Here is a 71,931-nt window from a genome sequence, read left to right as displayed (position 1 = left end):
GAGAAAAGATTGGATTTCCAAGGTCGCGATTACGCTCTGAATTGAACAGACGGCCAGTAGGTCAACTACATTCATGTAATTTATTCGCGAAGTTGTTATACATTTTGGCAATACCTGTCTCCCCAAGATGAAGTCCTCCTCTATTTAAGTCCGTTGAGTGAATGTCATCGTGGAGTATGAAGTGCCACTGTCGCTGATTGCAGAATTTTCGAAGCCTTTTGTTGACTGCATCAACATCGCCGCTATCTGAGAGGTCCGATCTTGTGACCAGCTCTGATATTATTACTTGTGCGTCCGTGGAGCTTTCAATTTCCCTCGCTAGGTCAACGATGTTATCGGCGATTTCGCTTGGGGATAGTTTTCCAAGGTCGTTAGTACCAGCATGTAAAATGATCTGGTCCGGCTTCTTGTCCAGTGTTGGTTTCACATAATGTGACATATCACTTGTTGTAGCTCCCGCGAAGGACTTTACAACAACCCGGTGGCCGACTTCTTTCCCTAATTGCCACCCTTGTATGTTTCTGATAATTGAATCGCCAATAATGACGGTGGTCGGCGAGGATCTTTCTTGGTTGTGGTTAAGAGTATTAGAGCTGTTGTGAGAACTCTTGTTTGGCGGCTTTTTCTTGCTCGATTTGCTTTGGTGATTCTTCGTTGTTTTGGAAGATTGAGATTTAGATGATCCATTGTTTTGCTTTGTGTCCGCCTTCGTATCCCACCATTTTGTATCCGACACCTTAGGATCAACCGAAGGCGACTCTTTAAAAGCTTCCTTGCTGTCAAGGCGAAAGTTATATAGCTCCTTGCTTAGCAATGATACTACCATCTGCACGGAATCTCGCTCCTCTTTTGTTTTATCTAGATTTCCCTTCATTAGCTGAAGTTGCTCTCGCAGAGCGCGATTTTCTTCCTGTATCCGTTGTTGATTTTGACATGATTTACAGGTTGACTGTATTTCTCTACTGTCCGTTAATCGAGATCTATACGAGTCTTTGAGTTTGTTTACCTCATTTTCCAAGCGGTCGTATAGATCTTTAAGGGATTTGTAGCCATTGCATATGTGACTCTGTTGTTCTGGGCTGCTGCTAGTGTCGTCCAGGTTTATAACAGCCGAAGGCCGAGGTGACGGTTGGTTGACATTCTGGCGGGGAATTTGAATTTCACCAGATACTGACAAAATCGACTCCTTGAGTCTTTTCACCAGCTCAGTTTTCCTGCCAGATTTAGAAAGCTTTCTTTTTTCAAGTTCGTCCCTTAGATCTTTCACCTTCAGGGAGTTGATGGACCGTCCATTTAATGCATTCTTGATAGCAGCCATTTCGCTCATTTCAAAGGACGAGGAAAGCGAACCGTATTCGGGTACAGAAGTAGACATATTCTCGTTATTAATCTGATCAGCGACTACCAGAGTTGAGTCAGTGTGTACTTTACTCAAATCAGGCAAGGAACTGGTCCTAACAAGCCGCGGCCTGGAGATAAAGCGATCAGCCTTCGGAGCTAGGAAAACGTGTCCATCCGCCATATTATGCAAATCACGTTTTTTTCCCCCTTATGTCCGGCAGCCGGACATAAGGGGCCTCTGCATACCTGCTCCATCTACAAGTCTAAAGCAGCAGGAAAGAAGATCGGGTAAATTGAGACAACAAAAGATGTGTTTCTTTTATTAATGTGCTTTTTCCTTCAGTTATTGGTGTACTGTACTGAGAAGTTTCAAGTCATTTATTTCTTATGAATACGTTTCTTATTTTCTAGTTTTTTTTCCTGGATGTGCGAGAGCTATGAACGCGGACTGAATCTTAATCAAATAGAAATTTTGTGTTTGGCGCGCATTATTAGAAAACATACAAGATGCCAAATTTTATTTTTTTTAAATTAATTTTCTTTTATCCAACTGTCCTTTTAATCAGAGATCCGGCAAATGTGAACTGCCGGGCATACGACGACACCAAAAAACCAAGTAGATATATTTTGAAAGCTGTCGAAGAAATTCTTTAACTCCCATGAGTGAAAAAACAGAATTTCTCCTTTCAGTGGCAAGTGGAGAAGTCGTGAGGATAAGGAAAAGTGTCAATTAGGGGATTATTGGGTGATCACACATAAAATTCTCTGAACTTAAATCATAAGAATCGTATGGCAGACAGTAAGGAGAATTACTAATGAGATCTGGGGGTGGAGGAGTTAACACTGAAAAAGAAGGAGGGAAACGTTAAACCCCAAAGCGAGTCACGTCATGGCGGTGCACGTGCCACGTGCACTTAAAAGCACGTCACGAACGGACAGGATTAAATCTTTTTCCGAGAATTCATAAAAACATCGTTCATTGGTAACAAATGAATTGCTACAATGTATATATGAAGTTCATATATATTTTTTTTGAACTGCGGTATTAGATACGTATGATGCACGATCCTCGCAGTAGAGAGCGCTATTTATGCAATGAATTGCTTTTCACAAATCTGAATTTCAGAGCTCTCGCGTGAACGAAGATATCAACGTTTAGTATTAAATGGCGTCTCTTTCCTTCAACCTTTAGGGATATGCTAAAGATGGGCAAAAGCAAACCTTGGACGGAAACTCTCAAAAAGCTGACCGGAAGTGAAACGCTAGAAGGTAGCGCTCTGTCGGAATACTTTGAGCCTCTTTACAAATGGATGATGGAGCAGAGGAAAGAGCTGGGGTACGCAGGACCCGGATGGGACATAAATGTCCCTCCCAGTTCCCACTCGGTTCAACTCTGCGATGGGTTCTTTGTTTGTCTTAGTTGTGTTCTTCTGTCAGAGATCTTCAAAAAAGTCTTAACCTGATCTTTTCTTTTTTAACATGTAAGTGGCTCTCGTGATAGATCAGCGCTAAGATTGTGATTTCTTTTTTTTTCCGTCTCTCAGTGTCCGTTTCACCTTTGTTTTAAAAAATAAAGATGTGGCATTTTTGTTGTTTATCTTTTTCATCTCACTGGGGCAATTTTCATCTTCTACATAATTTTCCGTTGTATTGGCCACGAACAATTTTTTACGAGTATTTGACAATTTTCTGTATCTTTTGTCACTCGCGAACGAGTGGTGAGAATCTGCGCTTCTGTGACAGAGGGCCAAAGTACTTGAGGGTGCTTTTCTTTTTTCTGAAAACTCCCAAACTATTGGCTACTTCATTGTTTCGCGAACGTTCCATATTTTTACGACAAGAGAAAACTCGAAACCGTAGAGATCCCTGATTGTCTTAGTTGGTTGGCAATAAATCTGGAACGTTTTAATTTTCTCGACGCATCTCGTAATTCTGCGATGATCGGCGATCATTCGCGATATGTAGAAACAGTTTTCACCTTCGGCAACGTCCGAGACAGCTTTAGCTCAGTACCAGTCCACTAACTTCTTAGCTACAGCAACACGATTCGTAAATACGAATGGCGCGTGAAAGATTTTGGGAGAGATGTCAATCAATCTCTCCATGCATCGGTAACATCTTCGTACGGTCAGGAAAAGTAAAATCGCCGATCCACTAGGATTTTCCTGATGTATTGAATTTGCTAAGGACTACTTTGAGTACGATCATGATTCTCAACGAGTTTGCTAGTACGATTCTGAAAGGTAGATGATAAGCCTCTTGCAGGGCTGAGATGGAACGCCGCCTCATACCGGCACGAACCTACTTATTTCCGGGAGCGGTGGACGTAAATCTCTAGCGAGATTGTGCTCCATGGGTTAGCGCTGGACTGTGAAACTACTAGAAGTGGAGTGTCCATCCTTGGTACTGCCATTGCGTTGTTCTGTTGAGGAGGACCCTTCACTCACCTCTATCCAACCGGGAGGAGGAATGGATACCGGCAAACTACAAGGAGGAAGCTTGGCAAATTGCTGAGGGCTAAGTGCACCCCATAATTTGGAACAGTATCCTTTCCCTTTTCCACTTAGTTGTTGTTAGGGTGAAATATTGAATCATAAATCACCTCCTTTATTCGGTGGAGACGATCGAAAAAAGAACGAGCCGGAAATGGCAGGATTTTAGCATTTTTTAAAAATATCTTATTCAGGTGTAGCAGCCTTTTGGTGTACCTTAGCAGTGGCAGATCCAGAGGAGGGGTACCGAATGATTTAGAACAACGCACAAATGCTCACCATGACCATGTCAGTTCGAAGGAGCTGAATAACTTCAAAGGTATGCGGTCAATAACGCGGGCTCAAACGTGCGAGGTTTAAAACTCTGCGAAATTTGCGAAAATTAGGAGCCGGCGTTTAAAACCGAGGCATTTTTTTCTCGTCAGAGACATTTTCCTATTTCCACAGTTTTTAAGGAGAAAAATAATTTTCGAAAATATTTAGGGAATGTTCAAAGTTTTTGGAAGTTGATATGCAAAAGCAAAGCGGCAAAGGAAACAACGCCTCGAAGCATGAAGCAACAGGATAGAAATTCAACCATGACTCCAACCTCATTCCCAGTGTCTCTCATCTTTGGTGGGGCGGGAAGATGAGAGACGCTGGGAACGAGGCTGCCATGGCAATATCCGAGTTTCCGAGCTAAAATCCAGCGCATGGACTTCTCTTTCTGTCAGCTCTTCTTTATCCTTTGGCCGCTCTTAGCCGCGCGAAAAACAGCCAAAACTGCACAAATAAATGGCGGGAGACGAAGGAATCTGTAGCTCTTGCTTCGCAAACACAAAATGTACTTGTTTGTCGAGCGGTAATTACTTTTGTATGAGGTGTTCAGTTTTCGAAAACGAAGAGGACACTTCAGGGTGGAAAGAACGAAAATCTGTGAGTCGTATTTCAATGAAATGATGGAACCTGAACCACTGAAGTCAAAGTACTAGTGTCATGAAGAAAAGTCAAGATGACGATCGCGAATGTGAATTCGACGTTTGACTGGGCCTTAGTGAAGTTACTACTGATGCGGTGTACCGTTGCACTTATGTCCTCTTGTTGTAGATATGTCCTCTGACATAATGTGATACAATGGCCAATCACATCCTGTGATCTATAGAGCGACACGCGGCTTGGGACTGGTTAAGAGGCTCCGTTGCAGTTATGTCTTCAAGCAAAAGTGCTCATTCAAGGGGGGTCGGGATAAGTAGAAAATTTCACACGTATGAGCAACTTCCAACTGATCTCAGGAAAACATGTTGTTCGCAATCTCTCACATTACTTTCCTTGAAGTTCTATCGCTCCTTCGTTAACGCCGTGTGATCGTATCGTTCTTCTAATCTAAACGTCCTAAACGTAGAAGAGCAACTTGCTACGTAAATAACAAAGCGACTTTTGACCAAAGGATGCGTTATTGTTCACGCTTTATTTGCAGTCTTGCTTTATTTACAGACGTCATTGTTCGACTTGCGACTTCAATGAAAACGTTTTACCCATATCACAATTGTTTTATTTCCTTTAATAGTTGAAGATCATATATTATGGTTCGTCGACATAAAATTGTATATTTTTGACGCTTCGCTGATATGCCGAAGGTGAGATCGACTGAGAGGTCAAAGTTGTGATAATTTGTCTGCGTCACGAAGTCTTCCTTCAATCACAGAAGTTTGGCCTTCAGTTGTTTATTTCCAATATCGTAGGTTTTTGCTCTATGGCAAAAATCTGAAGTAGTAGATTGTGAAAATTTGAAATAGTAGATTGTGATGTGATTTTATTACGGTTCCGCTGATTTTAGCTGTACTTTCTTTAGTTCTGTCTCTAAATTTCATTACGGTCCGGTTCCGCTGTTTTAAGCTGCTCTTTTTTTGTACTGTTTCTAAATTATTGTCGGATTTGTTGCACTTTTGGGCGGATTTGTCATAATTTACCCCGTTTACGACAAATTCACATAATGATCAAATCGAAAATCGGGTAAAGATGGCTATGGCAAGTCATTAGGATACATTCCACCTTAAGGACCTTAAGGATGAATTTCACAGAATTTACCCTGTTTTTCTAGAATTCGCTGATCAAATGGAAAAACCAGGTAAAGCGGATGGCATATGGAAACTAAGCGTGTTAGCCACTTGCGGATGAATTCGTAGAATTTATCCCGTTTTTCTAGAATTCATAAAAAAATGGAAAATCGGGTCGAAAGATTGGCTATGGCAACTTGTGTTCCAATTAATTGGGAGAATGAACGCTTCGACTTCACCCCGTTTTTTGTCAAATTCGCTCAAAAACAAAATTGGAAATTCGGGATAAAGATAGCATGTGGGCACTTCGGGTATTATTCACCTGTAACATGAAGGCTCAGAATCTACCCCGTTTTTCTCGAATTCGATCGTTGATCAAATGGAAAATCGAGGTAAAGATGGCATATGGGAACTTAGCGTGTTAGCCACTTGCGGATGAATTCGCAGAATTAATCCCGTTTCTCCTCAATTCTTTGAAAAAAGAAATGGAAAATCAGGTTGAAGACTGGATATAGCAACTTGGGATCTATTTCATTGGGAGGATGGATTCTTATATTTTACCCCGTTTTCCTAGAATTTGTTAAAAAAAAATTGAAAATTGACAGATATCGTATGGGAACTTCGGGTATTTTCCACTTGTGGCATGAATGCTCAGAATTTACCTCGTTTTTCTGAAATTCACTGATCAAATGGAAAGCTGGGGTGACTATGGCACATTGGAACCAAGGGTACTAGCCATTTGAGGCCGAATTCTCAAAATTCCTCCCGTTTTTCTAGAATTCATTAAAAGAAAAAATGGAAAATCGGGTTAACGATTGGGTATGGCAACTTGGGATCTATTTAATTCGGAGGATAAACTCTTAGAATTCACCCCGTTTTTTGTCAAATTCACTGAAAAAAAAAATGGAGATTCGGGGTAAAGATAGCATATGGGAACCTCGGATATTATTCACTTGTAACATGAAGGCTCAGAATTCACCCCGTTTTCCTCGAATTAGCTGATCAAATGGGAAATCGGGGCAAAGATGGCATATGGGAACTTATGGAAAATTGGCTATGGCAACTTGGGATCTATTGATTCGGGGAATGAACTCTTAGATTTTACCCCGTTTTTTGTAAAATTCACTGAAAAAAAAGATGGAAATTTGGGCATATGGGAACCTCGGGTATTATTCACTTGTAACATGAAGGCTCAGAATTTACCCCATTTTTCTCGAATTCGCTCATCAAATGGAAAATCGGGGTAAAGATCATAACATGGGAACTTAGCGTGTTAGCCACTTGCGGATGAATTCGCAGAATTAATCCCGTTTCTCCAAAGTTCATTGAAAAAAAAAAAAGAAAATCGGGGTGAAGACAGAATATAGCAACTTGGGATCTATTTCACTTGGAGAATGGATTCTTAGATTTTACCCCGTTTTTCTATAATTTGTTGAAAAATGGAAAATTGGTGTAAAAGATATAATACGGGAACTTTGGGTATTATCCACTTATAGCCTGAATGCTCAGAATTTCCCTGTTTTTCTAAAATTTATTGATCAAATGGAAAATCGGGGTGAAGATGGCATTTGGGAACTAAGAGTATGAGCTACTTGTGGGCCGAATTCTCAAAATTCATTCCTTTTTTCTAGAATTATTGAAAAAAGAAATGGAAAATCGGGTTAACGATTGGGTATGGCAACTTGGGATCTATTTAATTCGGAGGATAAACTCTTAGAATTCACCCCGTTTTTTGTCAAATTCACTGAAAAAAAAAATGGAGATTCGGGGTAAAGATAGCATATGGGAACCTCGGATATTATTCACTTGTAACATGAAGGCTCAGAATTCACCCCGTTTTCCTCGAATTAGCTGATCAAATGGGAAATCGGGGCAAAGATGGCATATGGGAACTTATGGAAAATTGGCTATGGCAACTTGGGATCTATTGATTCGGGGAATGAACTCTTAGATTTTACCCCGTTTTTTGTAAAATTCACTGAAAAAAAAGATGGAAATTTGGGCATATGGGAACCTCGGGTATTATTCACTTGTAACATGAAGGCTCAGAATTTACCCCATTTTTCTCGAATTCGCTCATCAAATGGAAAATCGGGGTAAAGATCATAACATGGGAACTTAGCGTGTTAGCCACTTGCAGATGAATTCGCAGAATTAATCCCGTTTCTCCAAAGTTCATTGAAAAAAAAAAAAGAAAATCGGGGTGAAGACAGAATATAGCAACTTGGGATCTATTTCACTTGGAGAATGGATTCTTAGATTTTACCCCGTTTTTCTATAATTTGTTGAAAAATGGAAAATTGGTGTAAAAGATATAATACGGGAACTTTGGGTATTATCCACTTATAGCCTGAATGCTCAGAATTTCCCTCGTTTTTCTAAAATTCATTGATCAAATGGAAAATCGGGGTGAAGATGGCATTTGGGAACTTAGAGTATGAGCTACTTGTGGGCCGAATTCTCAAAATTCATTCCTTTTTTCTAGAATTATTGAAAAAAGAAATGGAAAATCGGGTTAAGGATTGGCTATGGCAACTTGGGATCTATTAATTTGGAGAATGAACTCTTAGATTTTACCCCGTTTTTTTGTCAAATTCACTGAAAAAAAAAATGGAAATTCGGGCATATGGGAACCTCGGGTATTATTCACTTGTAACATGAAGGCGATTTACCCCATTTTTCTCGAATTCGCTGATCAAATGGGAAATCGGGGTAAAGATCATCATATGGGAGCTTAGCGTGTTAGCTACTTGCGGATGAATTCGTAGAATTAATCCCGTTTCTCCAGAATTCATTGAAAAAGAAGAATGGAAAATCGGGTTGAAGATGGCATATGGGAACTTAGAGTCTTATCCACTTGTAGCGTGAATCCTCGAAATTTACTCGGTTTTTCCAGAATCTATTGAAAAAAGAAGTGGAAAATCGGGTAAAGATTGCATCGGGTAAAGATTGAGTTAGTGGGAGCCACGTTTTTCTACTCATTGAAAAAAAATGGAAAATCGGGGTAAGGTAGATGAGATGTGGCAAGTCAATGGAATATGCAGTAAATGGTTTGAACCCGGAGGTAACATGTGAAGGTGTAGTCTGATCGTCCGGGTGAGTGTAGTCCTGAGAAGGACTGTTGTCGGTGCCAGTGACTGACGTTTCGACAACCTGTGCGGAAGTCATCATCAGAGTCAAGTGAATGATTGTTGTCAGTAGAATGTTCTTATTCCAGTTCGTGTGAAATGATCGGTTGGTTTTGCCGTGATGTTATTGGCTGTAAGACTCAAGTGACGTAAGTCGGTCGTGATTGGTCTGTTTCGGTCTGTCGGTAAAGCTAGGTTGTTCTTTTTCGGTCGTTTGTGATGTTTATGTCGTGAATGAGTCGTTTGTATGGGGCGGGTAGTTGTTGAAATCTGTTTAGGGGAGTCTGTTCGAATTCTAAGTTAGTAAACCAGCTTTCCAGAGTCAGTCGTTGAAAATAGTCAGTGCTGTAGGTTAGGCATTGCGCAGAGTCCCAGTCAATGTTGTGGTTGGTAAGTCGATGGTGTTCAGCAATGTGATTGCTGACATCACCTTTCCTCGTCGCCCGTCTGTGTTCAGTCAGTCTTGTTGTGAGGTTTCTTCCAGTCTCACCGATGTAGGAGGCTTGGCAGTCGGAACAATTGATCTTATAAATCGTTCCCTGTCTGTTCCTCGGTTCGTCTTTGTCTTTTAACGTTGGTTAGTAACTGACGTAGTGTGGTGATGGGTTTGTGGGCGACGCGGATATTGAAGGGTAGTAAGATGCGCGAGATGTTTTCAGACATGCCTTTTATGTACGGTATGGTTGCTGTAGTCGTAGGGGTTGCGGTGTCGTTTGTTTCGGTAGTGGTAATGGGTCGGTGAGTGTTTCGTCGGATGAAGTCGTTGTTGTAGTTGTTCTTCGTAAAAACACGGTAAAGGTATTTGTTCTCGTCGGATAAGCTGTCTGTCGAGTCACATACTAGTTGTGCGCGTCGTGTTAGAGTTCTGATAGTTGTGGCTTTGTGTGATGGGGTTGTAGGATGACTCGTCTAGTAATCTGTCGGTGTGTGTCGGTTTCCTGTAAACTGTCGTTCGTAATGAGTTGTCGTTGTGGCTTACCAGGCAGTCTAGAAAAGGAAGTTTGCCATTTTCTTCGACTTCTCTGGTAAACTGTATGTCAGTGTCTTATTCGTTAAGGTGGTTGTGGAATGCGTCAATTTCATCGTGTCGAACGGCGGTGAATGTGTCGTCAACGTAACGTAACCAAAGCGGTATCGTTTGTCGGCAAGTCGAAAGGGCGCGTTCCTCGATGTTCTGCATCACAATTTCTGCTATAACAACAGAAACTGGAGACCCCATGGCAGTGCCCCATGGCAGTGCCACTTGGAGAATGAGTTACTAGAATTTTCTCTGTTCTTCTATAATTCCTTGAAAAAAATTCCAAAATCAGAGCAAGATGGCATAAGGGAACTACCGGTGTTATCCGCTTGTAGCATGAATTCTCAGAGTTTACCCCGTTTTTCTAGAATTAATTCATTAAAAAAAAAGGAAAATCAGGAAATATTTGACATGACAACGTAGGTTATATTCCACTTGCGGTATTAATTCTAAGAATTTACCCCTGTTCTCTAGAGTTCACTTAAAAAAAAAAAAATTGGAACAACATCGAAGCAAAGATGGCATTTGGGAACTTTGGGTATTATCCCCTGGTAGCATGAATTGTCAGAGTTTGTCCTGTTTTTCTGGAATTGATTCACCGAAAGAAAAGGAATTCGAAAATTGGGGTAAAGAATGGATATGACAACTTAGGATATACTCCGCTTACGGTATAAATTCTCATAACTTATACCGTCCCTTTTTTTCTGGAATTCTTTGAAATAAAAATAGAAGACCGGGTTCAAGATTGGATATGGAAACTTAGAATGTATTCTACTTAAGAGGTGAGTTTTCAGAATTAACCCCGTTTTTACCGAATTTATTAGAAAAAACGGAAAATCAGGGATGTACAGAGTTATAATTCAATCAGCGCGTTGGAATATATTCTTTTTATGACATGAATTGTTTTTTCTTTAGAATTCTCTGAAAATAATGAGAAGTCGGGTAGACATTACACATAACAAGTTGGAATATGTTTCATTTGCAGGATGAATTGTCCGATTTTACCCCATTTTTGGCATATCCCACATGTGGGATTAATTGTCAGCTTTTACCTTATTTGTCTCTAATAAACGAAAAAAAAATGGAAAATTAGGGTAAAGATTTCATATAGCAACTAAGGTTATATTCCACTTGCGTGATGAATTGTCAGAACTTATCACGGCTTTCTCGGGACTCGTTGAACAAATGGAAAATCGGGGTAACGATTGGACACGGCAAGTCATGATGTTAACCAATCGAATTTTCACGATTCCCGTTTTTCTACAGTTAATTGAACAAATCGGGGTAAAGATTGGATATGGAAAAGTTACGATATTATCTACTTGTAGGATGAATTGTTATAATTAACCCGTGTTTCTAGAGTTGATCGAGAAAGTGGAAAGTTGGGGTGAAGATTGGACTTGGCATGTTAGGATATATTCTAATTGCTGGATAAATTGTCAGAATTCATTGCCTTTTTTCGAGAATTTCCACATTCAGTGAAAAATGGAAAAAGGGGTTAATAATGGATATGTCAAGTTTGGATGTATTGCGCATGCAGAGTACGAGCTGTGAAATTGTTTTGATCTTCGAATGCAATCAAAACATGGAAATAAGGATAAACAGTTATACTGCAGTTGTAAGTTAGATCGCTGGAAGTGCACCCTTAATTCGCGTAAGAAAATTTTGGGTCGGGGGGTAGTTGACGGAAGGCTATCCCCGGGTGAAGTCAATAATTTTAGCCGGTACTTTGTAGGATCCCCTCCACAAAGCCTTAGGATCATTCGACAAATATCACTTAGTTTGAGGAGACTATTTTGCTGGAAAAGAGAATGTAGCCTTCCCCATTAAATATTTATCCGTATGCAAGTTTTGGCGTTATGTTTCACCACTGTGATGTTCTGATTGTTGAAAAGGGTCTGCATATTATTCACACCCCTGGAATTTAAGTCAATTTAGCGTTAAAAACTCTTCAGGCAATGGGAAATTTTCCCAGAAGTCGCTGTATACACAGATGCACGTATGTATGCCGACCATACTCACCTGACCTTTGCCACTAACAACATAGAAATGATCAATGTTATGAATCCCGGCCTATCCAGTGTTAACACATGGCTCACTGCAAACAAATTGACTCTAAATTCATCTAAAACTGAATTCATGTTAATTGGATCGCGGCAAAGGATAGGTACCTACGATACTTCCGCTAAACTAATCATAGGTGGTGACATAATTAAACAAGTTAGCTCAGTCAAATCTCTGGGTGTGCATATAGACGAAAACCTTTGATGGAATATGCACATTGAAAAAATAGCCAAGAAAATCGCATCGGGCATTGGAGCAATTAAACGTTTAGGCCTTTTGTTAATCGAACCACGCTTGAGTCCGCTTTCAATGTCTTAGTTCAACCGTACTTTAATTACTGCAGCGAGGTCTGGGGGCATTGTAACAAGGGTCTTTCGAATAAGCTCCAAAAGTTGCAAAACCGGGCTGCCCGTATTCTGACCTTCTCCAGTTATGACACAAGCGCTGATCCTCTTTTTGTGCAACTTAACTGGAGACGGTTAGATACTCAGCGACAATTACAAGTGGCCACCATGGTCTATAAATCTATACATGGTCTTGCGCCCGACTATCTTGGTTCTCTTTTCACTAAATATGATCCTCCATATAATCTAAGGAACTCTGAAAACAAACTAGCTGTTCCATTGCCCCGCACCAATTTCCTGAAAAATAGCTTTAGCTATAACGGTGCGGTTATCTGGAATAGCTTGTCCCCTGAATTGCAGCAAGCAAAATCACTTCAATCTTTTCGAAATGGTTGTCGCAATTTCTTCGTCTGAATCGACAAAACGCACACGGCATCTATGTAAAGCAGAATTTCTTTATTTTTTTCTATTTCACTTTTAAATTTTAGATCATGTTTACATAGATTAAAGTAGATTGTGATTGTAATAATAGATTGTTTTATTATTTTATCTCATAGATTTACCGTGTCTAAATAAAAAATAAAGTTCAAAAGTTATGCATGTGCATATATTGACGGCAAACTATTGATTTATCTTTGCTTGACAAGCAAAGTGAACGTCTTCGTGAGGCCCACGGGTACTATTCACCGCCAGATAAAACATTGGAACAGAATAATTTAAGAGTTCATTGCAAAAGAAGCCCTTGGTGACTTAGGATAAACTACTGTCGTCCCATTCCAACGTGCTGCCTGTTTACTTGTGGAACCGAAGGAGAACTTAACATGACATCAATAGTCACTTAGTAGGGCTTCACATAAGAAAAATCTATGTAAGCAAAGGGCAAATTTTAAGTTTCTCTTCCAAATATTTAATGTCTTCCGATGACATTGACGTACTAATATGGCTTTCCTATAAACAAGATCATTAAGCTCACTTAAAAATAAAAATAGAAACAATATACATTAAATTTATATCCCTGATAGAGTAGTTTTCCAAGAGATTATGATTTCACATATTTGAAAAAAAGAGGAATTACTGTGTGAAATAGATATATAGCTTGAATATTTTAAAAGGGATAACTTAAGTATAGGTATGTGTCGGAAAAATGATCTTCTCCCTTTCTTTGTTTCTCTCTTTTCGTTTGCTCCTCCCTTTTTCTTTGTTCTTCTCTTCCTCTTTCCAGCTGCTCTTCCATAACTATTTCTTGTTCCAGCCAGTCCATGTTAATCACATGCTCTTCAAAACATAAGATATGTATCACTTAGTAATATCAATATACGACATTTTACAAAGCTGTTTAGCCCTGAGCCTCTGTGGTTTATACTTCCTTCAAAATCCGTAAACATGGCCGTCCAGTGATGGCCTTTGTCAAAAATATCACCACCAGTGTTCATACTAGAGATACAATAACGTTCACCCTAGAATGTGCACATGAACCATTAGGGAAAGTGCCAATATTCTTTGATATGCCTGATACAAAGTCACTGATTAATAAATAATTTTTAAGTAATGTTATAGGTGAGAAAACAGTAGTTTGATTGCTTCTCAGGGATGAAATGCACCAGTACTTAACTACGCCAGACACCCTCATCTGAAGTTGTGTGTAATTCACAACAGCCTTGTTCACTGGTTTTATTTCATGATAGGCGATAAACCTCAAAGCAACTTCAAGAACTCCCTTAGAACATTCAATCTAAAAGGGACGATTTCCTGTTGAGTTGTTAGGTTAGCCAAAATTCTGTTCTATTCTGAAAGTATGAGAAACCCTCTCAGGATGGCAGAGAAGAAATTAGTTTATCTCACCACGTGGTCCTCCATCTTGAGCCATGGTAGCCAACTCAGCAAAAATTGATCAACAATCCTATTTTAAAGAGAATGAGAGAATATGGGTGGTTACCAGTTTGCTTGGCTCCCAGGTATTCAGAGAAAAACATAAGAGGATATGCAGAGGCTAAAGCCACTGTGTATCAAAGTATTCACTTCACTATATAAAAGTAATGTAAATTTTTCGTTTTTAGGGCATATTTATATGATACGACTTAATCGCATGGGACAAGCTCAAGGTTACTTCGCACTTTTACGGGTATCCTTCGGGAAAAAAATTGTTTGCACACTACAGTAGTTTCACTAAAATCTTAGCAAACTATATATCAGAAGAAAGCTTCATAAATGTTTACGATAAAAATATGTCTCAAGCAACTTTTCTTTTAAGGACGTGTCAAGATCCAATAAGGCGTGAAATGACCGAAGGGTCTTCTATTGAATTTATTGGATATGGGATGCTGCAGCACGAGCTAATTCGCTGCACAGTCTTATTCACACTTATCACACAACACCTGTGCAAAGCATGTCAATTAAAAATAACAAATATGGAGAGTGCAGATTACTTTCAATAATTTATAGTGCAAGCAACTTGTTTCTCACCATCATTATTTTGTGTTTACTTTCCATTTACAGACTCAATTGCATGGCTGTAAGAAAAAATACAATTCAAAAAATTTTACCTTTAGTTACTTCTTAAAGTAAGAACTCACAAGACTAAACAACAAGTGTAGAAACTTAGACATACCTAGGCTAAAACTCTGATTCAAAAATAAAAAACTACCCCCCTACAAAAATAAAAATTATACCAGTCTTTGATACTACCCTGTTACTCTCCAATTTTTTTTCACTTTTCTTTGCTTTTAATTTTGTAAACACATATCATGCTTCTTCTCAATGGCAAGAGCCTGAGTTTCCAAGAAAACCCAAATAACCAGAAAGAGTATCGGCAACAAAGATAACCAAATGAGCAGTAGTATAAAACTAGAGCTTGGAGCAATTAACCGACCTGAATGACTGCTACACCCCAATTTTTTTTCCCAGGTCTATGTAAACTAGATTTTGAGCAAAGAATGCAATACCTTGCCAAACATCTACTAGAATGACTCTATTAAAAGTGTGCATGATCATCATCTCTTGCTGAGATAGCACTCTTCACTTCAATGTTTTTATTACTACACATATGGAGACTTTGGTAAAATTGTGGAAAGGAGGGACAACATTTGAGCAGCTAGGAGGGACAAAAATGACAGTGCGGCAGCCATTTATTCCCACTTGGATGGCAAAGTCTGGGGAACCTTCCCCTTGAAATTTAAAAGTTTGGATGTACAAAAGGGTCAATTTTTGGTTGCTATTTCCCAAGTTGGCTAAAAATTATAGCTACTATGAGGGAGAGTATGTGAAGGCACAGTCGCCTCATGGTTAGTGCGCTTGACTCTGGATTGAGTGGTCCGGGTTCAAGCCCTTGCCGGGACATTGTGTTGTGTTCTTAGGCAAGACACTTTACTCTCACAGTGCCTCTCTCCACCCAGGTGTATAAATGGGGTACCGGCAATTTAATGCTGGGGGGTAACCCTGCGATGGACTAACATCCCATCCAGGGGGAGGTAGAAATACTCATAGTCACTTCACACTACAGAAACTGGAGTTAAGCTCCGGCCTAATGGGCCACTAGGCTCATAAACAGACTTTACTTACTTTACTATGAGGGAGAGTATTGACATTGAATGAATGAACAGAGTAGCTTTTACCTATCTGAATACACAACCATTATACATGGCAATGTTCTCTCTGTGATGTCTGTGTGGCCCTTGATTGATTTTTACCTTTGCCTTGCTCAAAAAATGAAATTGTGCTGAGGACAACATTAGATTTTGGGATATGGTGCTGTGATTTCTAACACAGAATCTTTAATGCAATTACTGATAGCAAAGGAGTTAATTACTGTATTTATCCATGTATAAGTTGACCCTCATTTTCAAGGTTGAAAATCAGATTTTTCATTATTTCTAGTAAAGAAAAATTCAGATCAACAGAAATTTCCCATATGGTTGATCTCTTATTTCTGAGAATGTATTGAAAACACAGTGAATTAAAAAAAACTGCAGAGCAAAATGTAACCATGTGCCGTGAAGTTTAGTAGCACTTGTTTACATCCCCACGATTCATGATTTAAGCATATACAACCACTTCGATTTACTGGAGAAGTAATTCACCATCTTTTGTAAATCGTTTTGAAAATGAAATCTTCATGTATTTAAATAACCTTTTGAAAGGAGATTTAGTAGACTGAAGGAACACCGAAGAGCTTCGATGGATCGCTTGATGAAAACACGGCCATCTTGGAAACTACACAATATTTAACATAGATGGTCCACACACATAACAAACAAGACCGCACAAGAAAACAGCATTTGCCAGGTCACTAAGTTACTGTAATCATTTGCTGAAAATGAGAATTCAGCACCGAAGCTGTAAGGAAAATTGTCTGCTCTACAGATCAGAAGATACAATAGAAATCAGCCCCACTAGGTTTCTGTTTAAGCCACATAAAATATTATTTCAAACCTTTTCATCGATGAAGAAAGCACTGAAAACTGACAAAACTTGAACACAATTAGAACTGGTTTTGTGAACCTGGTTTTCCTAATAGACTTCAGGCAATTGTTATGCTAATTTATTGGATTACTTGGGTCAGGTCTTTATCTATGATCCGTGTAAAAGACGAGGGTGATTTTTTGGGCTAATTTTTCCGTCATAAAGAGTCGACCTATACACAGATAAATATGGTGATACTTCAACGGTAAATGTAGAGCATGGCAATCAATGAAATAATCAGTGTCTAATCATGAATTAGCTCTTTGTCAGTGACAAGTTTGCAAAATTAATATTGGAGAAGGGTACATTACTTCATACAACAGTTACTGTGAAACCATCATACTGAAAAATATGGCAACTGCTACACTCAACTAGACCTCTTTGTGCAAGAAAATCCTGGAACCACTCATAAAAACAAGCAGTAAAGGTCTGAAAAATTTAAACCTTGCATATGTTGTTGTTTTGTGAAATATTGCTTTCTACATGTGCCTTAGCCTATGAGTACTGGTAAAATGTACAGGTGCCATCTTTGTCTGTCAGTGGATTGAATCTACTGGGTGAACACCAGAAAAATAATAATATTTATACAATTAAAATGAGGGTTTAGTATAGGCATGCTGTTGTTCAGTTTCATCCTTAGTTTAATTCTTTTACTTTTAATAGAGGCCAAATTAATGGTGACACATCATCTCATCATAACTTACACTCTAGGAGCTACATTTTATCTTTCTTTACACAAAATGCATTTTCATTCATATCATTAACAAAACCAAAGGAAAATTATGCTTACACCAAGGACATAAATTAATCACAACATTTACCTTAATTTTTATAACTAGTGCATACTTTTCCAAGAAAATGTTTACAATGGAGCTTACCACCTCATTGGCACTTTTGTTTATGTTACTTTGCTGCTGGTTGTCATCCATGCCTGTATGTATGAAATTAAGTAAGGGTGAAAAGATTAGTATTTTCTTCGCAAAGATAGTTGCAGCGAGTGTCTCCCCTAATATATGGATCACCAAAGGCTCACAATGAAAGCCAACAAGACCAAGTTCTTGCTAACACATGTAGGAGCAATAATTGCTAATAATAGGCAATAGTCTGTATTGAATTAAGTATTCAATTGTGCATGAATTAGTATTTATTTCATTTCAATATGTGAAACACATAGTTGAAAAAGTATGTAAAGTGTGGTAACATTATGCACATTATTATCATATTCCTTATGACTTAGTTCAAAGGGCTTTATTCTAAATAGATCAAAAGAAAGAAAGTGGCTTACATCAGCCACTGATTTCAATGAAAAAGCACATATTATTAAGTGAAGAGTAATTTTGCTGCAAATCTGTCCTCTTCTGGGCGAGCAAAGAGAATGATTTAATGCATTGTTACCCAACTGTTTCTTGCTGGAGAGCATGGGAGAGAGCACCCTATCCTTTATAAAAGATACCAGATCTTCATTATACGTGTCAACAGTTTGTGAGTTAACTTTCCAGGATATATGATGTTTACCATCAACCATACCAGAGGTTGAATTTTTGCGTAGTCCCATACAATTACAATGAATACATGTCTTCAATTGTCTCCATATATAATAACCATCAATGTTGACACTACGAGATTGCTACATGTAACATAACAAAAATTATAATGCGGCTGGAAGAAAATCACAAATTTTCGGTCATTGAAACACAGAGATCTGTCTCGTTTTATAATTATGTATAATCTAGTTTTGCATGTCCCAAACAAAATAATAACAAAAAAAATTATCCCTCGACACAGAAGGATTCAATGAATCCAGGTTAGTTACTCGGACGCTTTATCGGTATTAACATCTGACAGTATTTAGCCCGAAACTTGAACGCGATCTTTGAAGAATGGTTGTAATACTTTCATTTAACAAAAATACTAGCATGAAGTGCAACCGAAACCTTACCGTACTGGTTCCGATAGAAAAGCACACCCTCGATCACCAACGCACTCCAAACTAATAAGGGAATCGAAGCCACGAGGCAACGTCAAATTCTCGTCTTCCTAAGCTTTCCAACGTATGGAAGAAAATTTCGCCAATAATTCGCACTTAAAAACGCAACCAGAATCTTAATCTTTCACCGATCCGAAGTGTCCCAAACGACACCAAGGATAGCTCATGAATCAAGGATATCCCGTGAAATCCTCAACCGTCGAGCGCGGAAATCTTAACGATCTTCCATCCCTCCCCTAGTTGGGAAGTGACAAACAATAGACACGTTCACAACGCCTTTTGATTGGAAGAAATAAAACCAAATTCTATTGGTTATTAGTTGTGAGGACATAAATGCAACGGAGGACACAAGTGCAACGCTACTCACGTTGACTCCAGTATGGCCGAGGTGCGGGCAGGGTGCGGTTGATCTCTACCTAGAAAGACTCGTTTGACGTTTTCTAGGCGGACGATTCTCGCCAAGGTACGGTCTTTCATTTACCAAATGCATACTTTTCAACTTTTTATTACTAGGGAGGGAATTCTCTTAACCTCGTGGCTACTTGGTGCTTCGAACTTCTTGTTTGTTGCAGAGTTCGCATAGCCATACTTGTTAACTTTATATTTAATAGTTTTTTACGTCGATTCACTTATTCGTTATTATTTAAACGAATTTGAATGCATTTCGTTCTGCTACTAGCCTTGAAACATTTGTTGTAAAAGACAGATTTATAGATGTCGTGACTTTGTGCTTCGGTTAGCACCTTTTACTAGACATGCAGAGACATGTTCGCATTTTGCGTATTAGTTGTACTTGATATTTCTGAGCAGTTTTTAAGCCGATTAACCTATTATTTATTGTGTTTGATGTTAATTGATCCATCATCTGTAAATTTTTTTCTGTTGAATCTAGTTGGATTCGATCGGAAAATTCTAGAGATGCTTGTAATAATTATCTTCTCTGCCTTTTGTGATTCGTAAAGAGAAAACATGCTGTGGTTGGAATCTTGAAAACTAGCTCATTTTGAAGGGAATCTGCCTACTCTAATCGAACAACTGCAGACGCCTAATGTGATGAAAAATTCAAGCTTTTTTTTCGAATTCATGCAGACAAAAGATTCAAAAATTAATAAGGTCCCGCTCGATTAAAACCGTGAGAACGTGGTTGCAGTGACCTCTTCCCTTGCAAAATAAGACTGGAATATTCTGGTTATTTCTAGAAATTTTTTAGAACTACGACAGAAAATATTTCCAGAAAGTTCTAGAATTTACCTGTTTTCTTTTCTGGAAAACTCTAGAATACTCTAGAATGTTAATGAAACATGCTAATTAGGGTAAAATTGGCCAGAATTTGCCAGCTTATTCCACAAATCACAAGACTAGGTCATAAAATCAGCTTTTTCCAGCCTTTTCCAGCTTATTACAAAATGCATATTTCTAAACTTATCTAGGAAATTCTTGCATGCTCCTTAAAGGAAGTAGTGATTAAAGTAATGTATCAATTTCTAGCTTTTTCTAGCATATTCCAGATTTTCAAGATTTTTCAGCATTTATTCTTTATAGCTGCAAGGAATCTTTTCCTGAACACAATACCTGTATTTAAATCACTTGAAAAGTGTTTTAAAAGAAAGATGAATTTCAAAGATACTAAAGTAATCCAACACTTAGCTGTTTTCAAAACCGTAATAACGTCGTTATGAGTTTGTGATAATCGTTTAGAAGAAATAATCTCAGTCAAGCATTTGTTAACCATTACGAGCTTAAAATCGAGGAAAAGCTTTCCACAAGCGATCAGGTGATGGAGACTTTAAACTAAAATGAAACTGACTAAGCTGACAATTTCTCTCAGTTTTGCTAAATGTAAATTAGTTGTTCACTATTTCTGGCTTATTCCAGTTTTCTGCAAGAAATGCAGACTGGAAAAAGTTGTCAATTTCTAGCAGCAGCGAATACGTACATTGAATTCCAGCTATTTCCAGGTTTTGAAAGAACTTAGAACTTGGAAACACTGGAAAAATATTTTTTAGAAAAAAGCTAGAATAGGATTCTGGAATAAAGCTGTCATATTCTAGAGACTTCTAGAAAGCTCCAGAAATTAACAGAAAGCTTGAAATTGGTTTTGCAAGGGATGGGCCTCTAAAATGGAAGTGTTTTTTTTTTAAGTAGTTGTTTAAAATCAATTTTTATAATTTACTCCTGGCCTGTTGTGAATTATTTGATAACAGTCCATGGTTTTAAGCCTTGTAGAAACTGCTGATGCATGTACTTTACTCCAGAAATACCTTAAACTGCCACTTTTTAGCCAGGCTTGAGTCTCACACATTCAGTCTGAGATGTGTACAAACAAATTTAATAATTGGTGTGCAAACTGAAACAATTGTTTCAGATATAGCAAACTGCTGCTATTAGGTAACTGATCAAGTCACCTTAAAGTCATCTTGCCCAAAATCATGTCACCCGAAACCTGAGTCACGTTGCCCAAAATTTTAGTCGTCTTGCCTGAGTAAAGGGTCAAGCCACCAAAAGAAACAAATGCTTCAAAGATCAGGCCCCGGCTGTTCGAAGGATGGATAACGCTATACACTGGATAAATCTCTATCCGGTGGATAGCGCAGTACATTTTGGTAACACTTCTCCGCTGGATAGCGATTTATCCGTTGGATAGCATTATGCGCCCTTTGAACAACCAGAGCCAGTCTGATAGCCTGTAAATACACAATAAAGTTGAGAAATCTTAATCACTTATTAGTGCTCTTTGTTTCTGACAACACCATAAAGATTGAAAAGTGTTGCTCTTTTCTAAGGGAAGCATTATTTGTTTCAAATGACAAAATGAAGTCTTGCCAGTTTTGTATGTACTTGTTTTGTACTCCAGGACATATCGTAAGCTTGTTGATCTTAATCTTGCTTTCTAACAATGCCATTGATCATGTGATGAGAATTGAAATGTGTTTGAGTAACAATTTTAAAAGCATTGTTAATTTCTAACAGGTGTTTTTCATTTCTAACAACAAAGTGAGCAACAACAACAACAACAACCCTTATTATTCTAATTTCGAATGACTATTTTAACAAAATTGGATGTGCCCACAGGTAGCTAGCTAATCTAGGGAGTCGTGTCTTAACTAAGAAAAAAAAGTTGATATACAAGTTTACAGAAATCAGGAAATTAATTAGAGAGAGTATAAGTATACAGGTTTCCAGAAATCAGGAAGTTAAATAAAAAGAGTAGGCATAGAAACAAGATACTACAAAAATAAAAAAAGTACAATTAAGGCTATACTTGTTATTCTAGAAATACATTAAAAACCCTAAGTAAATTTGACCTTTTGAATGATGTTTCGTATGTCGAGATAGGAGTCTTGCGAAGACAGAATATTGAAAAGTAATTAATTGTTCTCTTTAAGTCATATTTTGAGAGATTCCTTAATGTAAGAGGCATCTCGTTCCAAACTTTTGTTCCAATTCTAGAAAACAAGTTCAATTGAATAGTGAGCCTAGAGCTTTGTGTTAAGAAGTTGTGCAAAGCAGAAGATTGGGTGTTATTGGGGTGAATATTAGAAATGTCTTGAAACAGGTCTCGAATACTTCTAGGCGCATTTTTGTGTCTAATATCAAACATCAGGTTAGCTGTAAGTTCATAATAAGAAAATTGTAGCGGTAAAATAACAGCATCATAAAATAGAGGAATTGCATGCTGATTGTGGTCAGAAAAATAGATAAAATGTAGAGCTTATTTTTGCATTGAATTAATGTTTCAAGTTGTTTCTAACAACATTATGAAACATAGTTTGTTTGACATGTACTTATTTCATACTCACAGACATAACGTAAGCTTGAGGAACTTTATCTTGGAATAAGGTGCCCATATTGTTAAGGTTAAACCAACATAATATATCAAGGGCCTGGGATCTGTGACAGCCCATTAGTTAGATCTTGTCATCCCGTGCATCATTACAAAGTGCAAGCCAGTGAGGCATGCGAGGTATATGTGAGCCATTGCAAAACTCATTTTTGATTGAAACTTTATACAAGGAAATACATGTAAACACCATTATTTTTTATCCCTGTACAAGTCAAACCTATTTATAAGTTAAGCCCACATTTTCAAGGTCAAAAATTGGACTTTTCATCATTTCTAGTTAAAGAAAAATTCAGACTGATAAAATTTTCCCAATGGTTGATCTTTTGTTTCTGAGATTGTATCGAAAATATGGTGAATTAAAAAAATTGCAGAGCAAAATGTAAGCGTGTACAAAGATTGACGATATAAGCATATACTAGTGCTTCAATTTACGCATATTTTGTAAACTGCTTTGAAGATGAAATCGTCATGCGTTTACAACCCTTATCTTGATGTTGAATTTGAAAGGAGATGTAGTAGACTGAAGGAACACCAAAGAGCTTCGAAGGCTCTCATTAATTATGCATTCATTTCAGAAAGGCTAAATATAGAGGTTTGTTTGCAACACTATGCATAATTAATATATGGGTTTATATGGAACTCTTACCCTCGGTTTTCCCAAATGTACTTCAGGAAATTGTTATGCTAATTTCTTGGATTGCTTGGTCAGGTCTTTGTATATGACCCGTGTATAAGTCAAGAGTTGATTTTTAGGGTGAATTTTCGGTCATTAAAGGTCGACTTATGCACAGATAAATACGTTATTATAGTTTGGTCTTGTTTTGCTTCTGGAAAATACCCTCAGACAAACAGTCATCATGTGACATCTGATTGCAACCACCGATATATATTGAAGATGCAAGAGTATGGATCAAACCAACAAATTTTGACTTTCTGTCCCTTAGACAGAGTTTCTCTCCCTACCACTTGATATGTCCTTGGCTGGTGTGTTTTTTGTAGAATCAAATCTTTTTACAATCTTTGTTGTGGGAATCAAGGTTCCTTGTTGCTCATCATTCTTTGAAGGCTTTTGTCTTCTGTAAATGGGCCTTACAGGATTTTGCTCCAAAGTTTACTTTGGCATGAAGAGAAGTTCATAAAATTTGACCGGAATGATGATTAAGCAAAATATGATAACATACTTTTTAACATACTCTTGTTAAATAGTAAGGATGTTATTTTAGCTACAAACAAATCCCTCAGGTTTTTTTTTAATCATTTATATGGAAATATTTTTGTGGTATTATTATGGATATGTTGTTGCATTGTTTTCAGCATTTGTAACAGGTTACATTCTTTTAATTAAAGTTGTTTTACTTTTTAATTGGTAACAGTCATTATTAATTGCTTACATCACTCATTGTCTGGCGTGGATAGGCAATGGGAAAAGATTGTGGCCAAGGCAATGAGCAACTTAGTGTGAGAGCACTAGCTGCAAACAATGTTGCAGAAGGGGAGACTGGAGGGTCAACAAATTCCTTACAACTTACTGACTTTGATATCGTTTTTGAAAAGCCAAAAATCTAAGCATCAAGATCATTAAATCCAGAGATGTTGTACATAAAACTTTGCATAATAATATGTAACTAGCTTCGAACAAGCAGGGTTATGCGTTCCAGGCCTGTCAGAAGACTGTGGCAGATTAATTTTTATTAATGAGAAAAGTTTGTCTTTATGCCTTGCATCACAGGCAGCCCAAGCTCACTACTAGAAAAGCGGACGTGACTCTTACCGTGTTGCGTAACGATTTATATTTATAAAGGTTTGTATGGGATGTTATCGCTTTGCCTTAAAAGAGAGAAAAAAATCTCTTGTTTTGAAATAAAATGGGCTTACGTTATTGCCTTGTTGTTTTCTTTGTTGATTCCGAACGTCTCAGGCCATTTTGAAGCGTTTTCGGCGAGTTAGCGCTATACTGGTGTTCAACTGCTAAAAGAAAGACAAGGCCGGAAACCTATTTTAGAAGCGTCCGTCGCCCAAAGCGAATAATTCCGCCAAAAAATTACCACCAGTCTCCAATAAAACAATAAATTAGAAAAGACATTTCCATTCGATATTGATTGGGCGATCAAAACAATGCGGTCTTGACAAAACCTCTCGAGGGGACCAGGGGAGCGAACGGGTTTGGTTTTGGACTGCAGGCCGCTGGCTACCCTCGCCGGGCTTATTTTTGTTCAAGGGACAATGTCAAAACCAGAAAGACTTTTCGCTGCATCTACTTTATCCATGTGTTCTTTCGAATATTTTTCCTGGGTGGTATGTTGGGGCTTTCCTGCAGTTACCCTACAATTGATTTACCTTCCACTTATATGTGTGATGTTCATCAGACCCCACAGAACAACAATCAAACCACACAAAGTTCACATTTTGAGGGAAAACATAAAATTGCTGCTTTTGCATCAAAGGTAAGAAAGCACTGAAATGCTCATGTAAATCTGTAGAACAAAACAAATGGAAGAAAAAGGAAAACCTGAAACTTTTTGTACATATACATAGGATAATTTATATTTAAATACTGCTGATCTATTAAATTATTATTTTCCTTTGAGCTTCACTGACTCACCTGCTGCAGATATTGGGTTATCAAGTCAAGTTTGTGGTCTGCCTTGTTTCCAAACCCAGTTAATCAGTATAGTGTTCTCGAACTTTTGTTAACTTAGAGAGAAAAGTCTTTTTTAGCAGATTTTTTTTTTGAAAAAATGCATAAAAATACAATTATTGAATTCAGTTTTTGCATGCTACCAAGAGTATCAATCTTTGTGTCTGTGTAACTCTGACCTTGGTTTTGATAATTCATAATATCCAGCTCAACCTCATCCAATTTCTTACCATATCCACAGTTAAAAGCATGAACCAATTGTAACTCAGTATTTGCATGGGAAATAACATTTTCCATCCCTACCTCAAAATGCCTTCAGTTGAGAGCATTAACCAATTGTTCAATACTTGCATGGCAGTAACAATTACTCACCAAACCTCATAAATAGTTACCCACAGTTGAAAGCATGAACCAATTGTTTAGTCTTAATTTGCAGGGGTAATAAAGTTTTCCATCCCTACCTTAACATATCTGTGAGGTTTTGTAAGGATTTATTTTGAGGCTCTTGTGTTTGGGTTTAATTGGTCTTACAACCCCTTTCTGGCCACATTTATCTAATACACCATTGGCAACTTCAGATGGAAAAATTTATTAAAACCACTGATTATAGAGAGCATTCTGGTTTCAGTGGCCAATTGTATCCATGTGGATCAGAGTTGGTTTTTAGGGGAATCACAACAGTAACATGATGAACATTTTAAGTATGAGAATATTATTACATCGTGGCTATCATAATCTAGTGACAAACTAAGACCATTAACAGGACTACTCCTGTGGCAAAGTCAATTACATGGATCTTATTTGGTAAATGACCAGCCTGCTTGCAAGGTCTTTCAACCAAACAAATCCAGTATGACTGTATGTGCATCTTTATGGTTGTAACTTGAATATCATGTTAATAAGTGTTTTTTTTTTTTTTTTCTCTTACATCAAAGTAATCCTAGCTTCTTACCAGTGAAATGGCAAATTCCTTCAGGGAGCTCCTGTTTCAGCCATCATATGATGTACTTGAAAGGGAGAGAAGCAAGGCACTCTGCAAAATAACACGTCAAGATGGAGCATTTGGCTGGGGGTGTTTGATTTATGAACCTAAGGTCCAAAACTCTGATTGGAGTGAATACTTTATCATAACAAGTTGCAGACTTATTCCAAAAGAGAACTTTGATGCTGAGAAATATCAAGTGGAGTTTACTAAACCAAATTCAAAATCAAAATGTTTTCAGTTGGGGAGTATCATCAAGAAAAGTCCATTCTATAACACTTCTGGATTGGTTGTGATTTTTGTTGATTCAGAGTGTTCAGAGCTAAACCATGACCGATGTAGACGCAAGCATTGCAGTATCTTAAAGGATCTTGAACCTAAGATAGGTTTAAAGGAAAGCAAACCTCTGTTCTGTTATATTGAAAGTAATCGATACAAATACACTGATGGGAAACTTGTTCCTGAAAATGATGATAGTCACCTACCCAGCCCTGCAGAGTGTTGCTCGACTGTTTTACTGGAAGAGGGTGAGAGGAACACTAAAACAGTTGGAATTCTAAACTTTGAGATTAATGAGCAGCAGCTTATATGTGATCCAGTTTGGTTCAAGAAATCAAGAGTAGAAGACATCTTAGGTGAGTTGAATTGTAGTGTACATGGATCAGGGAACTGTGCAGAATTAAGAAAAGAAGAATCATCTTTTGGCTAAACAAATTAGAGGTGAATGAGATAAGAGCAAAGTAATGCAAAGGGTTCAATGAGCATAGAAAATGCACTTGATGTAACTCTTTTGTTCAGTCATAATGTCATAATTCTAATGGATAGTTTTGCATGATATCATTTGCGAAAGAGATCATTATACAAGATGAACACTCAATGTTTTAGAGATATGGTTAATTACCTCAAAGATCTATTGTTAGTAACAGTTGCATCTGTCAGGAATTAAAAATCCTAATTCAATAATTTTCAAAGGTTTACCTGACAAACCAACCATCCAAAAAGAGGAAGGTGAGGTGGATGTAGAGTTTACTCTAACTTGGTCAGCATCAAATACAAACTGCACCGATGTCAGCCCTGAATACTGTCTGGAATGGAGGAAGAAACCGTTGACAGGAGCCAGCAAACTTTGTCAACAAGGAAACACTGATGAAACTCGCTTCAAAATTACCAATCTTGAGTATAACTCAGAGTATGAAGTGAAACTCTTTGCCTTCAACAGACATGGAGAAAGTGAGCCAGAGGTCTCAACATTTAAGACAAAGACTGGTGTGTACCTAATTAATTTCATTGGATTTAACATTTGCCACTTCATTTCAGAACTCTTTGTTTATTGTAGCACATGGATGCTTTCTAATGGAAACCATGTAATTATCTGTCTGAAAAAAATGCCAACATGATTATTGCACACTGAGAGAACAGAGTTTTGTGGGTTTTTTGTTTTTAAATGAGCGTTTGGAGAATCGAAGCAACATAAAATGGTAAACAGTTTGAATGAATGGTAGTGGGCATGCATGTAAACAGTCAGCGTAATGAAATGATCTGACATGTGATTTTGAGAGCCTCTGCATTTAAACTTTTTAACCCTTAACTATCATCAAATTTCTCCTCAAATTATCATCGCTGAATCACACAAGAGTAAGGGAAATGATCACAGGCTATAGGAGCCCTGACCTTGTTAAACAAACTCTCCTAATGTCAGCACTGTAGGAAATGTAAAGAGTACATTATGGAGAATATGTATACAGAGAATGTCAGGGTGCGAAGGGGTAATATCATTTGTCAAAAAAAAAAATGACGATTTCCATACATGTGTTTTTTTCTACTTTTCAATGACATTTGATTACAATTACCTCTTATGTTGATTGGTAGATTAAACCTAGATTTTTAGCTTTTAGTACAAGTTTGAATACAACTGGGCCATGGAAACAATATGAAAATCATTGACAGTGTAAATCCCCTTCTATCAATACTATTTGTGAAACCTTAACAGATTTACAATTACTCATGTTTTAGAGTAGGAATAACATGATTGAACTATTTGGCATTCATCAGAAAAAATTTGAAAGACATACATTTGAATAGGTTGACCTGGCAAACCAACCACTGTTTTGTGAATACCTTCTGCATTTTTATTACTTGTTGAAATGATTAATTTACATGTTTATGTATTTTAATTAGTTACCACGAGTGTTTCGCTTTCATCAGAGGCAACATTTAAAAGAAACATTATTTTGCCCAGGTTTACCTGAGAAACCAACAATCACAAATACAGAGAGTGAAGTTGACAATGATTTCACTGTGACCTGGTCAGAAGTAGAGGCTAACAGCAGTAATGGCAGCATTAAATACCGTCTGGAATGGAGGAAACAATCCATGACAGGATCCACAGAACTGGTTCAACAGGGAAACATTGTGGAAACTCAGTACAAGATAATTGGTCTTGAGTATGGCGCAGAGTACGAAATGAAGCTGTTTGCTGTCAATAGACAAGGAGAGAGTGAGCCAGATGTCAGAACATTTAAGACAAAGAGTGGTATGTACTGTACATGTACATTTATTTAAACTTGTCACTTAATGTTTGGTGGAATTGTTGAAATGAAATAAATTAATAGTGTTGGGTCTTAAATCCAGTAATAGCACAGCTTTTACTTAAAGACAAAGAACTGAGAAACCTTGTGACAACAGGCTTAATACTCATGCTGTGGCTCTCGTATAAGAAAAGAGAATGATTTGCCCAACATTTTTACATTTTTTCACTATGGTCGCCTTTAATTTGGTTGTAAATGACACTGATATTAGACTTGTGATTAATGTTTGATGCTGGAAAGAGTAGCTTATCAATGTTTTATTGATGTTTCTTGTTGCATCAATTAGTTGAATTTTTTTGTTGGTATTGATTACCAGCCAATGATTTTGAAAATGTATGCCTCTGAAAGCAAACACCTCAATGATCATGGCATAGAATTAAAACTCTTTTGTCTGAGTATTTTGATTCACAGATTACACCCATTTTGCTTTATTATACTCCTACATTTCAGTACCAATCATTATACTTGTTGTCTTACTTTGAAATACGGTAACATGTTGAGTTTGGATATAATTAAAAACTGCCGAGGCCCTTATTGTGAACTTTATGTTATTATTTAATATTCCGACATATGTTTGCTGAGTACATAATTTTTTTCTAACTTTGCACCCTTTTCAGTAAATTTCCTAGGGGGGGGGGTAGAATTACTTCTCGATTTTTTCAATACCACCCCCCCTCTCCCCTATACAAAAGAAAATCAGCGGGTGGCAAAGTGTCAGAGGTTATTCAAAAATAATAAAACCCACTGATTTATTTAAGGGGGTGCTATGTTGTTAGGGAATTCAAATTCATTACACACACCAATGAATCTAGTCAGTACATATTTCACTTTCATCAGAGACAAAATTGAAAAGAATCATTATTTCAAACAGGTTTACCTGAGAAACCAATCATCACAAATGCAGAAAGTGAAGTTTACAAAGATTTTAGTGTGACCTGGTCAGAAGTAGAGGCTAACGACATTAATTGCAGCATAAAATACCATCTGGTATGGACAAAACTACCCATAACAGAATGCACAAAATCAGTTGCACAGGGCAACATTATGGAAACTCAGTACAAGATGATTGGTCTTGAGTATGGCACAGAGTATGAAGTGAAACTGTTTGCTGTCAACCAACAAGGAAACAGTGAGCCAGATGTCAGAACGTTTAAAACAAAGAGTGGTATGTACCTTTATTTAAGACTTCTCACTTAACGTTTGACAGAATTGTTGAAATGAAATATCAAATAAATAGTGTTGGGTCTAAAATCCAGTGACAGCACAGCTTTTAATTAAAGACAAAGAAATGAGAAACTTTGTGACAACAGACTTAGTATTCATACTGCAGCTCTCGTATAAAAAACAAAGAATGATTTGCCCAACATTTTTTCACCATTGTCACCTATACTTGGTTGTAAATTGCTCTGATTAGACTTGTATCTAATTTTTAATGCTGGAAAGAGTAGTTTATCAATCTTTTATTGATGTTTCTTGTTGCATCAATTAATTGAATCTTTTTGTTGGTATTGATTACATTATCATGCAGCCAACGATTTTGAAAATGTATGCCTCTGAAAGCAAACACCTCAATGATCATGCATGGCATAGAATTAAAAATCTTTTGTCTGAGTATTTTTATTCAGAGATTACACCCAAATTATTTGCTTTACTATACTTGTACATTTCGGTACCAATCACTATACTTGTTGTCTTACTTTGAAGTAACATGTTGAGGTTAGATATAACCTTGTGAACTTTGTCATGATTTAATATTTTGGGATAGATGTTTATTGAGTAAATTTTTTCCCACTTTGTACCTTTTCAGTGAATTTGCAAGGGGGGTAAGAATTACTTCTCCGTTTTTGCTGCCCCACCCCCCTCTCTCCTCTACTTAAAAGAAAATCAGGAAGTTGCCCAATCTCAGAGAAGTAATTGAAAAAACCAAAAAACCCACTTGTTTATTTAAGGGTGGGTGTGTTGCTAGGGAATTTAAATTCACTACACACAGCGATGAATGTAGTTACAGTAAGTTTTTGACTTTCATCAGAGACAAAACTCAAAAGAATTGTTATTTTGAACAGGTATACCTGAGAAACCCACCATCACAAATGTAGAAAGTGAAGTTGACAAAGATTTCACTGTGACCTGGTCAGAAGTAGAGGCTAATAGCAGTAATTGCAGCATTAAATACCGTCTGGAATGGACGAAACAACCCATGACACAATCCACAGAACTGGTTCAAAGGCGAAACATTGTGAAAACTCACTATGAGATAACTGGTCTCGAGTATGACGCAGAGTACGAAGTGAAGCTGTTTGCTGTCAACAAACAAGGAGACAGTGAGCCAGACGTCAGAACATTTAAGACAAAGAGTGGTATGTACTGTACCCTAACTTTGAGTAGAATAGTGGCAAATGTAATAAACAAATAAATGAATAAATAGTTGGGTCCTAAATCCAGGAGTAACGCTGCTTTTCGTAAAACAAAGAATTTGGAAACTTTGTGACAATAGGTTTAATACTCATACCGCAGCACTTGTAAAAGAAAAGACAATGATTTCCCAAACTTTTTCGAACACGCTGAGGCCCATATTGTGAACTTGAAGTCATGATTTAATATTCTGGCATATAATGTTTACTGTAAACATGCATTTTTTCAACTATGTACCACGTCACTGTAGACCAAATCTATATCAAACGTTTTCTGAACTTACAGGCTACCTGCAAGTCACATTAGTTGATCTCCCCTAAAAATTCTACAACCCTATTGTTAGTTCCACATGCATAGTTCCCCTTTGCCAACTATGCCTATGATATCCATTTTTAGCACTCCTTCAACATTCCTTTAGGTAATGTCTCCTGACCAGTTCGTTCCAACCTGGGAATCCATACAAATTACTTCTCTATTTTTTTCTACTCCACCTCCACTCTCCTCCTACTTGAAAAAAAGCAGCAGGTTGCAAGGTTTCAGAGAAGTAATTAAAAAATACTAAAACATCCTCTGGTCTATTCAAGGGGGTGGGGGAGGGGGAGGGAGAGGGAGGCCTCTGTCACTAAGGAATTCGAATTCATTATGCACGTTGCTGAATGTAGCAATGCTCCGCCTTGAAACGGTTTTTAACCAGATTTTTCACCTCGACTGTACTCCAAAACTAGATGAGAACCGAACCAATTGTCACAGCACCTGTTTCAACATCTGTCGTTTGATGATGTAAATATTTCTCTTAGAGCCTGGGACTATTCAGGCAAATAGGTTAACTTAACCAGGGCAATAGAAAGACTAATATGTTGACAATTTTGTTGCCAATTGCAGATTTTGACTTTTGTATGAAGTTAGGTAAACTTCAAAACTTAAAAAATGGTTTTAAAGTATTCAGATTCAGAAATCTTCTCTTAACTCCACCGCAGCGGCCTTTTTGAGCTCCAAAGTAGCGGCTAAGTCGGAATGCTGTTCTAATTACATATTGGTGTTTTGGGGTTAAGGGCATCCATTGCCTAAAGGTCCCGGATTGGTCATTAATCAGAAAAAGAAATCTGCTTAAGCATAAATGGGGATCAATTTGTTATCTTATAGACACGATAGACATTTTACAAGCTCTCAGCTCCGTGCTAGCTAATCTCCTTGGACTGAAACTGATAGAAAGTATTTCAACTGGATTTCCTGGTGTTCACATTTTAATAAGATATTTTCCTTTACCTATTCTTTGGCCATTTTTAACTCCAGGAGTAACACTGCTTTTCAGATGGCAAAGAATTGAGGACATTTGTGGCGTCAGGTTTAATACTCGTGTTGCAGCTCTCCCAAGAAGAGTGATAAAAATAATTTGAGTTTGTGCATTCTGATTCACAAACTGCATCCAAATTTGCATCATTTTATACTCTCAAATTTCAATACCAATCATTATTATTATAGTTCTTTTCTTACTTTGAAATTACAAGTTGAGTTTGGATGAAACTAGAAACTGCCAAAAATCACATTGTGAGCCTTAAATTATCATTTGGTTTTCTAGCATATTTACTGCAACATTTTTCTAACTTTGTATCATACTGTACAATCATAGGTTGCAAGTGAATTCATACCAAATGTGTCTTGAACTTCTGTATTACCTCCAAGTCACATATAAAGTTGATCTTCCCTAAAGTTCCGCACCCCAATAGTTAGTGTCCCATTCACACTTCATATTTCCTCCATGGCAACCCATTCAAGGATCTCCATACACATCACATCAGAGGTAGTTTCCCCTGTATAGTTACTCCTTAGTGACCTTGAATACTATGATATCCATACTCATCGCACTATAAATAGTGTCACTTTAACATATCCTTTACTCTGCCTAAAATTTTAAGTAGAATAGTTGGAAATGAAATTAATATTGTTGGGTCCTGAATCCAGGTGTAACACTGCTTTTTGTGAAACAAAGAATTGAGAAACTTTGTGACAACAGGATTAATACTCATACTTCAGCTCTCCTATAAGATAAGAGAATGATTTGCCCAGCATCTCTTTAACTATCACTACTTTTGATTTGGTTGTGAATCACACTCGTTAGACTTGTGATTGATTTTTTTTATGCTTGGACAAGTAGTTCATGAACCTTGTTTTAATGTATCTCATTATGTCGATTTGTTTAAAATTTTTTTTTTAATTTGGTGTTGATTGCCAGCCAACCATTTGGAAATGTATGCCTCTGAAGGGAATGATCATGGTACAGAATTGAAAATCTTTTGTCTGTGGATTTTGATTTGCAAACTGCGCCAAATGTGCTTTATTCTACTCTTACAATTCGGTTCCAATTATTATACTTGCTGTCTTACTTTGAAATAACAAGTTGAGTTTGGATTTAACTTAAAACTGCTGAGGCCCATATTGTGAATTTTAAATCATGATTTAATATTTTGGCATGTATGTTTACTTAAAACATTTATTCCAACTTTGTACATTTTCAGTGAATTTGCAAGGGGGGTAAAACAAAGTTCTCAATTTTTTAAACCCCACCCCCTCTCTCTCCCCTACTTAAAAGAAAAATCAGCAGGTGGCAGAGTGTCACCAAAGTAATTAAAAAAGCTAAAAAATCTGCTAGTGAAGTTAAGGAGGGAGGGCTGTGTTGCTAGGGAATTCAAACTCATTACACAGGTCAAAGAATCTACCAATATAGTCAGTATTTCACTTTTATCAGAGACAAAATTTAAAAGAATCATTGTTTTGAATAGTTTTGCACTCTTTTCAGGGAATTTACTGGGGGAAGGGGTTAAATTACTTCTCGATTTTTTCAACCCCTCCACCCCTTTCCCCACTGATAGGAAAATCAGCAGGTGGCAAGGTGTGTGACAAGTATTAAAAAAAAAATCCACTAGTTTATGTAAGGGGGGGGGGGGCTATGTTGCTAATGTTGCTGAAATTCAAATTCATTACGCACGTCAATGAATCAAGTCATAGTAAGTATTTCACTTTCAGTAGAGACAAAATTTAAAAGAATCATTATTTTGAACAGGTCTACCTGAGAAACCAATCATCACAAATGCAGAAGGTGAAGTTGACTTAGATTTCACTGTGACCTGGTCAGAAGTAGAGGCCAACGGCAGTAATTGCAGCATTAAATACCGTCTGGAATGGACGAAACAACCCATGACAGAATCCACAGAACTGGTTCAAAGGGGAAACATTGTGAAAACTCACTACGAGATAACTGGTCTCGAGTATGACGCAGAGTACGAAGTGAAGCTGTTTGCTGTCAACAAACAAGGAGACAGTGTGCCAGACGTCAGAACATTTAAGACAAAGAGTGGTATGTACTGCACCTTAACTTTGGGTAGAATAGTTGCAAAATTAATGAAATGAATAAATAAATAAATAGTTGGGTCCTAAATCCAGGAGTAACGCTGCTTTTCGTAAAACAAAGAACTGAGAAACTTTTTGACAATAGGTTTAATACTCATACCGCAGCACTTGTAAAAGAAAAGACAATGATTTCCCAAACTTTTTCGAACACGCTGAGGCCCAAATTGTGAACTTGAAGTCATGATTTAATATTCTGGCATATATGTTTACTGTAAACATTTTTTCAACTATGTACCACCTCATTGTAGGCCAAATCTATACCAAACGTGTTCTGAACTTACAGGCTACCTGCAAGTCACATTAGTTGATCTCCCCTAAAAATTCTACAACCCTATCGTTAGCTCCATATGCATAGTTCCTTCTTTCCCAACTATGCCTATAATATCCATTTTTAGCACTCCTTCAACATTCCTTTAGGTAATGTCTCCTGGCCAGTTCTTCCCGACCTGGAAATCCATACAAATTACTTCTCGCTTTTTTCTACTCCACCTCCACTCTCCTTCTTGAAAAAAAGCAGCATGCTGCAAGGTTTCAGAGAAGTAATTAAAAAAACTGAAACATCCTCTGGTTTATTCAAGGGGTGGGGGTGGGAGGGAGGGCTATGCCGCTAGGGAATTCGAATTCATTATGCACATGGATGAAAGTAGCAACGCTCCGCCTTGAAACGGTCTTTAACCAGATTTTTCACCACCACTGTCCTCCCAAACTAGATGAGAACGGAACCAATTGTCACAACATCTGTTTCAACATCTATCATTTGATGATGTAAATATTTCTCTAAGAGCTTAGGACTATTCAGGCAAACAGGTTAACTTAACAGGGGCAAAAGAAAGACTAATATACGTATGATGCACGATCATATCATACGTATATTAGTATGATCGTATATATGATCATACGTATATTAGTATGATCGTATATATGATCATACGTATATTAGTATGATCGTATATATGAACTTCATATAAACATTGTATCCAAAAACTAGTATGTCCACAATTTTATCGCAAATTGCAGATTTAGACTTTCCCATAAAATGAAGTAAACATTAGAAATTAAAAATATTTTTAAAGTATTCGGATTCGAAAGTCCTCTATTAACTCCACCTCGGCGGCCTTCTTTATCTCCAAAGTAGCGGCTAAGTCGGAACGTTGTTCTAATTGCAAATTGGTGTTTTTTAAAGGTTAAGCGCGTCCATTACCTAAAGGTCCCGGATTGGTCGCGAAATCTGCTTAAGTGTAAACCAGGTCTGAGATATCCTGCTCTTGAGGGATTCTCACTGACTTATATTTAAACTAACGGGAGTTCTTACTGGAGATTCAGAATTAGGAAAATCTCGTTTTTCCACATACACGGAAATATCTGTTTCTGAAATTAGCTACGAGGGGTCTTAAGTGTGATGGAATTTGAGAAATGTAGATTTTTCTATCTTTCATGGCTGTAAGTGACTTAACAGTACCGGTCAAGCGTTCTTAATGATACGTCACGCAACCCTTGTCACGCTATTCTGACAACACTCCACTCCCCTCTCAAGGATAATTTATTCATAAAATCCATTGTCGTTGTTACCAACCTTATCAAGCGAAAGGGGGAGGGTGAGATTTGTTACAATTATTACGAATTAAAGCCTACCATTAGTTTTCGTGCGATTTTGTTGATAACCTAAGTTATCAGGCAATAACTCCCGTCTGCGTCGATATTTGTCCTCTGATTGTTTCTGTCAGAAAGAAACAAAACTTCTGGGAAAAAAGCCTGCTCCAAAGTTTTCTCTTTTCATCTCTATTATTATTTTTTTTTCGCACACAAGAAAAACAAACTCGTTTTGTGGAGTCCAGTGATACTGGTATTAAAAAGCTGGTCGCATATACTCATCCGCCGTCAGATCAACTCTGACTTTTTAAAGAGCGGTTTTCGCGCAATATGAAAATTAAGAGTTACAAAGTAAATAAATCCTTTTCTGGTTTGCTGACTGATAATGTTCGGAGCTCGGAGACTGTCCTAATGATGTTACATTTTTCCTCGAAACTTCGCTTCTAGGCCTTGTAACATAGACTAAGGGCAAAGTTACCAAATGCCGATTGGCTGAGACAGAAGGCATTTTTAAATTAATTTTGGTAGTTGCCCCAGGCAAGTACCAAAATTTAGAAAACGTTAAGATAGGTTACCTTTGCCCAAAACTTTTGATATCATTGCTGGCAAGTGTTTTTCAACAGGGTTGCTTTCATTTCTTTGACGTTGTTGTACAAAAATAAAACTAAGTGAAAACTGAATCGCAGCAGTGGACATTGTCAGCTGATAGACAAGCCGCCCGAAAGGGTTTGTTTACCTAATATACCTGATTTTTAAGGGAGGAATAACGCTTTAACGAAACAACCTTTCTATCCTTTGGACAAGGATCGATTTGTCAACTGATAGACACAATAGTCACTTTTCAAGCACACAGCTCTGTGTTAATGTCCCTGTGCTGAACTCGATAGAAAGTATTTAAACTGCATTTACTCGTGTTCACATAATTAAAAAGGTATTTTCCTTCCCCTTTTGTTTAGCCGTAAGTCCCTACACAACATAAGTTCAACCCTGTGGAGTAAGAATTCAGTAAAGTACACAAACTGTTCTCCTCGCGTTCTTGTTATTTATTATATATTTTCCCTTTCTTATTCTTCGGCCATAACTGTTTACACTACAGCCTTAAAGACTTCCATTACAGACCAAACGGAGTTCCAACCCAAACTGCTAGCCTCTCACAACATTTCCAACGCAAAAACGGATGAAATATTCACTAATCTTCTCATACAACGTGGAAGAAAAGGCCTCACCAGGAATGACGAGACATATTCAAGAAGTGAAGACCTTGAGTATTTCAGAAAAGTCAGCGGTACTGCAGTTAAGCACTGCGATGAAATATTTCTTGGCACGAGCAATGATCAGGAGAATCCTAATTCTATTCTTGTCGTTGGAAAAGCAGGGATTGGAAAATCTCTGTTTTGCCAAAAGGTGATTCGCGATTGGGCCAACAAAAAATTATTCCGAGCAAGAGAAAACATTAAAATTCCAAATTTTAAATTTGCTTATTTGCTGACTTTCCGTCAATTGAATTTGCTTCAGGAAAAGGGTGTGACCTTACGCGAAATCTTAAACTTTTCTTCAATATTAGATGACGTTACATTTGAGTATATTGTAAGCCATCCCGAAGAAGTTTTGATTATCCTTGACGGCTATGATGAGTATTCTCAGCAAGATTACATCACTGGAAACTCGGGGAAAAAATATCAGAATGACGCTAGATCTGAAATGCCGGTGGCCGCATTATGTTCAAAACTCATCAAGGGAGAGATACTGAAAGGTTCTGTCGTTGTTGTAACCTCGCGGCCTGATGAATCGGATAAGCTGGGAGGAATCCGTTTTAAACGGTACGTAGAAATTGTGGGATTTTCTTCACAACAGGTTAAAGAATACATTGAAAAGTACTTCAAGAAAAACGAAACTATGAAGAGCGCTGTGCTTGAACATGTCATGAAGAATGAGAACCTAGTCAGTTTTGCTCATATTCCTATGCTCTGTTATCTGTTGTGCTTCGAGTTGGAGTATATTTTAAACGAAACAAGAAATCCTCGTGACCTTCCTGTCTCAACAACCGACATTTACACAAAACTTATTGATATTTTTGAACTTAAGCACTGCTCCGAGTCAGAATACAGACAGGAAGAAATTCCTGAACAATTCAACTTTCCTCCGGTCATCAAAACCACATTAGAGAAATTATCAAAACGTGCGGCAAAACTTCTGCTTGAAAATAAGCCAACTTTTGATGAAAGCGAAATAAAAGGCGGTTTTGAGTTGGAAGAAGTCAACAAACTGAAAGGTAGTGGTCTTCTTTACTGTGGTCAGCCTTACAGGACTGGTTCGATCAGAACCACGAAACACTTCAGCTTCACACATCTCACTGTCCAAGAATTCTTAGCCGCCCATTGGTTTGTAAAGGAAAATTGTATTCCAGTCGAGAAATGCTCTGAAATGGTTTTCCAATTCATGGCTGGCATTTTGTCAAGTGAGGGAAAAGAGGAACTGATGGAAAAGTTGTTGACCAGTAGTCGAGTTTCAGGGAGTGATACTGGATTTCTCAGAGCAAAGTGTCTGAGTGAGTATCAAGACAAAGAATTCGCTAAAACGTTTATCAGGAATCATCCGCAAGCGTTCAGTAGTTCAGACGGCGTCATGTATTTTGAAGGTTTATCAGATATAGACTGCATTGCACTATCATTTGTGTTGGACATTATCAGTGAACTAAATAAAGAGGAAACCAGAGAGGCACAACACAAATGTTCTGATAAGTTCGTCCCAGTTGAGAAGTTGCAGCTTTTAGGTTCCCACCTAACAATGTCTGGAATACAACGAGTCTGTAATTCACTGATCAATGAACACTCTCTTGTGTCTCGATTGATGATTATAGGAGAACCATTGATGATAGGAGGATCAGTCAGTGATACCGGTGTTGCCAGTCTATGTGAAGCCTTACAGCATCCAAGCTGTAAGCTAACCACACTAAATCTGAGTGGTAATAAGATCACTGATACCAGTGTTGCCAGTCTATGTGAAGCTTTACAGCACCCAAGCTGTAAGCTAACCACACTAGATCTGTGGAGTAGTGAGATCACGGATACCGGTGTTGCCAGTCTATGTGAAGCTTTACAGCATCCAAGCTGTGAGCTAACCACACTAAATCTGAGTGGTAATAAGATCACTGATACCGGTGTTGCCAGTCTATGTGAAGCTTTACAGCATCCAAGCTGTAAGCTAACCACACTAGCACAGAGTTATGATGGGATCACTGATACCGGTGTTGCCAGTCTATGTGAAGCTTTACAGCATCCAAGCTGTAAGCTAACCACACTAAATCTGTGGGATAATGAGATCACTGATACCGGTGTTGCCAGTCTATGTGGAGCTTTACAGCATCCAAGCTGTAAGCTAACCACACTAAATCTGTTGGATAATGAGATCACTGATACCGGTGTTGCCAGTCTATGTGAAGCTTTACAGCATCCAAGCTGTAAGCTAACCACACTAAATCTGAGTGCTAGTAAGATCACTGATACCGGTGTTGCCAATCTATGTGAAGCTTTACAGCATCCAAGCTGTAAGCTAACCACACTAAATCTGTGGAGTTGTGAGATCACGGATACCGGTGTTGCCAGTCTATGTGAAGCTTTACAGCACCCAAGCTGTAAGCTAACCACACTAGATCTGTGGAGTAGTGAGATCACGGATACCGGTGTTGCCAGTCTCTGTGAAGCTTTACAGCATCCAAGCTGTAAGCTAACCACACTATATCTGGGAAGTAATAAGATCACTGACACGGGTGTTGCCAGTCTATGTGAAGCTTTACAGCATCCAAGCTGTAAGCTAACCACACTAGATCTGTGGGATAATGAGATCACTAATACTGGTGTTGCCAGTCTATGTGAAGCTTTACAGCATCCAAGCTGTAAGCTAACCACACTAAATCTGAGTGGTAGTGAGATCACCGATACCGGTGTTGCCAGTCTATGTGAAGCTTTACAGCATCCAAGCTGTAAGCTAACCACACTAAATCTGTTCAGAAATAAGATCACTGATACCGGTGTTGCCAGTCTATGTGAAGCTTTACAGCATCTAAGCTGTACGCTAACCAGACTAGATATTCGAAGTAATAATAGTATTAGTGAGTTAAAAATAAAATCTCTTGAAGCCATAGTGGAGAAATACAGACCAGGTTTTGAACTTTTAATTTAGAAATATAGCTATTTAAAGCACTTTCTGTAAAAGTGGGAAGCAGCGTCAAACTAATCTACATCATTAGCTTACAAGAGATCTCGCCAATTTATTTTAATGATCTTAATTTTAAGCTAAATCTTACAAAAGGAACAGTTACGAAATGGTTGGAAACAAAATATTTTGAATCATTACTGATCATAGTAGAACTTTATGGAAAAAGGCTGTCGTGAAAGCAGATTGAAGCCTGAAAACGTTAATAGTTTTTGTGGACTTGATAGTTTATTATTATAGGTACTCAGATTAACTTTTGTAGATCTTTTTTTCTTGGTTAACGAGAGTTACAAAGTACTTGAACTGTTTTAGCTCAATATGAGTAAAATAAAACGATTGTTGGAAATAGAATCGCATTGAATAAAGATTTTGTTGATAGATTGCTCGCTGGGAATATATTGTTTCCTATACCTTTGCTTTGTGGGTTTAATTGCCTGAACCCTTTTACTCTCAAGATCTGCTTGTAAATTCTCCCCTCTAGTTGATACACATTTCCTAGTTATTTAGTTACGAGAATTTGGTGTTAGATTTGTAGTACTAAGTGTTAAATTCTCATTACCTGTTTCCTAGTTAATATATGGATATCATAGGGAGAAGTTACATGTTAATCACTTCTGGCATTGTCAAGTAGGAGACTGGGAGTAAATTGAGAGGAGGCCACTGTGAGTCAAAAAGAGGCTCTGACGTGAGAGTATTAGACCTGAAAAAAGGCTTGTTTTCTTGCACTTACTCGATTTCGAAATCATTCTTGAGCCATTCTTGAGCCGAGCCAATTATTGCAGAGATAGGTTGCGGGATTAAATTTTTAATTGCGTGAACCAAGCCAATTCATCGCACAGGTTTATGCCTTCAGTAGTTTTTCGTTTTTGCATGCACCGTTATACGACGTAAAACCGATGGAGAGTGCAGATCGCGGTTAAGTTGTTGAAGTGAGCGCTAACAGGGAAGTTTTAATTATTTAATACAAAAATCGCTCTCTAGGCCATGATGACACAGACTTCAAATTCCACGTTGCCCTGTATATGCTACGTAATAGTTTGCAGATTACGTCAAAATGTGGAAAGGAAAAAAAGTTAGCACACGAGGCTCAGTCGAGTGTGTCACTAGCGGATGTGAGAACCGCGTTCCAAAGGCCTTTGCCCTTAGTTCCCACCTCAAGCTCCACCCCCAACTAAGGGAAAAGGCCCTGGGAACGAGGTTGACTGATGTGACTGTAAATAATGGCGTAAGAGCGGCCTAATGCAATTATTCTCACTTTGAATTCATTCCCGATTGATCCTGCCCATGTTTTCTTTTGTTGTCGGCACGTTCTTTTCCTTTCTTGTTTTTCCATGGGACATTAATCCCTTAGGTCAGTATTTTAGGAAAAGCCGTCAGTGATTAGGAAAAAAGAGAAATTCTTCAAAACTGAATGAAACAAGAAAGAGGGGCAAAATGTGAGGGCGAGCAATGACTGTTGTCAGTATTTATGTGAGAGGCTTAGGATAAGACAGAATACATATATCTTATTAACCAAGCGCGAGGGCCGTACTGAGAGAATATCGGCCTGAGGCCTTGACAGTACGGACCGAGCGCAGCTCGGTCCGTACAAAAAAGATCGAGGGCCGATATTCTTCCAGTACCGTCCAGAGCAAGCGTGGTTGATAAGAGATTTATTATACGACTGAAGTTCAAAGGGACACAAGTGCAGTATCATTCGGGACCATTCAGGACAGTGCCCGGCCTAATACTGAGAGAATATTGACCGGCAATAGAGCATTTTGATTGGTTGATTTTAGTTATTGGCCCTCTGACTGCTCGAGTCGTGTAATAAGTTTTTATTATTTTCTTTTCTGGCGGTGTGTGGTGGGAGAGGGGAGGGGGTATTTCTGTCAGGTAACGCTTGCCTGTTGAAGCATCTGTGCAACTGAAACACGGATCAACTTCAAACTACCTGTCCACCTCATTTACACGTGTCGGGAGGCTTTGAAGAACGAGGCATAACACAATAGACGCTATTCTTATTTAATGACATGTAAATGAGTGGTGGGTGATCTGCAGTTTAGCCCAAAATACAAAGAAAAGTAAAAGAACTGTTTGTTTCAGTGATGGGTTCTCTGCAGTCGTTTAGGAAGTTCACCATCCACTGGATTTTGCAGGAGTATTTCCGTTCATTTCCAAAGAGAATATGTTAAAATTAAATCGCATAAAGAAGATGAGCAACGTATCTAGCAAAATCAGCCTCTAGTTAAATCATGTGGTCATCTGTGTTATGGTGTAACTGCAATCACAAATTCATCAGAGGAGAGAGGAAAGAGAGATTATGAAAAAGCTTAAAGTGAAAGGCTTTAGACAGCGCTTCCTTTATTTTTCAATCTTAATTTTTCGTTCCCGCGCCCGAAATGTCATGTTTAGAAACTCTTAACACTGGCAATTTGCATAATTAAATCAGTTGATAAAACCAAATTTCTTTAAAATTGCCCCTCTTATTCATTGTCATAGTTGAATTGTCCACAAACAACTTGATCAGTGTATTTTATATCCATGTTATCCTCCAGGTCTGACATGTGTGCACGTGAATCTCTGCCATGCGTGAAAACCCTTAATATTTGCCTTTAATCACGTCACGTGACAGAGGATTGGGTAAAATGCATTTCTTTCATCAGAAATTGTTTTCAGTCTTTTTCTTGCTGATCATTTTTGAAATTTTGATAACTGTTAATTACAGTTACAGACTAATTTGACACGAGGATCTACTGTCACCAACATTGTCACCGCAGTGCACGCTAAAGCATTTTACTTTTTTTTGTTTTGTTTTGCTTTGTTTTTTTATCACAGCCAAGTTCTTGTAATGCACCGTGCTAGGAGTAGAATTAGATTCTAAGCTAAATTTCTCTGAGCATATAATCTCTATCTGCAAAAAATTAAGGCTAGCCAGAGAATTGGTGTTGTAATGAGATTATGTAATTTAATTCTTACGAAATCTAAGCTAATACTGTTCAAAAGCGAGGTTTTACCCACAGACAGCCCCAGCTCACTACTAGAAAAGCGGACGTGACTCTCACAGTGTTCCGCAACGTTTTATATTTATAAAGGTGTGTATGGGATGTTATCAGTTTGCCTTAAAAGAGAGAAAAAAATGTCTTGTTTTGAAATAAAATGGACTTACCTTATTGCCTTGTTGTTTTCTTTGTTGATTCCCAGCGTCTCAGGCCATTTTGAAGCGTTTTCGGCGAGTTAGCGCTATTTCGGTGTGACTTTTTTGTTAACAGTTGAACACCAAAATAGCGCGATCTCGCCGAAAACGCATGTACAGTAAAAACATGAACCAATTGCTATGAAATAGTATTTGCATCAGGGCAATAAAAGTTTTCATCCATATCTTAGTATGTTGAAAGCATGAACCAATTGTTAGGTATTTGCTTGCAGCTATCAATAAAATTTGTCAGACATACCTCAATTTACCAAACGTTGAAAGGACACACTAATTGTAAAGTCTTAATTTGCATGGGCAGGAAAGTTTTCCACCCATCTTTAATATATTTGTAAGATTTTGTAAGGATTTATTCACGCTATTGTGTTTGGGTTTGGCCTTACGGCCTCTTTCTAGTCGGCTACGTAATACACCACCCGCAACTTCCGATGGAGAACATTGTGGTTTCTGTGGCCAATTGGATCGGAGTTGGTTGTTAGGGGAATCTCGATGTAAACATCATAAATTTTTTGAGTTTGAGAACTTTGACCCTTCACGTGGCTTCAGGGATAAAGGTGAACGCACGCACACGGTACGCTCGCACGCTAAAACAGAGGAACGAGCTCTTAACGCGTTAGCTGCGTGTTAGTTACTTGCCTCATAGCCTGAGGATCAGGCTCTCTCAAGGGGAAGGGAGGAGGGGAAGAGGGGAGAAGGAAAGGAGAATCTGACGCAAATCTCTCGAGAGAGCCGTGTTATTCAGCCGCTGAACGGTCGAAACGCTGATTGGCTAAGGCAACAATAGAGGAGAACCGGAAATGAATTTGATCGCACTGTTTGACTAGTGACTAAATAGAGGAACGGCTCCGACCTGTAAGTGGATGATAAAAATAGTAAAAGTTACATCTTAACTCCTTGCACGTGAGTATTGTTTAACCGTGTGTCTCCAAGCGGAACAGGGAAATATCAATGCGCCTGAAAACTCCGATGTGTCAAACAAGAGATGGTTACTTACATAACGAAGGGGAGACCTTTCTCGTTCAGCGATATTCCGGAGAGGACTAAGTCATCTGCTGACTCGTTCCGCTGACTAAACTCATTTAGTCAGAGCAGACTCCGTTCAGGAGGACGACTAGAGACTGGAGCGAGTGGAGCCATTCCTGTATTTCACCGCTGGCAGGAATGGCTCCGACTCATGCGTTTATTAATTTTCTTTTTTTTTCCTTTTAGGCGAAATAAATTGTACACTGAAATTAAAATCGAAAGAGCTTTTTATTAAGTTCTTCTTAAGTTGAACATTACAATGCTTGTGAATGGAGCCCTCATAAATTAATACAAGGCCATGTGATGTCTAAAGTTTAATGCAGCAACTATATGTCATGTTTCGAAAATCAGGCAATGTTACGTGACGCTCTGACCGATATTTTTAATTTATGGTACGCTCTGCTGGAGAAAGGTGGCTTGGCCGCAATCGAGGGAGTTTTCTTCGTGGAACATTGACTGGCAAGAGTACCATATCACCCCATACATTAATTATGCATTCAGACCAGTAGACTTTGTTTTTAAAGTTTTGTCGTGAAAGACAAAGAAGTGGAATGCATAATTAGTGTATGGGGTTATATGGTACTCTTTCCACTTTGACTTTCTGGGAGAATTGTTCATATGAAAGACAAATCCATTCATCGGGCTCCTCGTCTACTTTTGCACAACACCGAAAGAAAGAAAGTCGCGGATTACTTTTATTTATTTATTTACTCAAATTCAATTACACAGATAATCAAAACAAAAACAAAAACAAGGAGTTAAATATATATACAAGTATAAAAAAAGAGATATCTGAGTAATTAGGCCAGTTTATACAGAATTCTAGATTCCTTATTTTAAATAAACTGCCTGTGATAAAATACAAAAAAATTAAAAACTAACTTAGACAAATAGCAACAACAATACGTAATCAAAAATTATAAAAATTTATCCTTACTTAAGTTAAATTTACTGATATAAAACTGATTCATTTTCTTACTAAACAATGATACTCGATCAATTGTCCTAATAGCTACAGGCAGGTCATTCCATAAATCCACAATGCGATTAAAAAATGAGAATTTAAAAACATCGGTTCTAAAGCGACCCTTGGCAAGTATGGCTTCTGTGTTCCTCATATTGTACTTATATGATTTGAAGCTAACATATGATAGGACGTCAAAATCAATGTGCCCCTTCAGACATTTAAAAAAGAAACATAAATCTAAAACCTCCCTTCTAAACTCGAGAGGCAAAAGACCTAATTTTAGTAAACGTTCTGGATAAGTTAAATCACATTTCAAGATAAATTTGGTGGCACGCCTTTGAACACGCTCAAGGGCCTTAATTTTTGCTTTAGTATAGGGAGACCAAACTTGAGATGCGTACTCCAGCTGCGGTCGTACCAACGATTTATATAGAATCAACATAGTTTTTTGGTCGCAATCAATGGTGCACGTTCTATAGATAATACCCAACATCTTATTTGCTTTACTTATAGCAAAGTCAATGTGATCGTTCCAGGATAAATTTGAAGAAACATGAACGCCTAGATCTTTCTCAGTTGAAACGACTGCAACCTGTGACCAACTCAGATTATATGATGTGTGCATAAAACTCTTTTTCTTTGTCATTTTTAACTCTTTTTCTTTGCCATTTTTAACAACTCTACTATACCTGAAAAAAGGAAATACTCACGTCCAAGGAGTTAAGATATAACTTATTAACTTTTACTATTTTTATCATCCAATTACAGGTCGGAGCCGTTCCTGTATTTAGTCGCTCCAATTGGAGCGAGTAAATACAGGAATGGCTCCGGTCTCTGATCGTTCGCCTGAACTGAGCCAAGACTGACCAATTGAGTTTAGTCAGAGGAATTTGTCAACGGATAACTTAGTCATCGTCGGATCACCGTTGAACGACCTCGCAAAACAAGATAGGCCCTCTCCTCGTTATGTAAGTAATCATTTCTTGTTTTACACATTGGTGTTTTCGCTCGCATTGTTATTTCACTGTTCCGCTTGGAGACACACGATTAAACGATACTCACGTGCAAGGAGTTAAGATGTAACTTATTAACTTTTACTATTTTTATCATCCGATTACAGGTCGGAGCCCTTCCTGTATTTAGTCGCTAGTCACTGTTTGTGACGACGCCATCTTGAAATGCCGAGATTCAATAATTGCTCTTCGACGTCTCTAATAATGAGCGAAAACAAGTTACTAAAGTGTCTTAAGACTGCTCTAGAATATTTTCCAGGAATGACTTTGAAGTCGAGTCAACTCGAATGCATAAAAAAACTAGTTTTGTGCCATCAAGATGTTCTCGGCGTCCTTCCTACAGGTTACGGGAAAAGTTCATTTACCAGATTCTACCAAAGTTGTTCTATTTCATCTGGAAAGATGTAAAGAAGAAAGGAAAGGACTTTAAGATAATTATAATTAATCCTCTCGAACTTAGTCGACGCCAAAAGGTCGATAAGCTCGTAGAATATGGAATAAAAGCTGTAACATTAGACTCGAGCAACAAAGGAACCTTAGCGAATGCAGAAATAATCTTTGGTAGTGCTAAGCAGGGGTTATGCGAAGGAAACAAACAGGAACTTAAATCTGGTTCTTTGATGGATGTATCGGTCTTGGCTGTCGACGAAGCACATACTGTTGAAACTTGCTGAGTCCGAATCGATTTGTGTTTACGTTCGTCTGTGCGAGCGTTTTAATTCAACTCTTGAGGACAGTTGATATATGACCCCACATCTCGAATATCAGGGAAACCGGAAAAGGTTTTGATTGGCTGAAAGGTTTTGTCACGCGTCACGAACTACAAGGGGGCGGAATGGCTCTCGATATAGATTTGTGTCAGGCTCTTCTCCCTTCCCTTCCCCTTGAGAGAGCCTGATCCTCAGGCTACTTGCCTCATTAACTTCGCAGCCATTGTCTTGGTTCGCACGGTACAAACAAAGGGAAGTGTTATGATCTTGCTCGCAACTTTGCACGATAGAACACGGTGATCGTACCAATTTTATAGCACGCCTCTTACGGTTAAAGTTGCCTTCGCTTTCCACAAGAAGTACTTCCTAAGCTTTAAGGCTTTTTAACTCACCCTCACGCCCGGCCGACATGCGATACTCAATATCAGTGCAACTAAATCGTCGAACATAAAGGAATATCTCGACTTTTAGTCCATCATTTAAAACTGTGTTTGAGTTTTTTTTTTTTTCATTTCCGAATTCCTTCTTTTCTTAAAACAGCTTGCTAAACACAGGCCGCTCTTGAAATCATGCGGTTCTGAAGGTAGCAATCATAAGCTTTTTAAAACAATAGCAGCGATCCTGTATGATGCAAAGGAAATCATGATGGCTACTCCGTTGAGGGTAAATTTTGTTCTCACCGTGTTTGTCCATTCTGTTAATCTTTGAGGCACTATCAATTTATATAGTTAAATTTGTAAACCGACAAGTACCACAGTCCGTGTCATTTTTTTTTTCTTTATAGGGACGGAGTTTACAAACTTTAAGCGTTATAAATTCCTTTCACTGTCGTCACCTAACGTGTTGTACCTGCATTATTTTGGGCAGATAAATGATTTTCTAGTCAACGTCTCACCATCTTTATTCTCTTAATAATTAGCAATGTTTACATTGTACAAGCAGCCAAAATCAAAATAGCTTAGATGGCGGTTTGTTGAACAATGGTTAAACTCACTTTGCGGCTAAATGACTCGTTAATACCTTGGACAATTTTAATTTCTAATTATCCTCACGTTACAGTTGCCGGTTACGCAAGGTATGGACCACACTACTAAAGACTAAGAGCTCGTAAGATGCCAAGATCGGTGTACAGTAAATAATACGCGGCTTCGCTCGGAGAGCTTCGTTTTGCGCTGGCTAACTAGCGGTTATTTATTTTAAAAATTTCGACTTGTATAGAGTGCGAACAGCGACCACGTAGGAGACATGGAAATCTGTTGAAAAAGGACTCACAAAAATGCGGTACTGGGCTTATTAACTGTATGAAGCGATAAAAATTTATATTTAATAATGTAAGAATTAAGTTTAAAAAAGTAATTCATGCGTTCAAACTAAGCTCATCCGGACCTTGTGAAACACTTGCAGTGGGAAGGACTAGAAAGGAACATACGAACCATTCGTGCTAGTCCACCCTCCCACCCATCCCACCCCAGGGGAGGACATCCATCACACAGTAATCTCGCGTGTGGGAAATTTACGTCTCCTACCCCAACCCTGCAGGAGACGGGACCTCCATTTATTCGTCCCTATCCGAGAAGACAATAATTAACAATTGGTTCATGCTTTAGCGTGCACTATCGAGTTATGGAGCACGCGGGAAGTTTGGAGAGCACGAAAGAAGCGTAACAGTTGCCCGAGGAGATAGCCGAGGGCAACTCTAGCTTCTTGAGTGCTCTCCAAACTTCCCACGTGCTCCATAACTCGATAGTGCACAGCTGAAAGCATGAACCAATTGTTTTAGAACATAGCCGGTAGAATTGTGCATCAAATCCGACGGGAAAAATGGACAACAATATCAATTGAAGCGAATTGTGACGGCGCTGATGCCGAGTCTCCTTTTCCTTTGTTTTTCTCTTTCTCTGCCTCATTTAAGAACTCTAGCCCAAGGGAAAAGGTCGAAACATTGTCTTCGTTTTCGGGCTAGTAGGCCGAGTTTCTGTTTGTATCCATTATTGTCGCGAAATATATTATTTTTCCCGCGCTAACAAATCGGCCGCTCGCGCGAAAAAAAATTTTGGCTAAGCGATTTGCTGACGCTGTCAGCGTGCACTATCGGGATTTTGAGCACGCTTACAAATATTGAATTTGATTGCGCGGTTCTGCTAGCTATGTTCTAAATTTGCATTATGATAGTAGCTCATAACACAAAAATGTTTTTTTTTTTTTTCTGGTGAATTAAGTTCAGTTTATACACAAGAATTTGGCCAAGTTTTCTTTCCATGTCTTTCTCGATTATTTTCCCAACGTACTCTTTAACTCTTAGAACAAGAATTTTCGTTCGTAACAGTACTTACACACCTGCAGGTCGATATATTTGCGTGTCCCAATTCATTCTTATTTTCTAGGTTAATACTCCCAGCACTTGAATAAAGTTCATTTATATTTTCATTCCCTACCTATTTATCCATTCAAAGTCAGTAGCTCCAAGTTTTTCGATATATTTGCGTGTCCCAATTCATTCTTATTTTCTAGGTTAATACTCCCAGCACTTGAATAAAGTTCATTTATATTTTCATTCCCTACCTATTTATCCATTCAAAGTCAGTAGCTTTAAGTTTAATTCACGTTAGCAGGTCTTTAAAATTTATAAAAATATGACTACTGTGAAGGTGTGTTACGTCCATGACATGACTCACAAAGAAAAAATTTAGTTAATTTATTTGAACGAACACTGTTTATTTGTTTGTTTAAAACGTTCCATTCATTTTCTTTAAGAAAGAGAGCATATTTGCCAAATATAATCCTTGTTCATTGCGGCTCCACATCTGAATAAAGGTACTGATTAAATAATACAGCCCAACTGGCCATCTAAATTAACCGGAGAATTCTGTGTAGTTGTCGGAGAATTCTCCAATCTCGGATACCTAAGGAACACCCTGTAAGTGACTAAGATATAATTTCTTCTTACAATATCGATACGATATCAAGCAGACAGGTGATGAGATGAAAGAAAAAATTTAATGTCAATTAATATAGGATTATTAGTTGATCCGATTTACGAATTTCTCCAAACCAACATCATAAGAATTGTATTGAACATAATAAGGAGAATTGCTAATGAGATCTCGGGAGTGGAATGGTTAAGGATTGTTTTACTTCTGGAGGGAATGCTTGCATGCATACCAACAGTCATCATGTAACATCTGATTGCGGCCGCCAGTATATATTGGAGACACAAGAGCATGGATCAAACCAACACATTTTGACTTTCTCTCCCAACCACGTTATGTGTCCTTGGCTGGTGTGTTTTTTGTAGAATCAAATCCTTTTACATTCTTTGTTGTGAAAATTGAAGCTCCTTGTTGCTTGTTATTTTTACGGATTTTGTCTTGTGCAAATCAGCCTTAAAGGATTTTGTGCCAAAGTTCAATTTGGTATTAAGAGAAATTCATTGAATGTGACAGGAATGGCTGTAACCCATGATGATTAAGCAAAATATGATAAAATACAGTTAATATTCTCTTGTTAAATAGTAAAGATATTATTTAAGTTACAAACAAATCCCTCGGGCACTGGCTGCAAACAACATTGCAGAAGGGGAGGCAGAAGGGTAAAAATCTCTTCACAATTTACTGGCTTGGATATCTTTTATGAAATGCCCAAAATCCAAGGATCAAGATCATTAAAATTAATCCTGAGATATTGTACATGAAACTTTGCATAATAATATGTAACTAGCTTTGAACAAGCGGAGTTATATGTATTCCAGGCCTGTCAGAATTCTGCGGCAGATTTATCAATGAGAAAAGTTTGTCTTCATGCCTCGCATTGGACCTTGCATGCCATGCTGGCCAGCATTCTGGTAACATTCTCTTCCTTTGACAGTACCTACATGTAAGTTTAACATGGATTTGCTATTTTTGTGATTGCTAAACAAACTGCCTGACACCTTCTGCATGTTTTTTGAAGACAAGATGACAAGATTCTTCTTACACAAGGAATATATGAAATTCATATATCTGAACTGGGGTTATAGAAACGTATTTTGTGCATGATCCTTGCAGTAAAGAGCCCTATTTAAGCAATCTTATGGGTTAATATTGGACCAATTTTATGACCTCTCCCAGTTGGCTTGTTAGCTCAGTTGGTAGAGCGCTGCACTAGTATTGCAGAGGTCAGTGTCTTGAATCCCATACAGGCCTGATTTTCACTATTGCTTAAATAGCGCTCTTTACTGCGAAGATCGTGCACGAAATAAGATGTTTCTTATTTGCTAACTATCTGTTTATTTGTTCTGAGATCAGCAAATATGATGTTACATTTAGCAGTGTTTGCATCAGATATCGATGTTGACTGACTCATTAATTATTATTTTGCAGAGTCCAGTTATGTTTGCTCAGCACCAATAATTGCCTTTGAATACTGATGTATTCAGAGGAATTTTAAATAAGTTTTGGAAAAGCTCTTCTCAAGGTAGACTGGTGAGGCCTGGCAGAGAGGTTGAACTTATGCAAATCATCAAGTCATTTGGTGCATTAAAATTATTTTTAATAATTATTTTCCTTGTGCGCCTTGTTAGGTACTGATACTTCATGGAAGATGGCTGATGGCACGTGGTGTAAACTGGTTGTCAAGTCACAAACTGCTCTTGGAGGATTTCACTGTATTTTCTTCACTGCATTGCTGAGTGCCATTCTTGTCACTCTACAAGTTTATCATGCCAGTGATAGACTTAACTTCAGCTGCGATCCCGAACAAATGATTTAAAAAATGATTTAAAAAGTCCTTAAAAGTCCTTGAATTGGGTTCCGAAAAAGCACACGAGCCCTATCCCTGGCAATGCCTGCCCAGTAGAGATATTATCGCCTGGCAGTGGCTGTCCAATAGAGATATTATCTCCTGACAGTGTCTGTCCAATAGAGATAATATCTTCTGGCAGTGGTTGTCAATAGAGATATTATCTCCTGGCAGTGGCTGTCCAATAGAGATATTATCTCCTGGCAGTGTCTGCCCAATAGAGATATTGTCTCCTACATGGTTCCTCCCTTGCAATCCATGTCTATGATCTTTATGTTCAGTACCTTATATCTAGTGTCAGTCTCCCGCATAGATCCTCCCTGGGAATCCAGGGAGGATCTCTAGCTCAGAACCTTATAGGTAGTATTATTTGCATAATTCTTACATGGCAATCCATGTCTTTAATATCCATGTTCAGCATGCCTATAGATAGTTTCCCCTGCATAATTTGTTCCTGAAAATTCATACCCAGGATATTCATGTTAAGCACCTCATAGATAGTGTCCCCTGCATAGATCCATCATGGAAAACTATGCCTATGATCTCCATATTCAGCACCTCATGGATAGTGTCCTCGAGTTAGATCCATCTTAGGAAACCGTGCCTATGATCTGCAAGTTCAGCATCCTATAAATGGTGCCTCCTTTAGAGTTCTTCCCTGGCAATTCATGCCTGTGATCTCTTTGTTCAGTAAGATAGTGAAGATTTCAGAAGGTTTTTACATTATTTTATTTGCCACTTTGCCACTACAAAGGGGGAGGGGGTCAAAAACTGCCTCTCAGTGTTTTCAATCCCACCTCTCTTAAAAAAAATCAGCAAGTTGGGAAGTGTCAGAGAAGTAATTAATAAAACTAAAATATCCACTGGTTTATTTGGGGGGGGGTAGAGGGGAGCTGTGTTGCTAGGGAATTCGAATTCATTACGCACACCGATGAATCTAGCGACGTTCCACCGTGAAACCGTTTTAACCAGATTTTTCAGCTCAACATTCCTCCCAAACTAGATGAGAACGGAGCCAATCGTCTCAACAACTGTTTCAATAATTGTTTCAACATCTGATATCTGATAATGTTAATATTTCTCTTAGGGCCTGGGACTATTCAGGCAAATAGGTTAGCTTAGCGGGGGCAAGAGAAAGACTGATATGTTGACAAATATGTCACCGATTATAAATGCAGACTTTCCCATAAAGTAAAGTAAAGTAAACTTAGAAGACTTTAAAACATTTTTTTAAAGTCTTCGGATACAAATATCTTCTCTTAACTCTACCTCGGCGGCTTTCTTTGAATCTCTAAGGTATCGGAACGTTGGTTTGATTGCAAATTGGTGTTTTAAAGGTTAAATGAATCCATTACCAAAAGGTCCCAGATTGGTCACGATTCGGAAAAAGAAATCTGCTTTAGTGTAAACCAGGTCTGAGATATGAGTTTTACAGAGAATAAAACATCTTATGCCAAGAAATACAAGGGAACTCTTTGTAAAAGCCATGGTGCTGCCAATCCTTGATTATGCTGATGTGACTTGGGGGGATAAATCCAACACCACTCTGATGAACAAGATCCAATTACTCCAGAATAAAGCAGCTAAATTAATTTTAGATATGCCAAAGCATTCATCAGCAACAGAAGCTCTTGATCTACTTGGTTGGGATACATTGGAAAAAAGACGAAGATCTCATCGTCTATTTTTGGTTTTTAAGTCCTTGAATGGACTAATTGATTGGAATTTTAATTTTAATCATTTTAAAGACATGCATGATTATAACACTCGTTTTAATAACAACATTTGTAAACCACAATCAAAGCGTACATGGGGTCAGCATCGGTTTGTTTGTCATGCAGTAGATGACTGGAACGCTCTCCCAGACGGCATTAGGAACATTTCCGATTTTTCAGTTTTTAGACGTCTTGTTAAAAATATGTAGTCTCTTCTATTGATTATGCCCTTTTATCCTTTTCTTGATAACCATATTTATATTTTCTGTTATCCTTACGTTAGATTTATGCAGGGCCTCACTGAAAACCACACTTTGTGACGTGGGCTCCCTGTCAAAAGATCTTACTTATTATCCTGCTCTTGAGGGAACCTCATCGACGTATATTTAAACTAAAGATAGACACAATAGACACCTTTCAGGTACTCAGCTCTGTGCTAGTTACTCTCCTTGTGTTGAATTCAATAGAAAGTATTTAAACTGCATTTCCTCAAGTTCGCATTATCAGCCGTAAGTCCATACACAAGGGAGTTAGGATGATTAACAATTGGTTCATGCTTTAGCGTGCACTATCGAGTTATGGAGCACGCGGGAAGTTTGGAGAGCACAAAAGAAGCGTAAGAGTTTCCCGAGGCGAGAGCCGTAACCATAACTCGATAGTGCACAGCTGAAAGCATGAACCAATTGTTTTAGAACATCCAGTGGAATTGTGCATCAAATCCGACGCGAAAAACGGACAACAATATCAGTTGAAGCGAATCGTGACGGCGCTGATGCCGAGTCTCCTTTACCTTTGTTTTTCTCTTTTTCTGGCTCATTTAAGAACACTAGCCCAAGGGAAAAGGTCGAAACATTGTCTTCGTTTTCGGACTAGTAGGTCGAGTCTCTGTTTGTATCCATTATTGTAGCGAAATATATTATTTTTCCCCGCGCTAACAATGGCCGCTCGCGCGAAAAAAAAATTTCTGGCGAAGTTGGATTTGATGACGCTATCAGCGTGCAACATCGGGATTTTGAGCACGCTTACGTATAATGAATTTGATTGCGGGACTCTGCTAGCTATGTTCTAAAAGTACTTAAACTGTATTATTCGTTTGTATTATTTACTAACTATTTTCTCTTTTCCTTTAGCCATAAGTGCCTACATCACAGCGTTGAAGACTTCCATTATAGATGAAACGGAGTTCCAACCCAAGCTGCTTACCTCTCACACCATTTCCAACGCTAAAACAGATGAAGTATTCACTAATCTTCTCGTACAACATGGAAGAAAAGCACTCATCGGGAATGGCAGGACAAATACAAGAAGGGAAGACCTTGAGTATTACGGAAAAGTCAGCGGTACTCCAGTTAAGTACTGCTATGAAATATTTCCCGGCATGAGCGATGATGAGGAGAATCCTAATTCTATTCTTGTCTTTGGGAAAGCAAGGATTGGGAAATCTCTGTTTTGCCAAAAGATTGTTCGCGATTGGGCGAAGAATGAATTATTTAAAGAACGAGAAAACACTAAAGTTCTCAGATTGAATTGTGTGTATTTGCTTTCTTTCCGTCAATTGAATTTGTTTGAAAATAACTATGTGACTTTAAGAGAAATCTTAACCTTTTCGTCGCTACTGGATGACGACTCTAACATTGATGACTTTACGTTTGATTACATTGTAAAGCATCCCAAGGAGGTTATGATCATCATGGACGGCTATGATGAGTATCCAAAGCAAGACTACATCGCTGGAAACTTAGAAGAGCATCCCAACGACGCTAGACATAATGCCGGTGGCAGCATTATGTTCAAAACTCGTCAAAGAGAAAATCCTAAAAGGGACTTACGTCTTGATTACCTCGCGGCCTGATGAATCGGACAAGTTGGGAGGAATCCGGTTGAAACGATACGTGGAAATTGCGGGATTCTCGCCAGAACACTCAAAGAGTACACTGAAAAGTACTTAAATAAAAACGAAGAGATAAAGAACGCTGTGCTTGAACACGTCATGAACAATGCCAACCTTGTCAGTTTTGCTCATATTCCTATGCTCTGTTATATGTTGTGCTTTAAGATGGAGTATACCCTAACCGAATCAGGAAATCCTCATGGCCTTCCTGTCTCAACAACCGACATTTACACAAAAGTTATTGATATTTTTGAACTTAAACACTGCGCCAAGTCAGAATACAGACGGAAAGAAATTCCTGAACAATTCAAGCCTCCTCCGGTCATCAAAAACACATTAGAGAAATTATCAGAACTAGCGGCTAAACTGCTGCTTGAAAGTAAGCCAACATTTGATGAAAGCGAGATATAGGGCGGTTTTGAATTGGAAGAAGTCAACAAACTGAAAGGTAGCGGTCTTCTTTACTGTGGTCAGCCTTTCAGGACTGCATCGATTACAACCACGAAACATTTCAGCTTCACGCATCTCACTGTTCAAGAATTCTTGGCCGCTCGTTGGTTTGTAAAGGAAAATCGCATTCCAAACGAGAAATGCGCTGCAATGGTTTTCCAATTCATGGCTGGAATTTTGTCAGTTAAGGGAAATGAGAAACTGATGGAAGAGTTGTTAACTAGTCGTCAAGTTTCAGAGTCTGTTATTGAATTTCTCAGAGCAAGGTGTTTCAGTGAGTATCGAGACAAAGAATTCGCAAAAAAATTCATTAGGAACCATCCCAAGGCATTCTGTAGTTCATACGGTGTCATGTATTTTGACCGTTTATCAGATGTACACTGCATTGCATTATCATTTGTGTTGGACATTTTCAGTGAGCTGAATAAAGAGGAAGCTGGAAAGGCTCAACACAGATGTTCTGATAAGTTCGTTACTGTTAAGAAGTTGGAACTTTACGAATCACCGCCAAGACTGTCTGGATTACAACGAGTCTGTATTTCACTGAACAATGAACACTGTTTTGTGTCTGAATTGGCAATACTTGGGGCTGCATTGACTGTTGAATGCGTTGATGTTATTAAAAGATTAGTAGTGAGTAAGTTAGCCGCACTAAATCTGCTGTTTATACCAATCACTGATACCGGTGTTACCATTCTATGTGAAGCTTTAAAGCATCCATGCTGTAAGCTAACCACACTAATTCTGAGGAATAATGAGATCACTGATACCGGTGTTTCCAGGCTATGTGAAGCTTAACAGCATCCAAGTTGTGAGCTAACCACTCTAGAACTGGAGATTCATAGAAGTACTGATACCGGTGTTGCCAGTCTATGTAAAGCTTTACAGCACCCAAACTGTAAGCTGACTACGCTAAAACTAAAGGGTGATTTGATCACTGATACCGGTGTTGCCAGTCTCTGTGAAGCTTTACCGCATCCAAGCTGTAAGCTAACCACACTAGAACTACCTAGGTCTACAAATCATGAATCTCAGGAAAGTCTTCAAGCAATAGCTCAGACACACCGATCAGCTTTACACCTGTCCTTCTTTTCTTAGTAAAATTAGCGCTTTTTTAACTAAAATTAATGCTTGCAAGTCAAATCTTTATTTTGGATCAGAGACTTACCAAGTAGTTAAAGTATTATAGTCATAGGAGTGAAAGCTAAGCTCAATGTACATAAAATCGCAAAGATTCTGCAACAAAGTTTTTTGCTTGTTACATGGTTCATTGTACTTGGTTTGTGGGTGCAGACTGCTCAAGGGTTGTGACAAGTAAGACTTGAGTAGGGGTGGGTGGATAATCTTCGGTGAGGCTAATGAGCGACTAAGGAGGCTTTAGGACAGAAACGTTTAGCGAGAGTTTTCTCGAGGAAAGAGAAAAGAGGAAAATCTCCTCTCATCCGATTCTGGGTTATTACTTCGTGAAAATACACCCTTCTGAGTACTGCAAAAATGAGATACTTTTTTCTTTTATTTTTATTAAACAATTTTTTGTCTGTACTGTCAGCCATTACACTGAACTTATCGTTGTCTAAATTAGTCGTCCTCGTTTAAAATGTCCAGCTTTGTGTTCTGGACGAATTACATGTAGAGAGCTGGATCGAGAGATAAGGTACGAGGTTAACTCCTATTTGAGAACCCAGCTTACGTATGCGCCGCGAGTTTTGACCCTTTAGGAGTTAGTTGCCGTGCTGTATCTGAAATAAGACTGGTTCACAGATTGGGCGTTTACGGTTACTCACGCGAGGTCTCACCCAAACCGCGGTCTTTCGGAAGCAGTGAGCCTTGGGGATGCTCTAAAGGAGAATTGATGTCATTAGATACGATGAAGGTGCTTCCACTATTAGCTTTTGGCCCTCTTGACACTGTTCCAAAAAAAAAAATGTTCAACTAAAAGGCTCGGCTAAATTGAAGACGACTTTTTTTAAACAACGGCTAAACTTTGTTTAAATAACCGGCCCTTAATCTTTGGTTTCACTTAATATCTCGGTTCAGCTCTGTTAGTGCAACTTGACTAAGACAAAAAAATGGTGATAGAGAATATGATAGACATATTTTTTTAAAATTTGACCTAGGGGAAAACCAAATATGACACGTTCGTGGTATCTTTCATATGAGCAACTCCAATCTTCAACATGAGAACTCGACTGGCCCCTTGCAGCCCTTAATGGATTGTGCTAGTAAAAGTAGTATACATTCTATCAGTAGCATTGCTCAACAGCATTCCTAGTGGTGATCACAATTAGGTGCCATCATAATCTGCTTCCGGTGATCACTCGTGTAGTTAATTTGTCTCTTACAAGTTTATATTAATATTATATAAATTTATATTTTTTGTCCAAAGTTACGGAGAAGGCAGTCGCAGCACAATTTATGGACCATCTGATTTTGAAGGCTTATTAGAAGAATTTCAGTGGACACAAAAATCTTTCACAGCTCTGAGTGGACTGGCCCCAGATTACATTAATAACCTATCATTTAACCGCCTCCCGGTTAGTTCAATGGATAGCTCAATGGATAGAGCGCTGGACTGTCTTGCGGGAGGTCGAGGGTTCGAGCCCCGGCCGGACCAATACTTCCAGGCCTTAAAATAATTGAGAAAAATATGCTGCCTTTCTATAACATCAAGAAATGGTTTAGATACTGTAGTCTTCTCGGATAGGGACGAATAAATGGAGGTCCCAAACAATATGGGTAACCATGCTCCGCGTAAAGACATTAAACTTTGATTACTATTACTATTACTATCATGACGGTACAATGACTTTCGTCGCACACTAAGATCTTCAAACGACAGGTTGCTTGATGAGCCTAGACCGAATCTTAAAACGTATGGTGAAAAGGCTTTTTTCGTTGCGACACCAGGGCTCTGGAATGAAGTACCACTCCTGATCCCGCTTTCATCATCTAATCTTAACACTTATATCTTAAGCGTGTATTTGACTTATAATGTTACTTATTTAGTTATCTGTTGCCTTCCACAGAAATAGTGACCTACTGCTCCTGGTTGCTTTTCTTCTGGTGCCGCTTTAGATACTCAGCAGTTACTAGGGGTGGGAAACGAAAAAAGTAAACGTTAGTTGTGTCCTCAGCTTTGGTAGGTGACAATTGGTGTTTTCAAGAAGGCGCTTTGAGCCCTTGACGCAAATTGAGCTAGCGGCACATATTGTCCTTGTTTTCTTGCCTTTTTGTTTTTGTTTTTATTTTTCTTTTTTACTGTTATTTTCATTGATTGTTATAAAGAGAATAGCAGTTCAAGTTCTCTTGGTGATGTAGAGAAAAAGGAGTCGTCTGTTCAAAGTGTTTAAAGTATCACAGCATGTCTACAGATGATCTGCATGTCCGATTGAGCGCGCAAATCCCGTCGGCCTCGGCCATCGACCCCGCTCTCAGGGCATTCCCCCATGATCGATGCAAAATCCCAAAAAAATAGGAATTTTTCATAAGGTTTACAGTTGCATGATTCGGATTACAGCTTGTACTTATGGCTAAACAACGCTCGTATCTAAGGAAACCCACTCTATTCGTCAAATGCGAGGTATTTGCAGCACACTACAATTTGATTGATGGATTCCAAGGTTAGGGCGGTCGAACAAGAATTCAACGAAGGTAGTTCTGATGGCAAGTAGCTTCTAATTGAGGTTTGGAATCTGCATCCCAGGAAATGATTATTTTTTATTATTTAAACAATGGTATGGCTCATTGTCCCTCCCACCTGGCAAGTTCTGTTGGAGGAGCCATTCATACTTCCTGGACAAAGAGAAAAATCATCCTATTTTTGATTCTGCACCCCAACCACTCACCTATCGTTACTACCTCATGAAAAGAGAATTATGAATCAGTCAAGTTCAATCTCACCTTTTAGCTGAAGTCATTGCCGGCCTTGATATTTTCTCATTTCATTTGATAACCTAACAACACTTACAAAGCTTTACTAATGTACGAAGGTAGACATAAAAATTAGCGAATAGACCACTTTCATAAATGGCTGCCAGATTAATATTCTTTTGTTTAAACTTGAATTAGCCCTTCTGGCCTCGCTTTAGATAAATAAAATGTATTCTTTTGAATTTTGTATTGGAGAACGAGGCCAGAAGGGCTAATTTAAATTTAAACAAAAGAATATTAATCCGGTAGCCGTTTATGAAAGTGGTCTTTAGTTTTCATAATTGGATAAAGGGGGCAAACTTCTAAAGAAGCTGTACTGCTGCGTGGTTGGGAATAGCAAGGTTATTTGGGTTTTATTCAACTGAGTTGGCAAAGTAAATTGGCCACCCTAAAGAGTTTCAACGCTGACATTTGGACGGTGAGCCCTTCGTCAGAGTGAATGGCGAAGGGCTAACGCTCGAAACGTCAGTTGCAAAACTATTTACGGTGGCCAAATAACATTATCAACTCAGTTAATAAAGCCAGAATTGCCTTGTTTTCGTAAAATGGCCGTCGCTATCTGATCGTAGAATTTACCTATCTTTAATCGAGTGCTACGAGTTCGTCTTTGGTTATTATCATTTGAATCTTTATGATTTCTTAGAATTCTCAAAAGTTGGGACCACAAGAACGAATCACCCCTTTAAATTGTATATTAAAAGCGCGAGACTCAATTGTTATAAGTATTCTTTTTTTATTAGAATAGTCCCAATATGGAACGATCTTCCAAGAGACATAGTGCAGGCTGAAAGCCTTCATCATTTTAAAAACAAGCTTTATCATTATCTACTTAATAAATTTTCAACTAGAACTATGTTTCAATTAACGCCTGTTCAACAACTGAGTTGCCTTTTTTTATGCTTATACTGTCTAGTTAAGACTTGGTTGGCATAAGCGTAAGGATTAACAGAAGCGAAAGACTTTAAGGCAGTCAACAAGCACTATGGTAACTAAAAATTAAACTTGTGCAATTCTCTTAACATTCATAAACGGAGAAATTATAGTATTTACTCAACTAGAAATTAAAAAGTTGATATTCAGAATAGAGGGTCATCAACCGCTAAAGTAATTTCTTGTAAACAACAATGAACACGTTCGAAAAGCAGCCGAGGGGACCAAGAGGAAAGCGTCTGGTCCAGTCCCTTGGATATGTCAATGTCATTTAAGTTATTTATGGATAGTTGAGGCCGGTTTACGTACCCATGCGTGTGTTGACATACAAAACTAACTATTAATCAAAGGCTCTGTGAGGCAACTCGTGAATTGGATAAGCCAATGCAATTTGTGTCGTCAATAGAAATGGGTGTTTGCTTTCCATACTAGGGTATGAATCGTTAGCTGGTAAATGAACATTTTGAGGAATATGATGTGAAATTAAATTAGGCCTCAAAGACAGAAAATATGGCCTGATTAGGATTTAGTGTAAGACAATCACTTTTCCAGATTTTACTGTAAAGGTTTGTGGAAAGAAAGTTCAAAAGGGTGCTGTTTTGTTTATCTAAAACTTTTGTTCCAATATTGAGACCAGTATTTACTTGCGATGCAAGTATAAGAATAGGCATGTAAAAGCTAATGCACTGGATGGAAGGCTCGGACATAAGGATATGCGTAAGATTATCAAAACGTTGCCTTCTTTTTACGCGTATACTGACTAGTTAAGACTTGGTTGGCATAAGCGTAAGGATAAACACAAGCGAAAGACTTTCAGGCAATCAGCAGGCACTATCCTGCTTATACCAACCATGGCCCTATTTATCTACTGAGTGCTTGTGCTCATGTCATGTCATGTTGCAGCTGTGCCCACGCACCTGCGCATTAGCTTGTTATTTTCATGGTTATGCTTGTGTTGCAAGTGAGTACGGCGACGGCAACAAGGACGCTGGGAAAAACAAGAGATCTAACTGGCAGAACAATAGCTCAGCACGTGACGTGCGTTTTCAAACTTTGTACATTTCTTAGCCGTCCCATGCAAAAAAGCAACGTGAAATCGCCAAAATTTGCGTCGTCTGCGAACCGAAACCGCGACGGCAAATTATTTTAATTTCTATTTGAAACTCAACGGCTACTTTATACGTCATGCTGAAGTTGAGCTGTTGCGCTGTACGAGACAGTAATCTCCTGCAGCCATTTTTGAAATTTTAACTAAGGGTAGAAATTCATTTTTTAATCGAAGTCTTCCTTGGCGTCGCCGTCGGGGTTTCTTACGGTCCCTATTAGCACGAGGATGAAAACAAGTACAAGGATGTTTGCACTAGTAATAACAACGTCGATACAGCTCCAGGAACGAGTCACTTTACGAGCAGTTGGCCGTGAGCGACACTTCGATATCGGACTATCGGCAGCAACAGGGCGACTCGAGTCGTTTGAGCCCGCGGTTGAAATAACCATAAGATCAGCGTTAATTTTAAATGTAAAAGTAATAATCACAGAGTTTCCAGGACTGAGTGGCCTTCTGGTATAGTAAAGTAATGCTATAGTTAGTTATCGCTCTCAGTTAAGCGACGTAGGTGGTTCCAATCTGCCGCAGTCGAGTGAGTTTTGCGTTTAGCTTAACTTCCTTCCTTTATTTTCTTTGTTTTCTCTTTTGGACACAATAATCATTTTCATGAATATATACATTCAAAAGTAGAAGCATTGACGCCGTAACTGAAATATACGCTGCAAGAGATAAAAGTGTATTCGGAGATTGGGCAAACTTTAATTCACAAATGGAAAACGCATACTTTGTTACTCTTTCAAGATTATCATGGGCTTCTTTTTCACCCCAACACTATTCTTAGCAACAAAGGTCGCCATTTCGTTTGTTTTTCACTCGCCAAGAACTATCAAATGCATTCAAAAGCCTAAAATAGAAAAAAGTTTACAGGAATCGTCCAATCGAACGAGCGAGCGAGCGAGCGCCATTCATCACAACATACCTACAACTCGCTATTGCACATTCGCGCAATTCACGAGTTAAAAACTAAGTCTAGAAATTAATAGCGGTCACACAGATGAAGAATAACCTAACATTATAAATTTGTCATTTTCCCCGCTTAAAACTTTATCATATTTTGTTACGTGCACGAATGACCAACGAATGTCCGCTAACAAAGCATATATGAAAATAGACTCCCGAGTACGATATATGGCACGCAAGAAAAATGTAACAACAAGCAGTTACCCATTTTAACTATTATTTAATTAATTTTACATCGTCTAATTGACTTAGGTTAAAGATTAAGTTAAGCAGTTCATAAAGCAGGCTTACAATCCTTCATGCCGTGTAAGCATTCAAGCTAACTTGAATTAACTGAAATCGATTTATCCCGGCCAACATCTCGATTTTTCCCCTACCTCCTCTTATGACCTCGATAAAACCAAATTTCTTTAAAATTAACTCCTTTATTCATTTTCACGGCTTAGTTTTCCTCAAACACCTTGATCAGTGTTACTTATACCCATGTTTCCTTCCAGGTCTAACATGTGCACAAGTGAATTTCTGCCATGCGTGAAAATCCTTGATAGTTGCCTTAGACACGTCACGTGACAGAGGGTGGGGTAACATGCATTTCTTTCATCAAAAATTGTTCTTGGTCAGTTTTTCTCGCTGATCGTTTTTTAAATTGTGAAAAAATTTAATTACAGTTGCACACTTTTTTCTTTCTTTTTTTTTATTACAGCCAGGTCCTTCAAATGCACCATGTCGGGATCTCCATCTATAATAATAATAATAATAATAATACTAATAATAATAATAATAATAATCGACTTTATTTAAAGAGGGTAGACACATAACAGCTTGCGCTGATAAACCAGTGGCCCTCAAAACTAAAGTTAGTAAGTAATACATTCTAAGCCATAGAGATTAAAAATAGAACTAACTATTTGAACGATGTAACTATTCAAAGATTGTGAAGGTGTAGTCTGATCGTCCGGGTGAGTGTAGTCCTGAGAAGGACTGTTGTCGGTGGCAGTGACTGACGTTTCGACAACCTGTGCGGAAGTCATCATCAGAGTCAAGTGAGTGGTTGTTGTCAGTAGAATGTTCCAACTGGAATAAGAACATTCTACTGACAACAACCACTCACTTGACTCTGATGATGACTTCCGCACAGGTTGTCGAAACGTCAGTCACTGCCACCGACAACAGTCCTTCTCAGGACTACACTCACCCGGACGATCAGACTACACCTTCACATGTTACCCCCGGGTTCAAACCATTTACTGTATTCAAAGATTATGAATAAACTATTGAGAGTAAGTCTTTTTTGTGATGGATTAAATGAATATTACTCAAATGTCACGCACACCTGGAGAGTACGTAAGAGACTTGCTGTTCATTGAGTTCCTCGCGTGATAGCGTGCCGCTTGAAATAGGCTGGTCATGCAATCCTTTGTCCCTACGCGGAAACGAGGCAGTTTCTTGGAATCCATGTTGCTGACTTCTTAATCAAGCGTTCGGTGTAAGCCCTGAGGAAAGGAGCAACTTGCAGTAGGACTTCGTCTTATTATTAGCAAGATTAATCACTGTGTCAGCCAAGCTATTCTATATTGTCGAGTTATCATGTGTTTTGCCAAAACACCAGGTGTGTGAGGTCATAAAATGCAGCAGTTTCCGAGTTCCGCATCAGCGAGGAACGAGTGAATAAAAGGTAAGCTCTATTTTGACGCTGCTTTACTTTCGCTTTTGGGTAAAACTGTTTTCGTTTCTCTTCTCTATTGCGAAATTTGGCCATAATCGTTCACTAAAGCCAAACAATGAGTTGTAAACGATTGATGTAAGCTTTGATTAATGGGGAACCAAATATCAACCTTCGTTTCGCTTTCGGTTCACTGGTTGGGTGTGGGAGACTTCTGGAATGTTCTTGGATCTGGTTAACATTCTATTTTCTTTGAACTTATTCAAGTTTTGAGGGATTTGTTTCGCGGTATTTTTATTGTATGTGGAATTAATTTGAGGTAGTTTACGCTGCTTTGATTATCTACTTAAAAGTAAGCTCGAAGAGTGGCAGCGCAAACATTTAATTGGAGACGTGTTTACTGTCAGGAAGACAACAATGATTGCTTTGTTAAAACGTTTGCAGTCGTCCTATTACTATGGATTTCTTTGAAAATAAGTAAATTCTTGCTCTAATGAAACATAAAACGAAAAAGTCTTCAAGGCAATGTGTAAAATATTGACCTTAGTCTCTTCGTTTGTTATACATGCAGAACTGTTGTCATTTACATATTGGATATTGAGTCAGTTTTGGACAACTGATAACTAGAGAATTGATGCATGAAAATGTTGATTATTTGCAGAGCTTTCAATAGATTTGGAGTACATGTGCTGTACAAAGTTTTTAATTTTACCATGCTCTAAGTTACTCACAAAAGTAGAGAGAAATAAATAAACAATATAAGATGGAAGGAAAATACTACTGACAGTATAAATTATAGTTGATAATTGATAGTTGTTTAAACAGTTTTAATTAATTTTTTTAATCTGCATCTTTGGATTAGCTTTTGATGGAATATAAGTTTACTTTTAATTATTAACCAGATAAGGAAGCCTTTACTCTGCTCCTTTGCTGCTTTAGTGTCTCTGTAGTGATACAGTGGTCAAATGAAGAGATGCAAACAACGAGCAATTGCAATAGGTTATCAATTTTGGGTGGACATGCATATTTCTTACACAACATTTTGAGGGAAAACATAAAAACTGCTGCTTTTGCATCAAAGGTAAGAAAGCACTGAAATGCTCATGGAAATCTGTAAAACAAAACAAATGAAAGAAAAATGTACACATATATAGGATATTTAAACACTGCTGATCTATTTTCTTTTGAGCTTCACTGACTCACCTGCTGCAGATATTGGGTTATCAAGTCAAGTTCATGGTTTGCCTTGTTTCCAAACCCAGTTAATCAGTATAGTGTTCTCAAACTTTTGTTAACTCAGAGAAAAAAGTCTTTTTTAGCAGATTTAAAAAAAAAAAACATGCATAAAAATACAATTATTGAATTCAGTTTTTGCATGCTACAAAGAATATCAATCTTTGTGTCTGTGTAACTCTGACCTTGGTTTCAATAATTCATAATAACCAGCTCAACCTCATCCAATTGCTTACCATATCCACAGTCAAAAGCATGAACCAATTGTAACTGAGTATTTGCATGGGCAATAACATTTTCTATCCATACCTCAAAATGCCTTCAGTTGAGAGCATTAACCAAATATTCAATACTTGCCTGGCAATAACATTTACTCACCAAACCTCATAAATAGTTACCCACAGTTGAAAGCATGAACCAATTGTTAAGTATTTGCTTGCAGGGCTAAAAGTTTTTCCATCAATACCTCAATTTACTCATAGTAGAAAGCATGAACCAATTGTTTAGTCTGAATTTGTGGGGGCAATAAACTTAAGTTTTCCATCCATACCTTAACACATCTGTAAGATTTTGTAAGGATTTATTCTGAGGCTCTTGTGTTTGGGTTTAACTGGTCTTACAGCCCCCTTCTGGCCACATTTACCTAATACACCATTGGCAGCTTCAGATGGAAAAATTTATTAAAACCACCGATTGTAGAGAGCATTCTGGTTTCAGTGGCCAATTGTATCCCTGTGGATCAGAGTTGGTTTTTAGGGGAATGACAACAGTAACATGATGAACATTTTAAGTATGAGAATATTATTACATCCTGGCTATCATAATCTAGTGACGGACTAAGACCATTAACATGACTACTCCTGTGGCAAAGTCAATTACATGGATCTTATTTTGTAAATGACCAGCCTGCTTGCAAGGTCTTTCAAACCACCAAATCCAGTATGACTGTATGTGCATCTTTATGGTTGTAACTTGAATATCATGTTAATAAGTGTTTTTTTTTCTCTCTTACATCAAGGTAATCCTGGCTTCTTACCAGTGAAATGGCAAAATCTTTCAGGGAGCTCATGTTTCAGCCATCATGTGATGTACTTGAGAGGGAGAGACCCAAGGCTCTCTGCAAAATAACTCGTCCAGATGGAGCTGTTGGCTGGGGGTGTTTGATTTATGAGCCTAAGGTCCAAAACCCTGATTGGAGTGAGTACTTTATCATAACAAGTTGCAGACTTATTCCAAAAGAGAACTTTGATGCTGAGAAATATCAAGTGGAGTTTACTAAATCAAATTCAAAATCAAAATGTTTTCAGTTGGGGAGTATCATCAAGAAAAGTCCATTCTATAACACTTCTGGATTGGTTGTGATGTTTGTTGATTCAGAGTGTTCAGAGCTAAACCATGACCGATTTAGACGCAAGCATTGCAGTATCTTAAAGGATCTTGAACCTAAGATAGGTGTAAAGGAAAGCAAACCTCTGTTCTGTTATATTGAAAGTAATCAATACAAATACACTGATGGGAAACTTGTTCCTGAAAATGATGATAGTCACCTACCCAGCCCTGCAGAGTGTTGCTCGACTGTTTTACTGGAAGAGGGTGAGAGGAACACTAAAGCAGTTGGTATTCTAAACTTTGAGATTAATGAGCAGCAGCTTATATGTGATCCAGTTTGGTTCAAGAAATCAAGAGTAGAAGACATCTTAGGTGAGTTGAATTGTAGTGTACATTGATCAGGGAATTGTGCAGAATTAAGAAAAGAAGAATCATATTTTGGCTAAACAAATTAAAGGTAAATGAGATGAGAACAAAGTAATACAAAGGATTCAAGGAGCATAGAAAATGCACTTGATGTAACTCTTTTGTTCAGTCATAATGTCATAATTCTAATGGATAGTTTTGCATTGATATCATTTGTGAAAGAGATTATTATACAAGATAAACACTCAATGTTTTAGAGATGTGGTGAATTACCTCAAAGGTCTATTGTTAGTAACAGTTGCATCTGTCAGGAATTAAAAATCCTAATTCAATAATTTTGAAAGGTTTACCTGACAAACCAACCATCCAAAAAGAGGAAGGTGAGGTGGATGTAGAGTTCACTCTAACTTGGTCAGCATCAAATACAAACTGCACTGATGTCAGCCCTGAATACCGTCTGGAATGGAGGAAGAAACCATTGACAGGAGCCAGCAAACTTTGTCAACAAGGAAACACTGATGAAACTTGCTTCAAAATTACCAATCTTGAGTACAACTCAGAGTATGAAGTGAAACTATTTGCCTTCAACAGACATGGAGAAAGTGAGCCAGAGGTATCAACATTTAAGACAAAGACTGGTGTGTACCTAATTAATTTCATTGGATTTAACATTTGCCACTTCATTTCAGAACTCTTTGTTTATTGTAACACATGGATGCTTTCTAATGGAAACCATGTAATCTGTTTGAAAAAAATGCCAACATGATTATTGCACACCGAGAGAACAGAGTTTTGTGGGTTTTTTGTTTTTAAATGAGCGTTTGGAGAATCGAAGCAACATAAAATGGTAAACAGTTTGAATGAATGGTAGTGGGCATGCATGTTAACAGTCAGCGAAAAGAAATGATCTGACATGTGATTTTGAGAGCCTCTGCATTTAAACTTTTTAACCCCTAACTATCATCAAATTTCTCCTTAAAATATCATCCCTCAATCACACAAGAGTAAGGGAAATGATCACAAGCTATTACAATTCTCGTGCATGTGTTTTTTTTCTACTTTTCAATGACATTTGATTACAATTACTTCTTAAGTTGATTGGTAGATTAAACTTAGACTTTGAACTTTTAGTACAAGTTTGAATACAACTGGGCCATGGAAACAATATGAAAATCATTGACAGTGTAAATCCCCTTCTATCAATACTATTTGTGAAACCTTAACAGATTTACAATTACTCATGTTTTAGAGTAGGAATAACATGATTGAACTATTTGGCATTCATCAGAAAAAAATTTTAAAGACATACATTTGAATAGGTTGACCTGGTGAACCAACCACTGTTTTGTGAATACCTTCTGCATTTTTATTACTTGTTGAAATGATTAATTTACATGTTTATGTGTTTTAATTAGTTACCATGAGTGTTTCGCTTTCATCAGAGGCAACATTTAAAAGAAACATTATTTTGCCCAGGTTTACCTGAGAAACCAACCATCACAAATACAGAGAGTGAAGTTGACAGTGATTTCACTGTGACCTGGTCAGAAGTAGAGGCTAACAGCAGTAATGGCAGCATCAAATACCGTCTGGAATGGAGGAAACAACCCATGATAGGATCCACAGAACTGGTTCAACAGGGAAACATTGTGGAAACTCAGTACAAGATAATTGGTCTTGAGTATGGTGCAGAGTACGAAATGAAGCTGTTTGCTGTCAATAGACAAGGAGAGAGTGAGCCAGATGTCAGAACATTTAAGACAAAGAGTGGTATGTACTGTACATGTACATTTATTTAAACTTGTCAGTTAATGTTTGGTGGAATTGTTGAAATGAAATAAATTAATAGAGTTGGGTCTTAAATCCAGTAAGAGCACAGCTTTTACTTAAAGACAAAGAACTGAGAAACCTTGTGACAACAGGCTTAATACTCATGCTGTGGCTCTCATATAAGAAAAGAGAATGATTTGCCTAACATTTTTTCACTATGGTCACCTTTGATTTGGTTGTAAATTACACTGATAATAGACATGTGATTAATTTTTGATGCTGGAAAGAGTAGTTTATCAATCTTTTATTGATGTTTCTTGTTGCATCAATTAGTTGAATTTTTTTGTTGGTATTGATTACCAGCCAATGATTTTGAAAATGTATGCCTCTGAAAGCAAACACCACAATGATCATGGCATAGAATTAAAAATCTTTTGTCTGAGTATTTTGATTCACAGATTACACCCAATTTGCTTTTAAATTATTAGACTTGTACTTGCTTTACTATACTGGTACATTTCAGTACCAATCATTATACTTGTTGTCTTACTTTGAAGTAACATGTTGAGTTTAGATATAACTTTGTGAACTTTATGTCATGATTTAATATTTTGGAATAGATGTTTATTGAGTAAATTTTTTCCAACTTTGTACCTTTTCAGTGAATTTGCAAGGGGGGGGTAAGAATGACTTCTCCGTTTTTGATGCCCCACACCCCTCTCTCCTCTACTTAAAAGAAAATCAGGAAGTTGCAAAATCTCAGAAAAGTAATTGAAAAAACTAAAAAACCCACTTGTTTATTTAAGGGAGGGGTGTGTTGCTAGGAAATTTACTACACACAGCGATCAATCTAGTTACAGTAAGTTTTTCACTTTCACTTTCACTGAGACAAAACTCAAAAGAATTATTATTTTGAATAGGTTTACCTGAGAAACCCACCATCACAAATGTAGAAAGTGAAGTTGACAGAGATTTGTCTATGACCTGGTCAGAAGTAGAGGCTAATAGCAGTAATTGCAGCATTAAATACCGTCTGGAATGGACGAAACAACCCATGACACAATCCACAGAACTGGTTCAACGGGGAAACATTGTGGAAACTCACTACGAGATAACTGGTCTCGAGTATGACGCAGAGTACGAAGTGAAGCTGTTTGCTGTCAACAAACAAGGAGACAGTGAGCCAGACGTCAGAACATTTAAGACAAAGAGTGGTATGTACTGTACCTTAACTTTGAGTAGAATAGTTGCAAATGAAATAAACAAATAAATAAATAAATAGTTGGGTCCTAAATCCAGGAGTAACGCTGCTTTTCGTAAAACAAAGAATTGAGAAACTTTGTGACATTAGGTTTAATACTCATGCCGCAGCACTTGTAAAAGAAAAGACAATGATTTCCCAAACTTTTTCGAACACGCTGAGGCCCATATTGTGAACTTCAAGTCATGATTTAATATTCTGGCATACATGTTTACTGTGAAAATTTTTTCATCTATGTACCACCTCATTGTAGGCCAAATCTATACCAAACGTTTTCTGAACTTATAGACTACCTGCAAGTCACATTACTTGATCTCCCCTAAGAATTCTACCACACTATCGTTAGTTCCACATGCATAGTTCCTCCTTTGCCAACTATGCCTATGATATCCATTTTTAGCACTCCTTCAACATTCCTTTAGGTAATATCTCCTGCCCAGTTCCTCCCGACCTGGGAATCCATACAAATTCGATTTTTTTCTCGATTTTTTCTTTTCCACCTCCACTCTCCTCCTACTTGAAAAAAAGCATCAGGTTGCAAGGTTTCAGAGAAGTAATTAAAAAAACTGAAACATCCTCTGATCTATTCGAGGGGGGTGGGGGTGGGGGGAGGCCTCTGTCGCTAGGGAATTCGAATTCATTACGCACGTCGATAAATGTAGCAACGCCCCGCCTTGAAACGGTTTTTAACCAGATTTTTCACCACCACTGTCCTCCCAAACTAGATGAGAATGGAACCAATTGTCACAACCTCTGTTTCAACATCTATCATTTGATGATGTAAATATTTCTCTAAGAGCTTGGGACTATTCAGGCAAATAGGTTAACGGGGTAAAATAAAGACTAATATGTCCACAATTTTATCGCAACTTGAAGATTTAGACTTTCCCATAAAATGAGGTAAACTTCAAAACTTAAAAATGTTTTTAAAGTATTCGGATTCGAAAGTCCTCTCTTAATTCCACCTCGGCGGCCTTCTTTATCTCCAAAGCAGCGGCTAAGTCGGAACGCTGTTCTAGTTATGAATTGGTGTTTTTTAAAGGTTAAGCGCGTCCATTACCTAAAGGTCCCGGATTGGTCACTAAATCTGCTTAAGTG

General features: G+C 38.0%; 3 protein-coding genes and 1 long non-coding RNA gene across 11 annotated transcripts in view; 2 read left to right on the top strand and 2 right to left on the bottom strand.

Annotated features, from left to right (window-relative positions):
- LOC148726422 (uncharacterized) overlaps positions 1 to 1,577 on the bottom strand; it is a 4,716-nt gene extending 3,139 nt beyond the window's left edge. Inside the window, exon 1 of the mRNA XM_088726321.1 lies at positions 115 to 1,577. Within this exon, the coding sequence (XP_088582447.1) occupies positions 115 to 1,522 (1,408 nt within the window). The 5' untranslated portion in view covers positions 1,523 to 1,577. The remainder of the gene's footprint in view (positions 1 to 114) is intronic.
- An 11,737-nt stretch (positions 1,578 to 13,314) lies between these two features.
- LOC148726421 (uncharacterized) lies at positions 13,315 to 19,079 on the bottom strand. 4 transcript variants are annotated; one of them, XR_015989488.1, is made up of 5 exons: positions 18,821 to 19,079; positions 17,760 to 17,812; positions 14,887 to 14,933; positions 14,266 to 14,323; positions 13,315 to 13,698 (listed from the first exon to the last, which is right to left on the bottom strand). It is a non-coding gene; the product is annotated as an uncharacterized LOC148726421 (long non-coding RNA). The 4 variants fall into 4 exon arrangements; XR_015989491.1 differs by lacking the exon at positions 14,887 to 14,933; XR_015989490.1 differs by lacking the exon at positions 17,760 to 17,812.
- A 113-nt stretch (positions 19,080 to 19,192) lies between these two features.
- LOC148726420 (uncharacterized) lies at positions 19,193 to 40,925 on the top strand. Of its 5 annotated transcripts, none has more exons than XM_088727322.1 (10): positions 19,215 to 19,331; positions 24,442 to 24,513; positions 25,079 to 25,156; positions 26,286 to 26,967; positions 27,305 to 27,598; positions 28,572 to 28,865; positions 29,792 to 30,085; positions 30,984 to 31,277; positions 34,394 to 34,687; positions 37,427 to 40,925. In XM_088727322.1, the coding sequence occupies exons 4-10, from the start codon at positions 26,310 to 26,312 to the stop codon at positions 40,510 to 40,512; spliced, it is 5,214 nt and encodes a 1,737-aa protein (XP_088583448.1). In that variant the 5' UTR covers positions 19,215 to 19,331; positions 24,442 to 24,513; positions 25,079 to 25,156; positions 26,286 to 26,309; the 3' UTR covers positions 40,513 to 40,925. The 5 variants fall into 5 exon arrangements, with proteins under 5 accessions (XP_088583445.1, XP_088583446.1, XP_088583449.1 ...); XM_088727321.1 differs by having other exon boundaries at positions 25,079 to 25,160; positions 26,289 to 26,967; XM_088727319.1 differs by lacking the exon at positions 24,442 to 24,513 and having other exon boundaries at positions 19,193 to 19,331.
- Positions 40,926 to 67,150: 26,225 nt separating this feature from the next.
- The window catches only part of LOC148726419 (uncharacterized), an 11,546-nt gene continuing 6,765 nt past the window's right edge, over positions 67,151 to 71,931 (top strand). Inside the window, exons 1-5 of the mRNA XM_088726320.1 lie at positions 67,151 to 67,808; positions 68,147 to 68,415; positions 69,245 to 69,536; positions 70,031 to 70,084; positions 70,493 to 70,582. Coding sequence (XP_088582446.1) covers positions 67,151 to 67,808; positions 68,147 to 68,415; positions 69,245 to 69,536; positions 70,031 to 70,084; positions 70,493 to 70,582 — 1,363 coding nt within the window. The remainder of the gene's footprint in view (positions 67,809 to 68,146; positions 68,416 to 69,244; positions 69,537 to 70,030; positions 70,085 to 70,492; positions 70,583 to 71,931) is intronic.

The sequence above is a fragment of the Stylophora pistillata genome, chromosome 7 (assembly GCF_964205215.1).
Source record: "Stylophora pistillata chromosome 7, jaStyPist1.2, whole genome shotgun sequence".
NCBI classification, from domain to species: domain Eukaryota; kingdom Metazoa; phylum Cnidaria; class Anthozoa; order Scleractinia; family Pocilloporidae; genus Stylophora; species Stylophora pistillata.
Note: the sequence above shows the minus strand (reverse complement) of the source record. Positions and strands in the feature narration are given on the sequence as shown.

What these genes read in the sequence shown, in the direction of transcription:
- LOC148726420 (XM_088727319.1), top strand. Translation starts at nt 26,310, where the DNA reads ATGGCAAATTCCTTCAGGGAGCTCCTGTTTCAGCCATCATATGATGTA. An exon ending in AAGAGTAGAAGACATCTTAG is followed by an intron (nt 26,968 to 27,304) that starts GTGAGTTGAATT and finishes TAATTTTCAAAG; the next exon opens with GTTTACCTGACAAACCAACC. An exon ending in AACATTTAAGACAAAGAGTG is followed by an intron (nt 31,278 to 34,393) that starts GTATGTACTGTA and finishes TATTTTGAACAG; the next exon opens with GTCTACCTGAGAAACCAATC.